Consider the following 71,875-nt stretch of genomic DNA (forward strand, 5'->3'; position numbering starts at 1 on the left):
CACCAGTGCAAATGACTATGCAAGTCCAGCGTTGTGGAAATAGCACTGCAGGAAAGCCAAAGTGAGACAAGCTAAATCTGTACCACTTTCTATCAGCTCAGGATTTCTTGCTGCTGGGTTGCCCATGCTGACGTGCCTGTCCCCTTCCACGCACTAATGCCCTTTGGAGCACTCTTTGAAATGTGGCAGTCGGTACAGCGAGGAGGGCTCTGACAGTCCTTCCATGCAGGACTCTAAAACACCTACTGGGACTCTATGACAATCCTTTTAGAAATGGGATGGGATGGCACAAAAAAGGGACATCTGGCAGGTTCAACAGAATGGATCAACTGCAGATTCCCCTGTTGGTGGACTTGGCCAGCAAGCTCTTTCAGCAGATGTTTGTCCTTAGGCATTGAATGCTTTCTGGATGCATCTTTCCTCTGCCTCTCACAAGCAAATGCCAGCACAGTGGAAATTCCCGTAAGCTCACTGACCAACATTAGGAAGTGGTGACCTGACGATGGGCTCCAGCATGTAAACTGGGATCCTTGAAAGGACAGAAGCTAATGCCTCCTCCAGGGAGTTATAATGAAGAAATTCAGAGTATAAGGAGCATTCCTGCAGTGTTGGTCAGTGGTTGTTAGGTGCAGTCTCTTTTATTTTTGGAACAATTTCATCTTTCCCAACGTCTTTGATTCGAATGCTATATTGACTCTGCTCTGTATACTTTCAAGCAGGTATATTAAAAATGCAAGAGGAACTGCATTTTGAAGGGGGGTGGGAGAAAAGAAAGAAAATAATTATTGTTACACATTGGAGCATATTAATGAATACATTAATAATTGATCCACTGTTATGTTTTCCCCTAATAGTCATCAAAATCTGTATAAACCTGCACTACAATACATAACATCTCATTACAACGTTTGCTCAAAAAATCAATGCATATCTAAGTTATTTGTGTCAAAACTCATTTATTTCCACAATAACATGGACTGTCAAACCTTGACATCCTGTTAATAACATCCAGTGCATTTGCATATTATTCAAATATTTCCTTTTATGAAATGGGGGACTTTTACTTACACCGTCCTACTTGCAGTGCTTCATATATTTGCACATTAGCTCAATTCACACAGTTATAGAAGGGTTACCTGTGGCAACTAATTATACTGCACTTTATGCATATTAATGAGCCTTGTGAGCAGCCGTCCTCTGTTCTATGTTGAGATGAGGGGGGAAAAAATAACAGTGTAAGTGGGAGACCTATTACAGGCAAAATGCAGGCGAGTGGAAGACGGATATTTTATAATGTTTTCTCTTTGATGCCCACAGCCTTTTAGAACAGACTAAACTGAGTGGGAAAAATACCTCACAGCAGTCCCAGCAGCTTTGAGGTCAGATGTGAAAAATATTCTTTTTTTTTTTTTCTTCCTTTCTTTCTTGTTTTGGGTTTTTTTTTTTTTTCTTTTCTTCTTCTCTCCCCCCTCTGCTGCTATCTTTAGTTTCCGGATCCTGTCTTTGCAAGGTGCTGAATGCTGCCCTCAACCCCAGTTGAGATCAGCACCTCACAAGATCAGGCTTTTAATGCCTAGCCTAAAGCCACCATCTGCCCTCTGATGAAGTAATCTTGAAAAAGGCCTTTTCACCTGCATAGATGAGAGCGACATATTTTGTTCTGAAGGAGCGTTTCGGCAGCACATGCTAGCAGGAATGGAGACCCAGCTGTAGGCTGTTCAAGCGATACCCGCGACCAGGTGTCACAAGGACAATGAGAAGAGTCGAGCCATGAGAGTGGGAAGAGTTGGCAGCCCCACTGCAATACAGGGAAGGGCCACATCCCATGCATGCAAATGCACACACAGCGATAAAGCTCTCTTCCCCACTGTAAAAGCGAGCAATCTGTCAGCCTGGAGGTCTTGCAAAGGGCAAGAACCATCGGAGGGGTGCGTCAGAGTGTTCTTGGAGGGCATGCGGTGCTCAAGGCTGAGCCGCGCTTCCTTGCTGGGGTGTTTCTTGAGATTGTCTCCACCTACTTTAAAAAAAGAGAAAAGCTCCCACATTGACACAATGGAAGACAGAAAAGGAAGATTTGATTTTATGCAACAGCAGATGTCTCCTAAGCAGTAATCACAGTGTCAGATAGAAAAACTAATCATATTTCAGTAGCTTGTTCAGATCTCTGATTAAAATTCAGTGATACCATTCCTGGATCCTAAAATGCAACAGTCATCAGAAACAAAAGAGAATGTATCATAATTAATGCAATTAAAAGGGCTCTTTCCTTTCTCTCCTTTTTTCTGGGTAAGCTGTGCTGACCTTACCAGAGGTTAAAACCACTCTCCTCACGACTGAAATCTGACTCAATGTGGGAGTAAGAAATCCCAACTCCTCATAGCCATCTCCAGGATGTGAGTACATGGGGTCTGGCACACGTGGGAAAATAAATAAGCTTGGTTGCTTACCCCTTTCAGAAGAGGGGAGAAGGCAGATGGAGCTGTGCATCCAGCCTCCCTTACTTTCTGCTGCATACAGCTCTGTCGGTGATACGGTTATTTAGTCAGGACTGGCAGTTAGCACCCCAATCTACCCTTTCTAGGACAAGCCAAATCTACAGATTCTGAATTTTTTCAGAAAAAAATGGCCACCTGCCATGCAAATCAGCCAGAATTTGCTGAGTAAATCCTGTCTAAAACCAAAGCAGGGTCTGTAGTTTGAGTGTCAACAGAGTGCTCAGGCAATGCAGTGCTGGAGAGATTCAGACATGGATGGTGCTGGGTAGCCCTGGGGCAATTCCCTTGCCATCAGCTGGCCTTGGCAGAGACCTGAATCAAGACAGGCAGGTTGAAGAGTGAAATCAGGCAGTGCCATTTCATGCTGATTGCGATTTCAGGTCTGACAATCAGTGAGTTTTCACAGGGAGTGCTTTCAGTGAGGATTTATGTGGCTTTGGATATCAACTATTTTTGATCGAAACCAGAATGAAAATTATTTAAATGATACACATTAAAAATAAATATAAAATAGACAAATAGTTTATGCTAGCTGAATGTAGGAGAATATTTTTGTAGCAAAAGAGTTACATCAATTTTGTGATGGAGGATTGGGGAGAGGGTCCAGTAAAAAAGGGGATGTTTGATCTTCCTTTATTTGTACCACCTGGAATGACAATGCCCCCTTCATTTAAAACAAGACTATATAAATTCCTTTTTACTTTACAATGGCACTTGAAGACTTTTGTGGACTGTATATGGTTTAATTCAGCATCTTGGAGAGATGGAAAGCTCCATTTGCTTGTTGTTATGAGAGCTTTACTCTAGTGGAGGTCTTCAGAGTAATTATTTTGTGCTGGGTCCCATACCAATTCTGAGAAAAGAATACAAATATGAGTGAAAGGCTAGTTAAGAGATACAAGCATTTATTTTATTCCAGAGCTCTGAACTTTGAGTTGCTACTATTAGGTGTTAAAAATACTCTGGTACTTCACTAGAAAAGCTGACAACCTGCTGTCTTATTAACATAACTCCAACATATCTGAGAGATCCAACACAGCAGATTGATTATGTTCATGTCTCAGCCACAGTACTGATAATGATACGCTAGTAAATATATCAATGCATCACAAGCTTTGAGTGCAGAAGACTTTCTGTGACATTTTCTGAATGAGATATGAAAATGAGAATGGTTTGTGTGTCTACTCTACTCAAGTAGCTAAGTTGAGAAGGCTGCACAGTTAGGCAGAAGTGCACCTGGCAGCGATGATTAACTGCGTGGGCTTGGTAGTCTCTGTATTGTGGAGATGTCACTCAGACAAGCAAAGCAATAGCTTGATCTGCAGATTTCCAGAATACAAAAAAGTCAATTTACAAAGATTGTTTTCTTCCTGGAGGAACAATAAGTGAATTGTGCCTAAGCTGAGAGGTTGGCCTTACTGGTTCTGTTCTGTTCCTGGTGGAGGGGAGCATGAGAGGCCGGGAAAGGAAGTGGATAATTATTGCCTTGAGGCAGGTTAATTAGCACAGGTAAGGAGCATGGCTACAATCAAAAATACCTGTCTTCACTTCCTTTCTTTTATAGATTTTCTATGTGACTAGACAAGTCACCTAGTTTGGGTTTGGGTTTTTTTGTTTTGTTTTTTTTTTAACCTAGATGTAAAATGGGAATAATAGTGCTTGCTTTCTTCTGTCCTTTATCTGGCTACCCATATCGTGTCTAGCACAAGGGAGCTCTGAGCTCAGCTGATCTCTCCATGCGCTAAAACAATAAACTGAAAAGGTACAGTAATAATAGCAGTTTGGGACATCATGCACAGGTTATTGCAAAAAGGTAACCCAGGAATGAACATTTCAGTTGGCCGACTTGACTCTGAATTGTAAGGTTTGAAGTCCCAAGGGACTTTGTAACCAGGCACTAGGCTTCAGACAAGGAGGAAAGTGGCAGGCAGTAGTACTGAATCAGGGATCCCATTTCATTTTTTGCTTGTGACAATTAAATTATTCCACTAACACCATCTATTCTTCGGACACCCGTGCTCAGTGAATTAATCATGGGTATTCATACAGGTTAACTTAAAGCACCTAAATAAATACCAAACTCATAAGGCCAGTTTCTCTATCATCATGATATAACCAAAGTAGAAAGCTCCCCTGCAGCACTGTCATGGTTTAACCCCAGGCAGCAACTAAGCACCACGCAGCCGCTCGCTCACTCCCCCTGCCCCACTGGGATGGGAGAGAGAATCGGAGGAATAAGAGTGAGAAAACTCCTGGGTGGAGATAAGAACAGTTTAATAATCGAAATAAAGTAAAATAGCAATGATGAAAATAACACTATAATAATAATAGTAGTAATAATATACAAAGCAAGTGATGCACAATGCAATTGCTCACCACCCGTTGACCAATGTCCATCCAGTCCCTGAGCAGCGATCGCTGCCCCCCAGCCAAATCCCCGCAGTTTATATACTGGGCATGATGTGATATGGTATGGAATAGCCCTTTGGGCAGTTTGGATCAACTATTCTGGCTGTGCCCCCTCCCAGTTTCTTGTGCACCTGGCAGAGCATGGGAAGCTGAAAAGTCCTTGACTGGCATAAGCAGTACTCAGCAACAACTAAAATATCAGTGTGTTATCAGCATTATTCTCATCCTAAATCCAAAACACAGCACTACACCAGCTACTAGGAAGAAAATTAACTCCCAGCTGAAACCAGGACAAGCACCTAAAAGTTTTTCTGGTTTGTCTTCAGGAATAGCTTTTCCCTCCATCAGCTACCAGAGCACTGTGGGAGAGCAGGCTTTTACCTTTGCAGCAGTGCTAGCAGATGTGAACTCTTCCAGAGCTTTTGGGATAATGGGCAGCTGTATTTGACCCCCTAGCAAATTCTTCAGGCAGGTTCACCCAAAGAGGTAGTCAATGCAGTAACCAGGTATCCTCACCACTGTAGGGGGGCAGAGCACATATAAGACTGAAACATCTTTTTAGCTTTGAATTTCTTTTGATACAGAAGCTAGTATCTCTCTATGTCAATGACAGTGGGAGAGGAAATAAACTCCCTCTTCTTGCTGAGAAACATGGTAACCAAGACAGGAAATCGAAGACAGACTAGATACTGGGATCATTCAAGGAGTCCATGTGTGGTCTGATCTGGCAACAACTCACATGTGTCCTTGCAGGAGTTCCCTCTCTGTTTAGGCTTGTGCTGCCAGGGACGTGGTGCTGCAGACTTTGTTGCAGCCTTGGCTTTTAGGGGAACTGAGAGCTTCTGCAAACAGCACCACTGCAATGCTGACACTTACGGGATTTTATTGCCCTTGGCAGCAATTCTTTCCTAATGTAAAACTGAGCTACTGTATCTTACAGGAAAGGACCTAAACAATGATGTATTCAGGCTGATGGGACTGGATTAACCCATTAATAAATAGGAGGTGAAGAGAGCAATCTTGTTGAACATAATGTATGCTAATGATGTGACCTGGCTAATGGAGCCCTTTTCTATATTCTGTCATTGCGCACATCAATTATGCAGCCTCAATTATCATCCTGTTTTTGTATCATGTGGCTGAGAAATGAGAGACTTAATAGAGATGTTTCACCCAGTAAAATGCCTGATTAGGTTATGAAAGCAGAAACTCAAGGAAGAGAAGGAAAAAAAAAAAAAACTTTGTTACATTATATCCTGATTTAATTAGCCAAAAGATATTATTCTCGGTAAGGGCCTTTGAAGTTGTAGAAATATTGCTGTAGGCTCAGCAGCAGAGATGACTAACTGTCTTAATACCTACAGCAAATACACTGACATAGCACTTACAGACAAACAGATCTTAGCTGAGCATTGCAAATTAGGCCAAGATCATTGTTTACTCCATGTGGTTAAGGTTCCTTATTAAGGGGAAAAGGAGGAGAGAGACTTTTGAGAGTCAGAGCTGCAGTTACATCTTGGAGGAAAACAACAGCAAGCCCATGCTACTAGTGACACCTTGGTGCATGTGATAGATTGCAGGGTGTGTGGTGGCTTTTGATAGCAGTTCTCAGATAAATATGTTTCCCCCTCTTTGCTGGGTGGACCTCTCTGTCCCTCTTCCCTTTTTTCTTTTATTTTTACATGTGGGTTACAGTGAGTTACCTTAAGTTTTACTGGTCTTGGGATTCTGTGTCCTCATTGCAACCCTGATGATGGGGACACATCAGGATTATTGAAATCTGTCAGGTTCACTCCTTGTTGCCTCAGGATGGTTGCAGGTTCTTGTGTTTCTGACACAGATGCAAATGATAGTCAGCCCTTCAGGACAAGGAGGGACCTTGGAGACAACCCAACGTGTGATGAGAAGTTACCAGAGGGGAAAAAATGGAAATAAAGCCACTTTTTTGCAGTAGCCGAACCATTCTCATAAGAGGAGCTGTGACCATCAGCTTGTTCTTGCTAGACAAAATCTGCAGCTTTTGACAAGGTGGGGAAAAATGTAGTGGAGAAGGAGCTAAGCAGTGGGACAAAGGTGGACTGAGTTAAGTCATCTCTGCTGTCCTTAGGGCAGATCCAGACTCCATTGCCTTCAGCAGCATGGTGCCTTTGCAGAAGGGACAGATTGATCCCTTGCAGACCTGGTCTGAAGACAGGTCTCTGAGTTTTCCATGGTGGCAGAATCATAACTATAAACTCCATATTTTGTTTTGTTTTAGAAATAGCCAGCCAGCTACATCCCTGATAAAAATCACAGGTCTGATTCACACAGTTTCTGACTGAATTGCAGTGGCGCACAAAGCTGGTGTAAAGCAAGGTTGAATCAGGTCCTTGGCGTGTGTCAAAGTTGTTAGTTTTTTCCTTCCCTCAGGGTCTTGCCTGCCATGATAAGGAATGATGTCATGCTCATTGAGAACATGATCGGAATGACAAAACGCCCCAAGTGCTATATTTACTCATCCGTTCTTGGCCAGTCCATCTTCTGGCCTCAGTAAATAAAATTGGGAGAGTCAGGGAGAAATAAACACCTGGGCCAACTATTCCAGCTGTAGCTCTTGGGTTCGAGTGCCTCCGCTTTTGGCTGTCTGTCCAGAGAAGCGCATTTATGGCCTGACTCCAAAGAGCTGAGTTTGCAGCTGAAGCTCCTCTTAACTGCGGATGTCTGTCGCTTCTAAAAATGGTTGATATTGACCTAAGCTTTTAAACGCCTCCCTCTGCAGCAGCCAAATAAAATAGCAATAAAACTGTGATTTGCTAACTCAGAGCAGCATGTTGTCACAAGCTGTAATTTATCACTGGTGCTAGCAGGCTACGTAACTCAGCATTAAGTTTCCTTAGTGTCATATGCTTTGTGGACAGTTAAGCCATCTTCAGATGCCGTGTTCATACCAGCCCAGCGGTATGCATCTGTGATCTAATGTACACAAGAGGTAGCACCAAAGAGCAGGAGTCATGTATATTAGGTGGCTAAAATTGGTTAGGTCACTTGCTCTCCACCTAAGGAATGGTATTTAAGGACTAGAGGCTATGGTGAAATGAATTTCATTGATTTTTTTTTAATGTACCTTGAACTGCCCCCAGCCCCAGCGAGCTTTTTGTGCAGAAAAGAGCTGTCTGACACTTTTAAGATGCTATAAGAATTTTAAGTTTGAAAACAAAATTTAAAAATCAAAGGTTTTTGCATTAAGAAATCTCTTGTTAGAAACAGTGAGGTGGGTTGATTCTTTTCTTCCACAGCTTTTCAAATTATAACATATAAATAGTAGAAAATGGTAGTTTTTAATTTCTACATCCCCCCTTCTTGCACACATACACTCCTCACAAGCTTTACTGCAAACTTCAGTTTTAATTTGTGTGCCTTTGTGGACAGGAGTGGGGTCATGCGTTTGAAGTATATGCTTCATTATTGCTTTGTGTACTTTCCCATTAACTTCAACACAGTATCCAGCTTATCATTGCTTGATCCTTCATGCATCTCAAATGCAACACTAACTGCTAGGCTGCATGTGTTTCCTGACCTTCTTTTCATTTCTATACAATGTCCATATGATCTATCATAGCTTTGAAAATGCAACTGCAGGGTAGAGATTTCTTTGCCAGAATTGATCCTTCTCTTTTCCTCAGAAACCATCAGATAAAGGAATACTTGTGACAAATAACCATGAGAAAGATCACCACATTAGAAATCTTTTGCTCTGTGCTGTGCTAGCTCTGTGTAATTTGGACGGGTCCTCAGTTACTTGTCTTTCACCTTTGGGGTAATTATTTGCTTGCGAGTGACAAAGATTCTTGATCCCGTTTTGACCTGCAGAACTTCTGATAAGGAAAGATTTGCCTTCAGTCTTTGGTCCACAAAAGCTTGATATTCCTTTTTTTCACCATCACATTATGTTAGTTGGAGAAGCTGTACAAGATGAGAAGCTCATTATAGCTTTAGGGTCATCACTGAATGACTTTATCCAATGGCCTTCAAGCACTTCCACAAGGGCTTTCATATCCTCCCTATTATAATAATCTTGTATATGTTGTTTTAATTTCTATATCCTTTTCATCTAGCTACTGAGGGAACAGTGTTTTACAATTATTAATGTATTTAGCCTTAAAGCTTGTGAGTTAGAGAAAACTTCACTATGCCCAGGGCAGGGGTGGGTGAATTGAGGAGCAGAGAAAGGAAAGCGTTTGCTAATGGTCCTGGAGCCTAACTCATGCCTCACTCGCTCCCTGTGTGACTCAGTGATGAATAAAATCAGGGCTAATATGGCTTCAAGCAGTTCATTCCTTTTGGTGTTGTGCTATGTGATAATATCGTTACTGGGTTTTTAACTAAGACAGAGTTGTTCTGTGCCTCTTGGCTGGAAGAGGTTGAGTTTTACTAAATGTGGACAATTTGGAATTTTCTGATACAAATTAAAATATACACAATATATAAGAGGAAAATCAAAATGTTGGGGTACTTAAATGATTAAGACTGAAATGCAGAAGAGCTGTGGGTACCTGGTTTTGACGGATCGTGGAAGATGGATCTGGGATCAGAAAACCTGGCAGGTAGAAGAGGGAGAGAGCATGAGACCTGCTCACTTCATCCCTGCTGAGGCATCTTCTTTCACAGAAAGCAGGCCCTTATCACGAGAAATGACATTCAGTTAAAACTGCATTTCAGTTGAAACTTTTCACCAGCTCTACGCTTGCTCTCATTTGCATTTTCTTCTAATGTTTTGCCCACTGGGTCTCTGTGCAGTGAAAAATGCCTCCTAATTCAGAGGTGACTGTTAAAAATGTGTGTTAACCGGGCAGCATCGTTTCCAGGCAGAGCTGCAGCATCCAAACAAAACTGCCTTAAGTGTAACCGTTAATGGTTTGCAACAGCACTGACTGTGTCAGAATAGGACGTTTAAAATTCAGCCCATGCGCTTTCCATTCCAGAGAGTTTTGTGGTTTGCACAAGAAGGGTTATTGATAGTTTATCCAAATGTTTTTTGACAGACCCTTTCACACATTCCTCCTAGGTGGTACAGCACACAGGGCTGCGTTTTATCACTGTTGGTTGGATGCTACCCAAGGCGGCTGTTCTGCCCTTGTTCATCACAAAACGATCCATAAAGCAAATTGGGATATCTAAATGCACCAGGCTGTTCACAGATCCCACAGCAATTATTTCAGAGTGTTGGATGTAGAAATGTTTGCCAGAGGTGGAAAGCAAGTTGCAAATTGTATGAAATCCACTCTCTACAAGTAGTGGCTGGTCTCAGTTCACTCTCACTTGCTCAAGGAGAAGGATGGTCTTGGCAAACCATCCCAGCCCTAAGTAGAAGGCATATTTGGAGCTGAAATAGTAAGTGCAGCTGATCACGGATGGTCCAGGTTGGAAGCTGGACTAAAGGACAAAATAATCTCTTTCAGCCTCACTGTTTACACATTCTTCAGCCTTTGTCACCCAACACAAGGACTGCTGGGCTGAACCCCTTTTGGCCATTCGTTATCATGCGGTGGTGGGGATATGCTGAACCCACTGTCACTGACTGATGTGATAGCGAGCTGCATCTTATTTTTTCTTCTTACATAGAGGAATTATCCCAATGACCAGCCAGCTCTCTGCAGGCCATGACCAAGAAATTCTTGTCCCACGTGGGACCTATAGATTGCAGTCTGGGAACAGGGGATTAGGACTCTGAATGCCAAAGCCGACAGATAAATGTGCCTAGAGCGTGTGATCAGATGTGTATTTATCGTGTGTGTTTCCGTGTGGATGTATGTTTTTGTGCATGTGTTGCATGTAGAGATAGTTATTTGCTAACTGTCACGCATGAGCGATATGGGTGACGCATCTTCTCTGTTTCTGTGCCTGACGCACATGTACACGTGTGTACAGTGAACGCTCTCTCTTTGTGTCTGTGTATAAAGGCTGGGAGAGCTGCGTGGAATTTGGACCTTTGCTTTCATGTGAAACATTATCAGATCATTCCTTCGCTGAACTGGTTGATCTGATTAGAAGTGGCTTAAAAAAAAAAAGTGAAGTGAACAGGTGGCAGACATAAATACACAGCTGTGCATTATTGCTGATTTTATTGCTATTTTATAATGTTGTCCGTGGTTATTTTACAACAATTTTCTCTATTCATGACATTGCTGTAAATCTCATTGTAAAATGGCCCTAATGTGCAATGAATACCATTAAGCAAAATGGAGAAACTTAGAGAAGCACTCGTTTGTTATGAAGAGAGAGACAGGGAGAGAGATGCAGCTGGGGGAATAGCAGAAAGCCATGGGGAAAGAATTAGGGAACCGAAAGGCTTGTTACGTAACAAGGGTAAATCTCTGCATGCGATGCCATAAAAGCATCGCGGGAGAAGGCAATATCTTGTTTGACCCACTAGATGGAGATGGAAAGAAGCATTTTCTACATGGTGATATTCCTGGTAGCTGCCTGCTATGTACTCTGCTTGCTTATTGAATGGCTTTTACTTACAGTATCTTAAGCCTATCCTTAAAGCAATTACAAGATTTCTCCAGAGTAACATTTGGCATGTGTGGGCTATATCTAGGCTTTTAGCACCAGCTAATTTGCCTGGCCTAATTTTGTATATGTTCCCATTTATATTCATGGTCAGTATCTATTGTAGTTACAGGCTTTTTCATATAAAAGGCACCTCATTCTTTTCTTAATTTGATTGAGAATTAATACAGCTTCTTGTACGTCAGCAGGATGAGGCTAGAGAATTGGAAATATTTTTCCTTCTGAAAATCAATATCTCAGTGGCTCTATCCATCATTAACTTTGCTCACTTCTTTAGTACCTACAAAGTCTTTTGGGGTCAATTCTTCTGGCTAGGACTGACTGAAATACAGAATTCCCTCTCCTTTGAGAAGTCCAGCACCAGCGCTCGCTCCAAAGTCCAAGGCAAATCTTGCAAATGCCCTGTCGTGAAAAATGTCAAATTCTCTGAAATGTTTTTGTTGGTGATGCATTTGCCCCCTTTTTCTGAAAGCTGATTTTATCACAAAATGAAGCCAAAAGTTTACAAATGCCTCAAACCCAGAAATTTTGGGATTGAGGGGGAAAAAAACCCCAGAACTCCTGGCACATGATGTTTCTAAGAGAAAAGGTAGTGGGGATGCCCGGGCTGCGGCAGCCTGCGTGCCGCGTGGCTCCACAGCTGCGCTCCCTCACTACAGTCGCATCTGGAGCGCTCTCAGCTCCTGTGTGCTCCTGTGTCCCGCTGCAGCACCAGCACTGCCTGCTTTTCCAGGCACTTAGCTTCCTGACACAGAGCCTGGAAGCCCAGCTTTGCTAGCAAAGCCTGAAGAAAACAGGATTCCCGTCCAGTAGCCCTCTTGGAATCCATGCCCACAGACCCACTGCAATGTGTTGGAAGTTTATAGGGTGTTTCTGACAAAATGTTTGGGGTTCAGCAAAAGAGCATCTTCCACTGAAATGGTGTGTTGCCTGAAAATTTCTGACCAGTTCTGCACTGATTGCTTTGGGATGTGGGGAACAATTCAATGAATACCAGAAAGTCATGGACCATCTTCCATGCTGGGAGCTGACTGTCCTCGTAGTGCTTGGAAACCGGAACAGCCTTTGCTGTATTTTCTGAGAAACTCTTTTATTGAGGTTTAGCTAACAGAGTTCACCGTGTGGCCAAGGCAGGCTAAGAGCCCGCAATTGAGTAGTTGTGGCAGCTCTGCTGATGGATGGTGAAGCACAGAGCTGCTGCAATTCATTTGCCTTTGACTGCATGACCATCTCTTGAGCACTAGGCTGGCTTACAGTCCCCTTCTGTTGTGCAATAAGCTGTATTCTTGCAATGTACCTGCTGTATTGCTTGTAAAGACTCTGATGGTTGAGCAGAGAAAGCATGTTTGAACACACCATGAGTATTATACAGATCATGTAATACTACCCCACAGGGCCATGCTCCAGCCATTAAGGCTGTGTATCTCCATGCACTGTTTGCACCTGAAACATTTGCTCCAGTCTTTTGCAACCCCCAAAGGACCGGCAGCTCCAGAGGAGCACTTGCTCTTTCATTTTTTGCTTTTCTTTCGTCTTTTGATTGTCACTCACTGCATGGGGCAGAGACGTACATACAGATTTCTGCACCCCTCAGCAGCCATCCATTTGGAAATGTGGGTCCCAGGGCTCAACGTGCTCCACACCTGCAGGTCTTGGGCTTTGCAGGGCAGAACGTAAGACACTTCTTAAGCTGTTTATTCAGCGTTACTGTCACTTTTCACTCTTCAAAGGAGTGAGATCAGAAACCACTTCAGCAGACCCTTCTCTCTCAACAACCAACTTCATGAATCACTTCCAAGCCTGCCAAATGTCAGCAATGCGAACAGGAATTATAACACTTGGGGCTGCTTTTGCAGAGGAGCTTTCCCACACACAAGCTTTGGCCTCCATACAAGATTATGGGTGATTTTTAGGAGGTGGTGATATACAGGATGTCAGAAAAAATGCTGTAATGGTCTGATGTGGGCTTGAACTGCATAAACTCTACAAAGGAGAGAAGTAGTGCAAGTGCCATTCCTCTAGCAGGGGCCATAGCTTACCAAAGGTGGGGGTTGGGGGATTTGTCCTGCCCATGATTAGGAACCTTCCGTTAGAAGAAAATAAGGAAGGGGTCTTGATTAGGTGGAGCTGCCTGTAGGCTTGAAATGATGCTGAGCTGCGGGTAAAGGCAGGCACCACTCCTGAGTGACTAGCACTTAATGTGGCTTTGCCGCACTGTCTCATAGACCGTGGCTCTGGGCAATTGCCCTGGTTGCTTGTCCCTAAAACTGCCTCGGGAGGCTTTCTGCCATTAGCAGTCTGTTTTAATCCCTAGAGGGATTATTTGCTCTCATACTTCAGCTCTTACAGCTGAGCCTGTGCCTGGCCTTCATTTCAGAGCTGCCCAAGTGCTCGCTGGAACAGCTGCCTTGTTGGAGGTGAATTTTCAGCTGTGCCAGAAGAGGCTTGCAAGGAAGTTTGTGTTATACTTAGTCATGCTGCTTGGTTCCAGCAATGTTATTTGTCCCACAAGACCACAAATGCAAAAATCACTTACAAATGTATAAAAGCCCCCAAACCACTGAGCACCAGGCAGAAACACTCTTTTACAAGCCACTGATTGCTCCAAGGGTCTCTCTGGCATTGAAAGCCCGCCATTTGTTGGCCTTTTGTAACCAAATACACAAACTATGTCTCTCAGGTGGCAGGGGGAGTTTGTTTCCAAATCTAAGTGCTGTCACCAAGAGTATGTTAGAGCAGTAGAAAATAAGTATTTGTTTAAAGAGGGATTACACTTTCCAACTCAGAAATGTGTAAGGTTTTTCAAACTGATTGCAACTCTCTCTTTCTCTGGAGAGGACAAGTGTGTTGTCTGGCTGTAAACTGAAGTGGAAGGAAATTGGAGTAAAGGGTTTTTGATGGTATTTGAACAATGCCTTTAGAAAGCCCTCAGACAGGCAGCAAATATGTCACTGCAAGGGATAGTCAGGGCTCACTGGCTCCGCAAAATCCCACTTCCCCACTGGGAACCCAGAGCTGCTGCCCGGCATGGGGAATGTGCCATGCCAGGGGCTCCACACAGCAGCTGATATTTCTGTGGTAGGCGTGGGTGCTTACAACAACAGAAATTAAGCCTGCCCAACAGGTGCAGGGTTACAAAAGGCAGATTGCTCAGCTCATGTTATGTACATGAAGGGCTGTATACTGAGTATGAATCTAATCTTTCTGTTACTTCGTGCTCCAAATTCCTGTTAATTAATATATTATGCCTTTTATTTCTCCAGTTACAATGACTGGGCACTGTGAGTATTCTTGCCCCCATGGTGAAGCTGTGCTCCCAGTTCCCAGCACAGCAGAGCACTGAGGCAGCAGCAGGAAATGTACGATCATACAGGACTAGGATGAGGAGCCGCTGTGTGATGAAAGCAGACCAGAAAATGTCTCCTGTGTTTAAATGAGTGGAAGTTCTCTAATGGGAAGAGATTGGGATGGCTGGTGTCATGTGCAGGAAGAAGTGTGAGGGTAGAAAACTTGTCTTGTGTAAGAACATGGAGGGAAGGGGAATAATCTCTCCTGTGTGACGAAGCGAGGAGGGAGTCGCGTTCGGTGGCACAGGCACCCCTGTGTGTGAGGGAGGTCTTATGCGGTGAAGCTAGCCCTCTGCTAAAGTAAAAGCATTTGAAAGGGAAACCTGCAGGTCAGTCTGTTTGACCTCCCGAAGTGGCACAAAGAAATAACAGTTTGGTCCCCTTCGTATGTGGTGACAGCTTTCTGTGCGGGGGGGACACGACCCTGGACGTCTTTAACGTCCCCGGCTGTGATAGAGACACTGGTAACATGTTTATCGGAGGATCTGTCTTTTGCATGTTGTACACCCATGTATCTATTTCAGGGTAGAGCAGCTTCATTTAAACTGCCTGGAAAGATTAAATTATATTATTCTCTTAACATGACAAGAGGGTGACAGACTCCGGTTCCACCGCACAATGGTACACAGCGAAGCGGAACTTGGAACATGTACCTGCTCCCTCCCAGGGAGGAGCATATCGATTGAAGAGCAGTGTAGTGCATTAGAAGGATGAGAAAGCGTGGATTAATTTCGACAATCTGATGTAAAACACAGACATCCCCTTCTTGAGCTAAGTCGCAAAGGGGGGTTCTGGGCCTGTCAGGTGTCACAGTGCAGGCAGAGGAGCGGACTCCACGGCACCAAGGAGGGTGGAAGACCAGCGAAGGAACAGCTTGAGGTTTTTTAATCTTTGTTTTGTTGTCAGCTTCTGACCTTGCAACAAATAAATGCAACTTTGCATAGACAGAACAAAATAATCCATCTTATTTTCCAGATGGGAGCAAGAACAGTCCCGTGTTTGTGGACTAGCTGAGGGAATTAACAGAATTCCGCTTTCCATATCTTCTCCCTGCCCTTTGGCAGATCAGCACAGGTAAACTTTGATTTTGATGGAAGCCTGGCACAGATCATCTCTGGGTCTTCTTTTCTTGTTTGCAAAACATCATTTCCCTACCTTACAGGAGTGTCATGACAATTCGTGCATTAAAGATTGTGAGATGCTCAGATTTGGGGGTAATTCATACAGGTCACTTAGACAAACTGCTTTGAAGCGCATTAGACAAGATGAGCCAGGCACAGCTGATTAAAAGACAGTTAGATGGACATTCAGTGGTTGGTAACATAAACATCAAAGCTCTGGTAGAAGTACATATTTGGCTTGCAAGTCTGTCTATTCTCCTCAGTTTTGGCAGGACCTTTAAACCCTTCAAGTTTTTCTCTAATAACATGGTAAAGTGTCTCCAGTGCAAGTTTTCACATGTGCTGCAGAAATATCTATTGTATTAGGAAGAAACCGTGGAGCTGTGCTGATGGTTTAAGCTCCTGGAGGCACCCATGCAGTGGGAAAATCAGGCACTAAGTTAGCTCTGACAGTAAATCCTGCAGATTCTCACGGCTAATATCAGAGGTCCCGTAGGCCTTCTTGTATCCCCTGTTGCTTACTGTTTACAGTTTCTTATGGTACAGGAATGCCAATGGCTGGCTCAAACACAGTGACTTTGATGCTAGAATAGGCTCTTGCTCAGCACTGAAGGGAGCCAGTTGTTCCGGGATGCACTCTCAATTAGATGTTTGATTTACTCTCAGGAGGGGGGGAATTTGTCAGCAGGGAAGATGGCATTGCTGCTTCTTTCACACCCAACTTTAAATAGCTTCTTGGGAACACCAGACCTCTTATGCTTTCTCCCAGGTGAACACATCAGGGTCTGACTGTTCTGCACAGTAATCGTAAACCTCCAGAACCTGGAGCATGAAGCATTTAGGAATAATGAGACTACTTCTTGTATTTCCTTACATGCGGTCACATCATGACATCAGGGGAATTCTGCTTAAAAACTGACATCACAAGGCTGCTTAGTGACTACTGGCTTCACTAAGTAGCTACTGTCGGTACATGTAAAAGCCAGTTTGTTTCGGAAGGCTGAATTCCTAAATACTCCAATCATACACACAACTGCTTGCACAAAGCATTAGTTATGCTTAGTTCACTAACAAGATTTAAGTGCGTGCTGTGCTAGAGGCAGCGAGACCATACTGTGCAACAAATACTGTTCTCTGACAATGGCGACTCGCACTCTAGGTTAGATACCGGTAATTTATCACAAAGGCTTGACAAGTTTAACAATACATCAGGTAGATTTACTCTCACTTTGAGCTTAATGTTCCTCATTCTCTTATGGTCTAGAAATGATCTGTCAGTGAGGTCCGGAGGCTGGGAAGCTGGCTTAGAGGTGTAATGGGACTCACTTGTGGCTATCGTCAAATCTAAATTGTTCCTTTGAATATTGTCTGCAGCCTTTAAGATGCAGACTGCAAGACTTTAATGCCACCAAAGGGTTTTTCTTGGTAGAGAAAAATCTTCCTCTTGATATTCAGCAGTTTCTTTATGGGGTTGTTTGGTCTCTAGACATGAGAAAATCCTGGCAATTTTGATCATTTGAAGAGAATGAGTAATGCGTAGTGCTTAGTACAGTGTGTCGCTCTTCAAATCACTGATTATGCTTTATTTTCTATTATGTTGAATGGAGTGATTCTATTATGGACTATCATTTTCTCTTTTTATTACGGTTTATTTCAAGGATTCCTGCTGGAGCCCTATCTACAGAACATTTCTAGATTGCAATTGACTACCTAAGACTGTTTCAGGAATACTTAATGGGCCAACTCAAATTAGCCAATCTGAAGAAGTGAATTTTGGCCTTGAGAGCTCTCTGAACACATGCCATTCTGTAAGCAAAGAGAAAAGGCTGTTTGCTGTCAGAGTTTCAGTAGGTGTCAGTGTGGATTTTAAGCTGGATGCTCAGCCTGAGTATTTAGGTTCTTTTCTTTGTGAATTTATCACAGTCCTGTTCTCAGTTATCAGCCATTGGTTCAATTTAACCTCCTCTTTCCACACTCTGATCAAAGATTGCTGGTGATAGATGGTCACTAACTTAAGATAACAGAGCCAGAACCAGGAGGGGTGTTTTGCTCCTGTGGTCATAAGTCTCCACAAAACCATGACCCAAATATCCTGCCTGTGTAGCTGGGGACTGTAACAGAGCCACATATCTGGCTGAGGCACAGGGTGAGATACTTCACATCCATCCTGGTGCGACCTTCAATGTCCTTATCTGGCAGGAATGGGAAGATCAAAAGAGCTCATCCCATTCAGCCCATCAACACTTGGGCCTAACTCCAATTGCTGTCAAGAGTACATCAAAGGTAAACACAAGAACAAATAGGTAAATAATGGCCAAGAAGAAAGGTGGGCTGCCAGCAAGAGGCCATCTAATTTTCAGGGGATGATATTCACTAACAGGCTTCATGGGGAACATTGTGATGGGTGAGAGCAAACACTGAGCAAGGTAGAAGGCAGCAAGCAGTCGATATATGGCCGTTTATTCCAGATTTTGGGCAGTGTTTCAGCACATTTCTCATTTGATTGGCTTATCTGACTCTAATTACTACATCTTCAAAACTTACGTGATATATACTGTCAGGAAATACACTGCTTATTGATGGGACTGAACTCCTGAACATACTCTTCAAGCTACAGAATTATCTACTTTATTATATTCTTCTTCTTTAGCTTGATGAAGTTATGAAAAGGAAAAGAGCAAAATTATAGGCTGGAAGCATATCTTTTCCCCCAAAACTCTTCTTTCTCTAGTTATTGAATCTTGCAAAGGTTTTAATTTCATAAACTGAGATGGATACAGAGGCACTGATCCAATAAGTTGTCTTTCAGGGATCATTATTAAAATATCAAGGAATAATTTAATTTTCCCTCCACATGGTTTTATTTTTTTCTTCTGACTGAGACATAATTGTTCTTGTGTATGTAAGTCACAGCTGAAGAGTGCACTGAGCATTCAGAGAATGGGGGAAAAAAATGTCAAAGTGAACCCAAGCCTTTCTCAGCTATTTGCTAGGTGGTCTTCATGTGAGTGGCATTTAGCAAGTACAGAGAGCACCAGGAAGACTGATATCCATTACAGAGCAATGCAGAAGTCTTCAGCAAATTAGGACACCAGCTGCAGAAAGCAAGGTGCATCCTGGCCAGGGCTCTTTATATTAAAATATATATATATATAATATATATATATTCTTATATATATATATTCTTATTCTATATATATATATAATATAATATATATATATTCTTACCCCTGTGGAAGTGTGTGGGTTAGGCTGGGGACCAATGAGATCTGTGTAAACCTCTAGAGTTCTGCCTTACAGCTGTCCACCATGAGAGTGTATCTAACCAGCAGCCTTGGGGTGTGCTTCCCTCTGCTCAGTCCTGACCAGAGCTGTTGTGCATTTGTTAACTGATGCCTTTTGCTCCAGAGGTGGTGGATTTCAGGATTCGTTTTGGCACTGCACCCCCTTTTTGGGGAAGTGCATAACTAGCTAGTTCAGTATGGGTAATGCTTGCAGGATGTGAAGCATGAGCTTTTTTGTTTGTTTGCTTGCTCGTTTAAATGAAGATGGAGCTAAGTGCACGCTTAAGTGATTTCCTGGTGGAGTATGGAACTTTGTGATGATAATGTGCTAATGATGATAATTAAGGGCCCATTAGCAAAAAAAAAAAAAAAAAAAAAAAAGGTTAGCCCATATTTGATAGCAGCCCAGAGAAGAATGTGAGTGCCCCTCTTACTATTAAAATATTCCAGTGCATTCCCCTGGTCATGCTTTCATTGGGAAATAGCACTTCACAGAGAGGACTCAATATGTGTACCTGTGTGTGTTTGATGTTGGCACTTCTCTGAAGATGTATTTTTCCAACACAAGCCTGAGTCAGTAACAGACAGCTCAGAGGAAAGGCTGGGCTCCAGGAACAAATACAGCTTTCGTCTCCTCTCTTTGAGGGCTTTGGATTGCAAAAAGAAATGTAACCTGGTTGTTCGGTGTGTTTCTGTTCTGTGTTCAAAAGTCTGATGTGGAGGAGACCAAAAGCTGGTAATCGGTATTGAGTTAATTCCTGCCTTCATCGTTCCTGCCTTGCAAACTTCAAAGCAGAAAAGCTACTCTCTTTACACCTACAAGCATAATTTCCAGAGCTGAAGCAGGGTAATTTTCACATGCAAATTCAAGAGGCGAGCCTGCCTTATCTGGGCGGGTGGACATGCTGTTTAATGGGACAACAGCCCCTCTCCTTTTCTTCCCAGAAGGGGAACAAGGCAGCAGCAATAAAAGATTTTCTTTTGCTGTTGTTTTAGAGGAAAAGATGTGTACCTTTACAAAAGTGGAAAATGCCACCTTGTGCTTTGTTTTTGTGCTTTGAATTGTGTTCAATGCTGGAAAAAATAGAATTCAGTTTACCATCTAGAGCTTTATATTGCATTTTTCATAAGCTGTTGGAAGCATAATGCAGAAATCAAAGACTTGGCAAAGGAACAGGTCAGCTTTACAATCCCTCTTGTTCTCAGGCATTTGAAATACACAGATTTGTGGACATTAATCCTAACATTATTAATGTAGTGGGAAAACAGGGAGCAAATTTATAGTATTTACAGTTCTCACTGTTGGGTTTTTTTGTATTCTCTTTGGGAAAGTAATTTCTCTCATTTGTTATTTCAAAAGCCACCTTCTTTGTCTTGAATATTTGTGGGTTTTTTCATTGACTGTAACAGCGGAATTATTGGGAAGGAAAGTTATTCAAAGCAGAGAAGAGTGAGTGCCAGAGGACCAGGCAGGATAATAACTACTGGTATGATTTAGGCACGTCACTTTGCAAGCTTAGGTACTCCTGCTAAGTCATCTCAGAAATGACCTGAGGGTTTGAGTTGCTCAAACCCTCCAGCTGGGCTGTTTGTCGGTGGCACATTGGTGAAGCGGACACATCTACCAGGTTTGGAAGCGTGGCCTCAGGCGTCCATTGGTCCTCAAGCCTGCATGCAGGATGCTATGTATAAACATATAAATAGCTAAAGCACATAAATACTTGGAAAGCTGCATTTTCACAGCAGACCTTCTCTGCATTAGTTTCCTGTGGGGGTTGTCAGGTGTGTGTGCAGCTTTTTAACATGCTCAGGAAAAAGCCTCATCCCGATGCAGAGTGTTTTCGGGTGAAGGCAGTACTTTTCACTGGATTGACTATTACTGAGGCTTGCTCTCCTTGAACAGCACGCAGGGAGCGTCTTGCTGTTCCCTGATCCAGGCGCACAGGCCAGCGTGGGTTGGCTGTCATCTCCCTGCACCCCACCATGTCTCTCCCAGCTGTCTGGGAGAGAAATGACTGATGACCTCTGCAGAAACTGAGGACTTCATTGTTAATTGCTATGGACTCTAAGTCTGATTAAATTCGGCCTTTATTAAATTAAATAAGCTCCATCTGTTAATAGTGTGTGTGCCCTTCCACTGGAAACAGAGAAAGCAAGTCAAAGGGAGCATCTTTCAGATGATATTCTTGTTTCAGTTGAGGTGCAGAATAGAGAAGTGGCTCAGTCCTTGAAGTCTAAGCCAGATCACCCCAAGTCTCCTGTCTCTAATGAATCAAACTCAAACCCCAGCTCCAGTGGCTGTGTGAAATGGGAATGGGAATAAGAATCCAGATTCAATGGAATAAATCTCAGTGGTTGTGCCCCACTCATCAGTGTTGATGATAAATGTGAGCCAGGAACTAGCCTGAAATCATACTGTGGGTGAAACAGACTTACGGTTCCATTCTCATTCTTCTTTTAAAGAATTAAATGTGTTGGGATGACATTTCTCCTGGGGTTTTCAGGTACCTCTGTGGGAATCTTAGTGTGAAGACAGATATAATTTGGCTGGATGCTTTACTCTCCTGGTTTTGTTCTGCTTGTTCATGCCCCTCAGATCCCAAAGTCAGTGAAGTACAGAGGACCTGCCATTTGTGTTTGCATGTATACATCTGCCTTCCCACTTGATGAAGATTTTAACTCACCCTTTGATATGCAAGCAAAATGATGCAGAACTGAGGTCTAAGTATAGAGGAACCTTTAGTAAAAGAAACCCTAAGGAGGGGAGCTTGGCAGAATTACAGTAGAGCTGATAAGATAATTATGCCTGTGCTCCAAATCTCCCTTCCCTTCCTAAAACAGCCTCTTAGAGTATTTGGATTCTGGGTCTGAAAGGGTTGCTTGACACCATTTACAAATCAGCCCAGATGACCTGCTGATATGAATGACCCCTGGGCAGCTTTCTGATAGACCTGATATGCTAAACAACCTTTGGATGGATAAAAGAGAGCTCTGGAGAGGGAAAGGCATCTCTGGGTCACTGATGCTGTCACATACGTTCTGTCACCTTGCTTTTTGTGGCAGTGGGCAAGCAACATGGAAACTGCATAATGCCTGGATGAGGAAGGCAATGCAATATCCATAAAAGCACCGGATAGTACCTGGGGCAGTCCATGGTCATGAGGGACACTGTGGCCTTCAGTGGACCTGTGTGAAGGAAGAAGCCCGAGGAACCAGAAGGCATCTGACTCTCACATGAGAAACCGTGAGCAGATGCCACGTGCTCAGGTACAAAGTGAGAGGGAAGTGCATCTTCCACGATGTCAGAACAGGATATTCCCTGCCATCATACACCAACCCCTACCCTACCACAGTTTTCAGGGAGCTGTTTTTTTTCTCTTTAAATTGGAGATTGTGTTCACGCTTTTGTTTTTCATGGGGATCAACTCAACTCTGTCCATGTGCTCCAAATCCAGCTCACCTCTAGAGGCTGGAGAATCACAGAGAGTCCATTTAATGAAATGCCCATTTGAAACATCCTGCTTCTATTGAAATCACTGATAAAACTCCCACTGATTTCATGCAGGCTGAGGTTTTTTTCCTAAGTCACCAGACAATGTGGTTGAGTCTCTTTGATTTGTTGATTGAAAACTGAGGCTTTGTAAAGGCAGTAGTCCTTCCCATATTTAGCTATGTTGAAAATACCACAAGGACATCCTTTTATGAAGTATGTTATACTGTGCCCCTTGACCTTGGTCATGTGAGCAAAAATGAGTTTTTATGCGTAAGTAGCAGAGGTAAGCATTAAATAATATTTTGAGAAGATTTATTTTAGGATTGAGAAGAAAATGCAAAAGGTTTATTGTATATTCTGTCTCAGCAAGAGGAGAGCAACTTTTCTTACAGTGACCTAAAGAGCATATAACATAGATAAAAGGATGTAATTAAGAGATGTAACTTAGGCTGAACTTTTCACCAGGTACTGGAATATTGCCCTAAAGGATGTGGTGGATGTCTCACTGTCTGAGTCACTTATAATAATGCTAGACTGAACTTCTGTTCGCTAAAAAATGTACAGTTATGAATAGGAATATTACCCTTCCTCCAAGCGACGGATTCTGTAACCTCATTGGTTTTTTTCCTGCTCATTTCTGTGATAGCGTCTGGCCTGTTTTGACAATTCCCTTATCAGAGAACAGCCCTGTCCTGCCTGTCAAATCTTTCAAATCAGGAGGACTTGGAGAGATATGGCTGTACTATTAACTCATGCTTGGTTTTATATCAAACCTTTCTACCATCTACATGGAAAAAATTCTGTGGCTAAAGTCAGACTTCTACAGCCAAGCAAACTTTTTGGCAGTGAATTTAGGATGAAAACTCATTGCTTTTAACAGAGATTAGCAATATCGAAGACAACCTGTGGTCTTGGAAGATGTGCACCTCCTAAATCAAGGCTAATAATAATGTTTAAAACCTTGGACAGAGCGCTCACTGGCTGATCAGAGAAGAAACCACAAGTGTAGTATGCAGTAACAAAAAAGCTGAGCATGAGAAGGAAGCAATGTGTTCGTACAGTATAGAAACTGCAAACTATAGGGAAACAAGGGAGGAGTCTTTCCCCATCACAATTTAGGAACAGCCAAAATGTGGGCTCATCCTTATACTAGATAACTGCTGCTGTGTGTCCACAGAGTAAAGATGACTGTCTTCAGCTAAATGGGCAGTGGGCTTGACCAGGTTTAACATAGGAAATCTGTGGAAAAATTAGGCAAGAAAGGAAATCCCCTCAAAATCAAAGGAGTGGACTCTTTGTCAGATTCAGGTTCATTGTCAGATCAAGTCAGCCTAAAATCTGTCTGACCAGCAGCGGAAATCATGTCAAGTTATTTTGAAAAGACTTGAGCCCAACCCACCACTATCCTGACAATTGTAATCAATCCTACTGACTCTTGTTGTGGTTACTGTGTACGTGCCTTCCAATAATCATCTGTTGTACTGGGTAGCAATGTAACTTCATCACTGTCACAGGGCCTTCAAAACGAAGGGATTTTTTTAACCAAGTGATTGGTGAGTATGATCTATCTCTACTGCGTGCTCCAAAAATCCCAACCAATGCACAAATACTTCTTTGGATTGCTGTCTTTGTTGCTGTGCCTATATTCTAGCTTAGCAGATTCAGAGCTTCAATCATGTGTGTAAAATGTCGTGCCTGAGACGTCCCCCTCTATTTTAATTTTTCCTCAACCTCACCGAGGTTTTGCTGAAAGAGATAATTCATCAGTTTCCCATGCCTGCAAGGGAAGACTTGGGTGCTGGTGGACCAATGCTGGGGAAGAAACAAGAAGCAGTGAGGTTTGGGGAGAAAAAGGGGAGCCAATCCTAGTTTTCTTTGAGCAAGGAGCCAGGCTTGACCAGCAGTTGGCCTTGGATAGATGGGCAAACTATATTTCTGAGGAGTTTGAGAAAGGTAATTAATGCCAGGGGGGCTTTTGGATATTTGCTTGCAATTACATTTGTTTTAGCGAAGTGAACAGAATTTGCGCTTTGGATTTTCATTTCCATGCCCAGAGTTTAGAGTTGCAGGTACCACCTGTTAACACTATGCAAACGAAATATAATTGACTCCCGCAGGAATCCCTCCGAAAGGCAGCACCTTGGGATTAAAGTTGCAGAGCCATCTATCTAAAATGATGTGGCAGATTTAATTAACGTGTCTAAAAATACACAGGCTGCAATCAAGCCTTTGCTTCTGCCCGTGTCTGTTCCCTGAAGGGGAATGCACATAATTTTCAAAATCTTGGGTTCTGTCAGCCACCTGTGAGTTGAATTTATTGATGCATGAGATTATCATAAAATTAATTTGGACACTGCTGAATTATGAGGTTGAAAACAGGTTGAGAAGTAGTTTCTCACCCAGTTTAAGCAATATGCTGTCAATAATGTTCTTTCAAGCCCATATGTAGAGCATTACTAGACAGCTACAGTTACAAACTATAAATGCATGGAGATTGGATGCATATAGCCCCTTGTGGCAGAGAAAGATCTCCGTAGTGTGGTACCGGGAATGATTTGGAATGTCTTGAATCTGAGCAGCAGATAACTACAGACATTAAATACATTTCACTACTTGCCACTCAGGAGACAGGTCTTTGCTACAGAGTCAGAAAATGGCATAGCACCGAAACAGCCGAGGAGCCTTCAGTCAATATGTCTATCTCTCTATCCATCGCTTGGGGTTTCAGGCTTTATATCCACTTTTTAATTAAAAGAACTTGGTTTTGTTAAAGCAGTAGTGGACAGCGATGAAATGCAGTTTGCTCAGACTGCAGGAAAGATGTTAAGGGAAAAGAACAAATAGCATTTCTTGTAGTGCTAACATGGTCTGCATAGAGGTTGCTCCCAGTGAGCCTTCTTGTGCTGGCACGTTTTGGCATTGCTTTTTGTCGGTTGTTCACAAAGGTCCTCCTAGGCTTTAGGGTGCAATAGAGGGCCTGAAGTTAGATGCCCATGGTCTGGCTGAATGAAGCCATATTAATGACTTTGCTCACAAGCCCAGATGGGAGATTTCAGGTCAGGTTCTTCTCTGGTAGAGCTCCAATGAGTTCAGTGAAACTCTTCCAGAGCATTGACCTAACTAACCTAATGAGCAGTAATGCTCCTTGGAACTGAAACAATACTCTGCATCCAGAATTTTCAGACCCTGTAGAAACATGTGTGTGGGAATGGAGTGGGGGAACAGAGTGCAAATAACTCTGGGCATTGACATCCTTGGTCAAAGTTTAAAAATCACCTGTCTTGCTGCACACGCAGTCCCATGTGACATGGTGCAGCTCTGCTGAGAAGGAGCTTAAGGGAATTCAGGGTTTGGAGCTTGTAACTCAGGCTCTTGGCAGAGGCAAGTATGTTATGCTTAATTCATGTTTCAAGGTTATCTGACAATCTAGAAATTGATAAAACCACTTTTGAGAAGCTGAAAATTGGGGATCTTTTGGGCTGGATTCCAGTGCCTGTGACTCTTGGAAGAAGGGCTGTGGCGCATAGACCTTAAAGTCTCAGCCTGGTCGCGATGGCTGCCTCAATTGCCTGCTGATTATCTGCCTTCGTTAGCACAGCAGATGGCTGTCAGTGTCCTGGTAATTCAAGTGGCCTCCCCAGCCATTTTTATAACTACACTTCAGGGACTAGATGTAGGTGCCAAGGTGACTGTTCCAGTTTTAAAGCCCAGTAAGATAAGATGATTGAGAAAGCTTTAAATAAAAGCTAACCTGTGGAAATCCCTTGACAAATCATCCGTTTGTGAACTTTTACTTCCTCTTGCATTGCCTTAATCTCCTCCATCAGACAGGCTAAAGAAAGTCCAAGGGTACAAGACAACTATTCTAATTTAGACCACCAACCTCATCCACATTAATAGCTGGGGCTGTTTGCAAAGGCCTTCTGCATGTGGGATAGCATGTGTCAGAGGGCTAAAACCTGGGGTTCCTTCCCAATGGAGTAAAAATATAACATAAAAATGAGAAACTGTAAAATATTTCCTTCTGATAAATAAAGGGAGGAGCAGAGAAGAACCGTTGTGCAATGCAAAATGCAAATTCATGTCTCTACAGTCGGACTTCTTTGCCATCAGCAAAGGCCTATGCTAAACTTTAAGAGTACATTTTTGTCTGTACCATTGTCAGCAATTATTTTGTTTGGTATTTCTGATCACCGTAGGATTGCAGGGGCATTTTAGTGTACCCGCAAGTATGCGAACTAATCTAATGAAGTCTGGTGGGCTGCTCACATGCCCCGTTACCAGATCAGGGCTGTACAGTCGGTGTTGTGAGGCTTAATGACTTTGCACAATGTTAAATGGTGCATCCTCTTGGAGAGAGGGTTCTGGCTCTTTTTCAAGATCTATAAATACTCTGAAAGTCAGCCTGATTCCTTGTGGAGGACTGTGGGCATGGCGCAGGCTGGGTGTGTGTACACGTGTGCTCTGCAGGGAGCTCCTCGCCTGGTACAGGGCCTGCAGTCAGCCAGTCTCCTTTGCTAAAGAGATGGTGGAGAACACCACAGAGAGAAACAGGCAGTTCCCCCATGCAGGATGGCTTTATTTACTTCTTCCGCTTTCAAGTACCTTACAAAAATGTCAAGAGGCCATTGAATAGCTCATCTGTGCCCCAGTGGGTGTCCTTCCCTCAGGTGGGGAGGATAATGTCCAGACCTGGGTCAGATGTAAGCAAGCTGAGTCTTTTGGAGAAGGACTGGGGATGTGAAGATGAGGAAAATATCCAGGATTGTGACTAACAGGTAGGGAGAGCTGTGAGACGTAACAGCCATCATGTCACTGAATCTGCCTGGGAGCACACAGAGAAACGCAGGGGGGACTGCGAAGCTCTGCAGAGCGATGGGATACGACAGAAGTAGCCCTTGCACGTCAGATTTACCTGCCGAAGTTGTGAGAGAAAGAAATGATTACTGCAGCCTCCAGGAAATGCACTTTATTAATTTATTTTACTGCTTGTTAGCCACAAGCAGGGGACTGAGAGCAAGCGCACGGCTGATGGCTGTTACTGGCCGGGCAGCCATCCGTCGGCTGTGGGTCTGTCTGCAGCGATGCGGCACGAAGAAGCGCACCCCGGCTACCATCAGCTCCAATAATGAAGTTCTCAAAATTGTTTTTATAGCAGACACTGACTAAGTCTTTTGGACTCCAAAGTAAATGCTGCTTCTGGAACTTCGCAGTGGATTTTTATTAGAGCCGGCTGAGGCTGGAGGAACAGCCCCTCTGACGTCAGAGGCTTTATATCAGGCCACTTCCATTTTTATTGTGCTCCTCTGGGCATTTAAGGCATTTCCGCTACATAGCAGATCTGGCTGGAACTGCTTCATTCCTTTCTGCTCTGATTTAAAGCAGATAAAAGTTCTTGCCTGTTGCCAATTCCTAGAACGTGTTTCAGTCTAATTTTAGGTATTATTTGGAGTTTATGTCAGTGGATATTTAGTTCTCTGGAGCATGAACCTTGGGCAGACCAGGTTTCCCATAAATAAGAGAGCAAAGATGCTGAGCCTAGTCTGTTGCTGGAGATATACGATCACACTCCCTGTCTCTGTGTGTCGTAAAATGTGTGGTGTTGCATCTGCTGGCTCCCGGCCAGGTGTTTTGAGTCTGCTTAGCTGTGGCTAGACTTGTTGCATGTGTTCTTCATTCATCACAAGCCATGTCTGAACTTGGCAAGTGCTGCCTAGGCCATGGGCGGCAGCTCTGCCAGGTGAGCCATTAGCGGCTGCTCTCGGCTGGAAGTCCTCTTCCTGCAGATCTTGAACGCAATTCAACCGTGCTAAACAGCAAACCGCAGCTACGCTCACGTGCGTGCAGTAGTGGAAACAGTTTGACACGCAAATCAGAAATGTCACTTCATTTAGTCAACGACTCTTGGCTGAGAAAGATCTGGACTTGTGCTCGGACCTGCAAGAGACCAGATGGCTAATGTGGTCATCAGCCATTGCACCGTAATCCCACATCAAAACTTGGCTTTCCACAGAGGTCTGTGAACAGGAGTGAAATGTAGAATGTTAAATACAAAGCAAAGCAGAACCACTCCATTATAACCTGCAGTGATGGGAATTCAGTGCTGCTTTTAAGCAGCAGGGTTCTTAACTCCAGGCTTTTTCTATTTGGTTTTATTTCCCAAACCCTGCATTATCTTGTTAGGAGAGACATTATTTCCCTTTGGTAATTTCTCTTCCCTTCCTCAACTCTCCCGCATTTTTTAAGCTCGCAGTGGGGAGAATAAAATATATGGTTGTTGGAGCTCTGTCTGTCTTTATTTCCCCCCTTTCCTAATTCTTCAACTCATCATGTTAAAATAGCACTAATTAAATCTGTTCTCACTTAAAATGCAGCCCTGCCTTCAGTAGGCAAAATTACATCTGGACTCTCCTTGAATCGGTCTAACCTTGGCAATATTTCAACAGAAATCAGTGGCACTACGCTGGGGTAAGACTGGTGTCGATAGATCAGAGTCAGGCCTCTGGTTATTTGAGTTACACGCAGCCAGCACGCTACTATCTGTCAGAGTTTGTTAGCTCACATGCGAGGTTATGTGAGCGCAAGTACGTTGCTCGTCTGGGTCAACTCTGGCTCAACACCAGATCAGCCAGCTAGGAGGGGGAACTGCAAGGAGCCGTTCGGATCCTCCCACTGCTCTGCTGTTTTGGAGAGGGTTTATTAGCCTGGGAGTAGTGTCCAGCCCACGGTGGCTGTGTGCTGCACCCACATGAGAAAGTCTGTGGAAATAATAGAGCAAAGACACTGTCAGAGCTGGCAGCCTGAGTCCCTGTATTATTGCTTTTTGCTGTCAGGTTTATCCCAACCTTTCAATACCTACGTAATGAAAAACTGCTGGTAGATTCCTGTGCAAGCCTTTGGCTGGTGTGTATTAGGAGAGCGGTGAGCACTTCTTGGATCAAGTCTATTGTGGACGTCTCCTTGGAGGTAATATCCCAGCCACCTGAATTCAACATGTGCTTCCAGCTGGCTGTGGCACTTTTTCTCATGATCTGTCCTGGAGTCCTGTATTTCTGTACACAGCTGTCTTCCAGAAGTGGCTGGATTTAATGGCATGGGAATTTTTTCCTCCTGCCAGAGGTTTTGGTACCAGTCTTTGCATTCCTTTCCAAAAGAAGAGGCAGAGAACTCTGCAAAGTCCACATGAGACTTTGCTGTTGCAGTCCACTCATAATATAGCAGCAATCTCAAATGCTGAGATAGATATGTAGTTAGTAAATAGCTTTGAGAATTCTTTGGAATAAAAGATACATATACTGTATAAATTTAAGAGATCTAATTATTTTTATTGCTAGGTATGTGCTGAGCAACAGTGCTGGGGAAGATCACACATTGCCATTCTACGTCTCTTGGGATACAATGGGAGACTTGCTTAGACCCAGGAAAAACTGCTTCTGTGCCTGCCTCTGATTCATGCTGCATAGTTAAATGCCATGGGAAGGCACTTCTAATACAAACACTTTTGTTTATAGGCAGACATTTAATTATCATATTACAGAATTCTCAGGACCAGCTGCCACATGAGATTTCTGGCTAGGACATTTAACATAAAATTAAAACACAGCGTCACATGCCCATTTAGTTGAAAACCTGAGCACAGTATTTGCACTCTCCCGTTCTCTGTAAAGAGCTTCCTGGATGATATTTCTGTGCAGATTAGTCATGAGAAGTCGGCATGCTGTAAGCTTGATGACGTCTTTGTGACTGGATCAGAGAACAAATATTGTGATCTGTTCAGCATGGGCTCCCTGCGAGTGATTAAATTTCTTCTCCAAGGAATCTAGGTCATTTGCTAGGATTGGAGCACTGGTCATCTATGGAAAGGAAAAACCAAAGTGGATTGTTGCCATGCTTTTGAATCCAAAGTTTTATTGATAGTCCTGAATGCTTTGGGAAAATGCGTAATAGTCCCAGTACAATGTGGAAAATAGTGCTGCATGTTAATAACTCTATGTAAAGGAAAGCTTGGAAACCTAATCCTCATATGGTTTGCAAGATTGAATCCTTTCCTCAGGCAAGTAAGGATTATATTTGTGAGTAAGAATGTGCAGGGCCATGTTTTCTCTCCTCATCCCTCTCTGCATTTTCCTGCACCCGTCGCATCTGCCTGCTGGGTTGCATTCCTGGCTCCGATACTCTGTGTGCTCCATGTACTGCTCCCCTTTCCTTCTCTTCCTGCCAGTTCAATTTAGTCCCAGTGTCCAGGTCAAGATGTGCGTCCAGAATTCCAGCAAGGGCTCACTAATCGTGGGTAAACTCCCCAGAGGTCACTCAGGAATTTAGCTCCCTGTAAGTCCAAGAGCACAAGATTTCTGAAGCATCTAAGTCCTCTTCTGGTGCTCACCTGTCAACAGTGTCTACAGGAGCTAGGTGCCCAGGTTTCTAAAACAGTGGCACTGGAAAACACAGTGATGGCGACAAACAGATCCCTTTTCTACAGATATAACCAAAAGGAGAAATCTGCTGGTGTCCTGGTCTGTTTTAGCATGCATTGTGAGGAAGTTAGCCTACGACTTCTTCCTACACCAAGAACAGGAGATGAACTGCCAGGAATGTTTCAGTAACAGATTTTTGGAACACAAAATCCCATTTGTCCTGTAGGGAAAGATTGTCTTAAATGCCATCTAAAAATTGCTAAGTGACACTGCCTTGCCACCGTGCTGTGCTATAGGATGGGTGAGAGTCAAACGCTCCAGATCAGGACATGTACTTCTCTTGGGATCTTCCATCCATTTTTACTTCTCACTCCTGTCCTGTCTGTGGGTCTGGTCTTTACCTATGAAGCCATAAACAAGCCAGAATGCTGCTCTGCTTCCATGTGATAAATCCATAGCTGTGGGACTCCCAGGAATAGGCGTGGAAGTTTATGACTTTGCTGGCTTTTGGGGGCTGTGGCTGGTGAGCCAGCTCTCTTGAATGAAAGCTGGAGCTATCTGGACTTGTGCACTTCTGTTCAAAATTCATGCGAGGCACAAAATGTGCTGTAACCTTTCAGCACTATCTCGGGGCTTCTCAGCAGTGTTGCCAAAATGTGGCCAAAGCAACGCAGCTTGGATGGCAGCCCTTGAGAGCTGCTTCGCTGAGAAGCTGCTGCTTCTGCTAGGCAGCATCTCCTGCCTCCAAAAATAGAGCCTGTCAGAGTTGCTTTGCTGAGAAGCTTCTGCTTCTGCTAGGCAGTGTCTCCTCCCTGAAAAAAAGCCACATTTAATATACCTCTCTCTTGTTTGGTAGGAAGCAGGAAGAGGAAGGCTGCTTCTGGCTTTGTAGATACGTTGCAGTAGCAGAACTGGTCTCTTTTTTTTCTTCAGCATGTGTAAAGCTGTCTGTTACCAGGATCCGTGGTCACCCTGGGCAATGGTCTTCAGGTCCACTGAGAGCGGGATGGGTGTTCAGGCTGCAAATGCGGCTTTACCAAGCTGCTTGCCTGGTGCTGTGACCTCTGAGCTCACCAGAGATGTAAACACATCCAAGTGCAAACACTGAAAGTGAAAAAGGGAGCAGGGGAAGGAGAATCCTAAAGCATATGGGAGGGGGGCGCCATTTGTTTATTTTAATTTTTTTTAATTCCCTCCCCCTTTTATCCTGAGGTCATGAATTTTTTTTTTCCAGCAGTGTCATAGTCTGAAGAAATACATAAACACATACTGCTGTTGCAATATAATTTGCTGCTGGAAACCATGTGAATGTTTTGAAAGACCAGGAGTTTCTTCACAGATCAGACCGATTAGTGTGTCTGAACTGTACTCAAATCACTAAGCATGTGCTTTGCATTGCCACACTGAATATGATGAAAAATGACCCATAGTCCACCAGCAACACAGTTCATTATTTGACACGCTAGGCAAGTGTCTTCAGATTTTGAAGAAAATACTTCAGAGATGGAAGATGGGAGAGGGAAATATACTTCAGAGATGGGAGAGGGAAGGAAGGTAAATAAACGTAGAAAATACCCCCTGTAACAGCTGCAAGGCTGGTGACAGCTTGAAAAAAGTAGTCCAGGGACAGTTTTTCACAGCTGCAGTTTTTGTGACCTTAGAGTTGCAATAACCCTGGCATGCATCTTAGCAGAGTAGCAAACCCTGCCTTTGAAGCAGGCATCTCATTTCTGCTGTGCTTCTGAGGGAAGCCTGAAGTCTCTGTGAGTTTCTTAGCAGATGGGGCGAAGGGGACGTACAAAGGATGTACCTTCCAAGGCCGTATCAGAAGGATGAGACATGCAGTCTGTGAAGGAGCGTTGCAATCGCCGTTCCTGCTGGAAGCAGGAGCCCCGGACAGAGCTGAGTGCGGCTGGGGCAGTTGGTGGGATTGGACTTGCTGGTCTCCCAGTGAGAGTGCCTTCCGCATCTGTAGTCTGCTTTATTTGAGAAAAGAAAGAGCCGGTGCTTACTCATGTTAGCGTTTCTGGGATGCCGTCTGAGCTCAGATCGCTGTAGCTCAAAGTGGCCAGTGGGCTTGGAAAGGAGGGGATTTCACAGCATGCTTCTGTGGACGTGTCTTATTTGTCCTAGCTCTTTCCAGGAGTGAAAACTTTGAATTTCCGAGAAGTCAGGCTTTTCTTTACAGTGCACTGAGATAGTTGTCTGGGGCTGCTGAGATATCACCCAGAAAATCTTTTCTGTGAGGTAACCTAAACCGCATAGACGTGGCTTGCAAGAAGGAAGTGCTTTTCCCCCAAAACCATCTCCAGTTCCCCTTTCACTTTGAGCACCTGCAGTGCTGACTCACTGCTGTAGGTGCTGTACGAGCTTGTACGCAATCCATGAAGTTTCCGGGCTCTCAGAGCTGTGTGACCATGGGGGCTGGCGGCCGGCATGTCCGGGGCCAACCCACCAGCGAGCCCCGGCCGCGCCGTGCGGAGTGGCTGAGAGCATGGCTGGCTGCGGCCACGCGCACGGGTGGTGTGAAGGAACAGGGCATCCTCGACACGTGAGGCTGATGTAAGCGCTTGTGGGTTTATGCATCTCCGAGTCTCACTGTGGTTTTTGGTGGGGCTCTTTTTTGGTTTTATACGAGCTCTTTTTTCACAAAGTCTCGAGTTACTGCAGCCTCACAAACAAGATCATGAAGAAAAGCTACGTAAGACTTGTAGGAAGTGATAGGACCACAGGTTGAAATTCTTCTTCTAGGAGAATTTCATAAAATTTCTCAAAATCAGAGAGTCATCTTTATTTTAACACCTTATTTAACATAGAAGGTGTTAATGCTTTTTTTAAACAGAATAATTAAAACTGCTAAGTAGAATTTAAGACATAATTAAGGACTTCCCTAGGATTATATTTGATAAATCTTATACTATTTTAAAAAATGTTCTCAGAAGATTATTCTGTTAAACCCTATCTAAATTCCAAACAACTTTTTCACCAAGCAGTATTATTTCTAAATTCCACATCTTTTCAAAAATTTCATCTAAGTATTTTCAGCCAGTTATGCTTAGCATTGAGCCCTGTCAAATCTGGAAGACTTGCTGTTTGTTACGCTCCTCTGTCAGGTCCTCATGATTTCAGCTGACTGCAATTAATAATAGTAATATTCAGTTTTAACTACTTGGGGTACATTTCTTGTTTTTCAGAGGTGTGTTTGGCACTTGCAGAAAGCTCCATTGACTCTCTAATCTTTCACTGGGGGGATTTATCGCGCTGGGTTCATACTCTAAGCTCTGTGGGACCAGAAGGGACTGGACTGCTTTGCTTCGCACAGAGCAATGACCACTTCAGCCCGAGAAATATTTATGCCTTCTCAGCTGGCCTGTGTGACTCTCAAAGCATTAACACGGCAGAGAGTTAAACGATATTTAAACTACTTTAGGATTCAGATGACTGCAAAAACCAAAACCTCTGTGGGCTCACATATGCTTCACCACGGTTGCAGCGCGCAGCCAGCAATCTGTGGAACAGCCCATCGCGGATGGAAACACAAACAAGGGCTGTCAGAAAATTTCTGTTCAAAGGTCAGCGGTAAATGACAGACACTTAAATGTCTTTTTGTCTCTGTTCCACAAGCTGGAAAAGAATAGGATTGGATTTTGATCAAGAACTCTGTTTTATTCCCTCCAGTCATTAGCTCTGTGGTCTCCCATACCCTAAGACAAAGTATAGCTGATAGCAAAGGGAGGAGAGCTATGACAGTTCATTCGGGTTTTGGATTTTTTTGGAGTTCAGCTATTTATATACAGTGAGCACCCTTGTCTTTGACTGGGGCTCAGCCTGTTTCTCCTGATGCTTTCTAATCTGCGACTGCCGCCCACCAGCCCGGCTGGCTCCTGAGCCGGACCCTCCATCAGGTATTAACCCCAGCTCCCTGCGTGCCCCGATGCTGTCGGCTGGGGCAGATCAACACGCAACCAGTGGACATGTGGGTTTTATTATTATTTGATACGAGGGCACAGCAAAGGCCCTTCTGCAGGGAACCAATTTCTGTTCTGAACGGAGAGCCACGTGTGATCCTCACACCTCTGAGGTGTGGAGAGGAGTCTCCTGGCCAGGATTGGGAGCGGAGTCACCCTAGCTGTGGGCTGAACCTGCAGGAGTGTGATCTTGACACACAGAATTGCAAGGACTGGGGATTTGGGTTCTGGACTATTTAAGATAGATATCTTCCGAACCTTTCTGATGCAGTTTCAGATTATTTTGCCAATCTACCGTGTGAACATTTTTGGACAGTTAGAGTTGTGAGGCAAAAAAACCCCAGCCACCAAAACCAGCTTCCTTTTTGTGTTTTGGCTTGGTTGCTTTCTTTCTTTCTTTCTCTCTTTCTCTCTCTCTTTCTTTCTTTCTTTCTTTCTCTTTCTTTCTTTCTTTCTTTCTCCTTCTTTCCCTCTTTCTCTCCTTCTCTCCTTCTCTTTCTTTCTTTTTAAATGAACATCCTCTTTTAGAATAGGAAAGCAAGTTTGAGCTTGCATAATACAAGAGGCCTCACTTCTTGGGTAGGTTTCCAGGTTCCCCTCAGGACCCACACTTTATATATATATTTTTATATATGTATGTATATGCTCATATAAACTAATAACTTTTCCAACCATCTCAGAGCTGTTAGGAAACTGTTTCCCTTGTGATTCAGAAATGAAAAACTTCTCTTTACAGAGCAGTAGCAGTGGATGTGCATGTAATCTTACATAGTGCCAAATGCCCTTCATACATGTTTCTAGCAAAGAGTTTCGTAGACTTTTACCAGGCTCAAAATAAAAGAGACATGGGCTCACTGGCGCGTCTCCTCTCCATAGCAATATATACAATAACAGTGTCCCATCGCTTCATGTTAACCAGTGGGACATTGGTCGAGGGACTTATAGGGTCTGTCCCCCAGAAAGTCACCTGCTGCTCTGCCATCCGTGGGATGCCTGGGGCAGAAGGGCTGAGCTGGGGCATGAGGGTGGTCCCCTCTTCTCTCGTTCGCGGACTGCTTTGCAGATTAACTCCCTCTCTTGGAGGTTCCCATCCACTTTATGGTTCTGGTCACCACTTTTAACACCCAGATGGCTGCCTCAGATGCTTTTCTCTCTCTCCAGGCCACTTGCCCTCTCAGCAAAGTTCAGCCCTTTTTCTGCCTGCAGTAGGGTTGGTTTTGTCTGGATGGTCACATCCGGGAACAGTTTCAGCTGAAGAACAACATTTCCATATAGGGTCAGATTCTGCCACTATACTTGGCACCTCAGGATTATTCCCTGTTAGGGACCCCATGTGCAAGGTGCTGTACAAAAAGTAAGAAATACAGGTAGCTCCTGCCTCATGGACAGTGCAATCTAAGCTTCACAACACATTTTCCATGTCAGCATTGCATTCTCTGCAGTGTGTTCTTGCCCTTCCTATGTCTTTATTAGATGATTAAGATCATCTTCAGGTGAGGATCAAAACGATCCAGTATCTTGCAGAACAGAAAGAAAATGTCAGTCATCTTTTAACTCAGAAGAAAAGTCCTTTTCATCTGCAAGAGGTACTTCATTTTCAAGAAAGCCTCATTTCTTCTCCTTACTGTCCACCCTTCCACAGTTCCATCATTATGTAGCACAGTATCGCACCCTTGTCCGCTCCAGTAGTTGAAGTGAGCAATGGAGGTGGTGTGTTTGGAGGTAATTAAAGGTTGCTGCTCTCAGTCCTCACCCAACAATGTACCCTTTGCACAATGTACCTTAGAGGAGACTTCACCCTGTGTTTTAGCGTCATTTGGTCATTTCACTTCTAATAGTCCTTCTACTTCCATTATATCCCCTGAGTAATGCCTGCCTGGAGGACAGTGCAATAAGTGACTTCTGCCTAATCTGATTTCTGATTCTTAGTGGCCTGGATAGACCAGCATTAGTTTGCTATTTCAATCTGATCCATCAGAGTCCTCTGGTGCACAGGGCTGCTCTTTTATATCACTTACGTGGCAAAACCACAGCTTGATTCAGCTGGTCTCCAAAGCAAGGCCAACCAGGTCATGCGTGTGCAGAGCAGAGACGATTAACAGCCTCTGCTGTACCAAACCCATTGCAGGAGCTGAGCAAAGAGGTCTGCTGTTGGCCAGAGCTGCTGGGGAGAAAAGGGGCCTCTGCGGGCTGTGAACAGGATGTGTGATGCAATGCAATGATAACTGTTTATGCATTAAATTAATACTTTGTCGTCTGGATGCTGGCAGGATTCACTTGACCCTTTTATCACTAGTTCTGCAAATGGACTGTTTCTGAGTGCAACTTGAAACAGAAATCCCCCAAAAAGCATTGGTTTTAACATGTCTGATGGAAGTTACAATTAAGTCAGTCATCAGACATAGCTGAACAAGGTGAACAGAGTGTCAAGGTGGGGATTGGCATGGCTTTTGGGATGGAAGATCATTACACTCTCCTTTATGGAGTGCTACACTTCTCCCTGCTGTCCAAACCCTTACTGATGGATTGTAGTCTGGAAAGAGAGAAAACAGAAAAGAGGGAGGTACAGCGGTCTTTTCCTGAATTAAGGGACCTGAGTGGGGTGGAAAGAAGCTGCATCTGCCATTCTATCAGAAGATCCTTCCTGGGAATTAGGTGAGGTTGGTAATGCTCTGGGGATATGCCAGACTTGTGGGCTCCCAAGCGTGGAAGGGTGTTGCAGTCAGACGTAGTCATTACCACCCACCTTTGCTGCAGAGCGGCTGGCTCAGGAAAGGCACAGTGGGGTAAATTACAATGCTGACAATGTAATGAGGCGAGGGTCAGGGTAGGAATAGCTTTGGGACCAGTGATTTGACTTGTTGGATTCTGGAAAAGATCTGCTTGGGTCTGATGGAATTTGCATATGTTCCCCATTCCCTTTGGGGTTTCCCTTTCTCATGGCTCCCTGTCAGACGTGCTCATGGCTCAAACCCAATGAAATTTCTTTCCTTGGCATTGCTAGACTGCATGTCCAAACTGAGATCTGAAATTCCACCATTCTCCCTCGCTCTGTCCACCAGCCCCAACCTGCAAGAAAGCATGTGATCCTCCTTAACAGCTGTCAATTTGGTTAACAGGGCAGGAAGATGACGAAAACAACCCATTTCTTCCACAGTTCAACACGTATGTGGCTGACAGTGGTGACGTTTTATTTTTTTTGTCAGCAAGCAAGAAACGGAGACATGGTTGAGCTGATTTTTCAAGGGCTGTGGTCTCAAAGACGTCTTGCAGCTTTGCAAACTCTTTTGCAAAATCCAAGAGCTTTGAAAACTCCTGGATACAGTTGTACAAATCTTGGAGCGGCATGTGCCAAAGCAAGTCGTTCTGCTGCCTGTGCCACCTGTTTAGAAAACGAAGCAGCTTGGTTTTCTAAACCTTGCCTGCCTGCCAAGCCCGAGGCTGAAGTAAGGGCATAGGTGTGAATGGGAAAAATTGCAGACTGGGAGAGGGTGGATCTTCCCATGAACTGTTGCCTGTCTCTCTCTGTCATACACCAGCATCAAAGGTCTCTGCTGTGACCTTTGAGGATGACTGAGCTTAGGATGACGATGAAACGGCCGTGTGAGAAATATCCCTATGAACTGCATCCTGTCACTCTGACGGGATCTTGGCTTAGGTCTGGGTGTGGTGAGGGGTAATTGCCTTCCCAGCAGAGTCAGGAATAAGTTGGATTAAGTCAAGAGCTTTCTGAGTACCTCCTTCACTGCATTTTTTCTCTAGCTAGGCAGCCTCCAGCGTTACTGAAACGTGACTGATGTAGGCACAGAGTGAGACGGTTCCTTCACTACACAGAAACTAGTGCAGCTCCTGACCTGTCCCATCCCGCTCTGGTGCTAGAAAGCAAGACAGGAGTCTACCGACTTCTGCATCCTCAAGGAAAATCTGATATATACAGATTGTAGACTGACTCTAGGACTGATGGATATGTATTATGACGATTACTGTAGTGCTTATCGAGAGTTTGGAGATTTTGGTATAAAGGCTTATATTCTTATGAAGGGTGTCTGAAGCTAAAAGCAGAAGTTTCTCCTATCTGAAACAAACAACTGTGAGGTAGGCAAAAGTGGTATCATACTTGCGTGCTCCGTGAATTCAGCACAAAAAGCAGGATGTAGTAAAGAGTGATCAGTAAGCAATATTTGGAGAGTTTTCCAGGACAACCTTACTAGAAGTGAGGAGTGACTGGTAACTACTGCCTTGGCTCTGCCTGGTGGGACATGTTTTCTCATGCTGGTTGTAGAAGCAGAGGTGGGTGGCCCTCTGTCCTTTCCAGATCATTTTGAATCCAGCCCCAGTGACACCAGGTCTGGTTCTGGATCCAAGAGACTGAATTCCAGACAGATGTTAAAATTTTTGCCCCCTTTTTGTGCCTGTCGCTGACACCAAGAGCTGTAGGGTAGAGTAAAAATGTGCATGAATCTTGTGGTGCTCGCTAGGTCTGGAGCCAAGATATAAGCAGGATGCATTCACCCATCATATTCTGCCTTTCTTCCCCAAAACCGTACCTGTTGCCTCCAGTCAGAGGTAATGAGAAAAGTATCCAGTATACTACAAAGCAGCACAGTCTTACATCTGTTCTCCATTTCCAAATCTTTGTCTCTGTTGTTCTACCTATGGGTGGATCACAAAAATAATTACCTAAATGAACCAGACACCAAAACACCGTAAGTGATCATGCACTCCAAAGAATATCAATGATTAGGTCATCCTCCTTGCTTATCTCAGGTTCCCATCCTTAAAATAAGGGCAGCAATATTTTTGCTTTTAAAAGAGCAGGATGAACTTGTTCATGTTTAAGTATTAATTGTTGTTATTATTATTATTACTCACATGGATGACAGGGAAGCACCTAATAAATTCTGGTTATGTTACAATAGGCCGTGACTGCTCTTGTCATGACTAACACAGCATAAATTTACTAGGCTGCCTGTTTATACTAATGCAAACTCCACCGCATACTTGCGGTCCATTACCAACAGATCACTGTGGCCAGGAAGCTCTTACGGTGCTGATCGTTTTGTATTACACCTCCATCCTTCCAAAACACAGCAGCCTTGCTCATTCAATAGAGTATCTCCACATGTGCCTCCAAACAGGAGCTGCCCAATGTGTTTCCTTACTGCCTAGCAACGTCAGGGTCTGTCTGGAGCAATTTCTTTCTTTCTGCTTTAAAAGACACAGGGAGAGAAGCAGCTCAGACTTCCAGCTGTTGATTTCACGGAGCGGGTGCTTTTGGCTATTAGAGAATTGATGCAGAAAACTAAATTCCCTCCAAGTGTGTCTTTGCTCAGGACTAAACATCGCTCACCCTGTCTTTTTCTTTCATAGAGAGCGTTTCTAATTATATTCCTTAATAATTTGCTAGAAGTGACTTGGGGTGCGTGGGGTGATAAAATGGGGCATTAGGTGTTTGTATTTGGGTAAGTAGGAGTGGCGTCGTCTTTGCTGTTGGCTGTCAGAGAGGCGTGACGCCGTTTCCCCCATTTGCAGCCGTCGCACCGGGAAAGAGCAGTGTTACAAATGAGCCGTCCTTCCCAGGAGCTCTGCCCATTCCTCCTCGGCCGAGCTGCATGAGCCACACACCCCTTTCTGGTTGGGGCCACCTCTTCCTGGCTGCTGCTGGCCTGTGGCCCACACCTCCGCCCCCACATCCCCACGGAGGTTTTTGGTGTTCACTTCTCCCTCCTCCCAGTGAATTTTCAGCCAAAGGCCACCTCTGAAAGTCGACTGTGTGGTGTGTTGCATCAGTCCCCGCACAGCTCATGATTCAGCAGTTGTACAAGTTTCATACCTGTTAGGGCCATGCCAGAAACTACAAATGTTCCTAAGCCAGCAACAGCAAAAGGAAGCGGGAGTTTCCACTCAGCCGAAGACAATGTCTGCAGTAGATTTTCTCGCAAATTGGTTCGATTTCACTGCCAAGAGAGGAGGGCAGGAAAGGATGCCAAGGGATGAGAGCAGGAAAACCAGCATCTGGATTTCTAGAGCCCAGAAAGCCTGAGATCTTCAAGAGAACAAGTGACACATTACTCTGCACTGAAGTCTGCTTAAAGGGAACAAAAGTCCTCCTGGAAGCAAGGCCATTAAACCATTAAGTATTTTAGGAAAATTCCAGGCTGTGAGATCAATTAAAAGAAAACACTCCTGAGATGCATGGGAGCAAAGTGCAAACATCTCTGCATGCATCAGCTTGAAAATATCTTTATTCCAACAAGTGTTGGCACAGGAGCAGTCGCTGTGGCGCAGGAGCTGCGTGTCCTGGTGCCAGACCCCGGGCAGAAGGGCTGCCCTGCTGCTGATGGGAGCCGTGTGTAACCCAAGAAGGGGCATCTCCTGGCATCCTGCGATGCCTCCTGCCAGCTCTGTCTGCCAGAGAGCCAGGAACGCGTGCCAGCGATGGCAAGATTGCTTCTCACTTAGCGTAGCAGAGACTGGGACACAGCCTTATTAATTTCGTTCAACTGTTGGCTCAAATGACTTGAGCTGGCAAGGAGAGCCGTGACAGCAAATGCTTGAGTTGCGAGCACAGGAAGCCGTGTTCCCTGCCTTCCTCCTGCTCGTTTGCCACCCCCTGCTCTGTGCGGGGATTTTAGGATCAGTGTGAGTTAGGTGTAAGGGGAAGGGAAGGATTGAACAATTGAGGGCTGGTGATGGAAGAGCCCGTCTTTGCTCAGGGCTTGTAGTTGTGAGGTAGCCCAGATAACAGTGACTGGCATGCAGTTGTCTGGAAAGAAGGGAAGTAGTTAAGGTGCACTTGAAGGGGTGGGAGGGATTGCTGCCTGCTCGGGCCTGCGGGTGATGGCTTACGCTTGGGAAAAGTGGCACCACTCTAAATGGATGGAGAGTGTGGATAGGGGAGAGAAAGAGGGGACAGTGAAGAGCCAAGCCTGGTCCATCCTGGATTGCCATCCCGCATTAAATTAAAACCTCCCAGGCCAAGGCTGATGGTGTTGAACTTCTCATCAGGCCATTCTCTCTTCTGTTTTTCCCCTCCCAAAGCAAAATTTTCTGGCAGCCTGCGTTTAACAGTGTGCGTTGCAGGCAGAGATGGGGATCCCCTTGAACTGTGAACTGTTGTAGGCACGGGAATCCTCTCTAAAGAGCCTTGAAGTCATTTTCCCAACACGCTTGGATTGTAAGTGTGTGCCAGATCCGCATAAGGGCTGCTTGGCTGTGATCAAACAGAAGACTTAATGACGGGAGATGCAAATGATTGCTATGGTTGCTGGTTGAAGACGATCTGAGCCGAAGTGGGAGGCCGAGTTCTCACAGAGCTGTGGCGCGAGGTGGGGGTCGGAGTGGGGCCGGGGGGTGCAGCCTGCAATGTACACGAATGCATCTGGGGGTCACATAACGGCTCAGCTGAGCGCAGGGGCCAAAATGTACGTACACGTCTTCAGCAGGACTCTGAGCTCTGCCAGTGTTTGGTGTGGCTTTGAGAAAGTTGCGTTTGATAAATAATTTTAAGCATAAATTGAGTGCAAGAAGGAAGGATGGTGCTCTTAGCACTACATGGGCTTTCCTATCAACTCCCACCATGCATAACTGACAGATTACCTCCCCTTCCCCGTGTCCACGTATCAGTACACTCTGCTGTCTGCCGTGTTTGATAGTAGTGTTTCACTGCTTGGTTTGGGCTTCTGCCTGGAAAAAAACCCCAATGTATCTGGCACCCACCCAAGAGCTATTTATAGCAAGAGTTCCTAGAAGAAAGTGTGACAGCTTCAGAAAACAAAGAATTGCCAAATAATCCTGCAGAGAGCGGCAAGTTAACCCGCCACACACACCCCAACAGCCCCAAATCCTAGTGAGAATCGGTACCAAGTGACTTAATGAAGGCAACACCACCAAGAGTGAACAAGAGCAGCTTAAGAGCCCTGCACGAAATGCCACGTCATGGGCAACAGCCCGTGCAAAAGATCATGTGAGCTTTTCACCCTTCTGATAAATCCTTTGGAAACAAACCCTGAGGACACAAAGACTTGATCCCCCAGTGACATGGCACAGTGTCTTTGAAAATGCCTCCGCTATGTAAACAGTGATCTGTGCTTCAGACTCTCCCAGTCCTCAAACCTTCCTTGGTTTTGCTGCACATCTTAAATAAAGGATCTGCTAAAGAAGAAAATACCTCTCTACTATGACCTCTGACATAGGTACCTGTACAGCTGTTGGACTGGTTGTTCTAATCAGATAGATGCAATTTTTGCATCAAATGTCGTTCCCCCTTTCATAACTCACAGACAGCAAATGTTTTTCTCGCCTCATCTGGAGCTGGTGGGCAGAGGTCTGCAGGGAAACCCAGACTTTATTTTTCACTCTGCCTGGCCAGCTATTGGAACAGGGTGACCTTGACCCTTCCTGGGCTAAGGGAGCTCAGTGTATAATTGAGCACTGAACCCAAATACGTAAAAACAGCCACCACAACAAAACCCCAACCAAGACATTACCTAACTTCTACGTGGAGCAGAGTCCTGTCCAGTATATCATACTGCCTCCTTCCCAGTACTGCTCTGTAAACACCATTTACGTTGTGTGTATATACAATCCACACGCTCCTTGCAGTTCTGCGATACCTTTACTTGTTCCACCCGCCGGACTAGTTGTAACAGGCACTAAATTACAGGGTTTTTGTTGCTTGCTTACTTTATACACATGCAATTTCCTGGTTTATATGTCCAGAGAGGTTTTGTAGTTTTTAATTTAACATTATTCATAGATTTCATTGAGTATTAGTTAACTTTGTAAAGCACCTTAATGGGCAGTGTCTTTTTAATTATATATGGCAAAACCTAGAGAAACAAAGGAAAATTGACCCAATTTGCTATAGCTGGTTTACAAAGAGCCCTTGAGGTGACTGAGCATCACTTTTCCTTTTTACTGTACTCTGCACGTTTCCCAGCTCCTGTCAATTCGGATCACAGCTAACTTCTCTTTCTGGAAGCAGCCTCCGCATGCAGTGCGGCTGCCCCTTCTCCCAGCACTGAGCCAAGCCCCAGCATCGTGGCAGTTATTTTAGGTGGGAGGAAGAAGACTGACACAGTCTCGTGGAGTTTTCTTTTCCTGCTGCTCTCTGGAAACGTGCAAAAAGCTGTTTTTCTGAACACAGCTGCATACTGTGAGATTTTGTCTGCACTTGCGGATCCGAATGCTTTGCATGCAGCACCTTGCCCCAAAACAATTCCCCTGTGCTCTTCTCGAGGCTCCAGGCCGGTTGCTTGCTCTCGCTGCTGTCTTGTTGCTCTGTTACTCTTTGTCTCTCTGTCACGCAAACCTGCGAAATAAGGGAGAAACTCTTCTCTGCCAGAAACCTGGGTGGACGCCGGTCCCGGTGCCGCAGCATGTGCCCGTGTTTCAACTGGAGACAGCTGTTGTCACAGCGCTGTCTCATCATAAAGTTCGACCATTTCCTATGACCGTCTTAAAAAAACCTTGCAATCCTGTTGGACTTGTAACGCTATCACGTCTATCGTGGAAATGACCAAGATGCATTTTCTACAACTGTACAACTACACGATGGCTAAATGACTCTGTATCGGTTAATGCATCTCCTTTACGCAGCAGAAGCTGCCATAAGCACAGATAATCTATGCCCTTTCCGAGGTATCCATCAAACGCTGTCTGGCGCATCGCGAAGTGTGAGATACAGCTCTGGTTTGTATAGTTGGAATGTGAATATCGGCTACACCATACCCTGGACGCAGCATTAATTAAACAGAACGGCCCTGCTTCAGGCCCCGGTGGACAAGCATCCACATGGCAACTGCGAGCCTTGTCGGCAGCAAGAGATTAAGGAATTAATTGGCAGGGTTAATCTTCATGTCAGGGTTGGAAATGAATTGTTAATTTGTTTGGATGAGTGTAAAGTCCTCTCCCAGCGATGGCAGGTGGGATCACATGAGAAAAAGCCTGCAACGCTGCCCTTCCTGGGGACCTTTCTATTTAACACCTCCTGCAAACAGACCTCTCAAATTCTTTGCCCCTGACGCGCGAGACTCCTGCGCGGGGTCGGAGGAACGGGTTGTGCCGCTCGCGTGGAAGCTCGCGTCCTTGCAGCCGACGGCACAGCTGCCCTGGGCCGTGAGATGGGAGAGGGGCTGGCTGCAGCCCGGGAGGGCCCCTTCGCATCACGGCTTTTCGTTCTGCTCTCGCTCCCTTGCGCTGAGCGGTTCTCATTGCTGCATCGCAGGTACGGGATCAGGCCAACCGGCTCTAGGAGTGAGGGATGTGCTGACACCGGCAATGCCGCTGTTGGGGCAAGTGGTACCAGCCTTGCACGCAGCGTGCAAGACTTGGTAGCTCTGTATGGACACTAAACCCTCTCAGACACCTCCCTTCTCCTCCAGGACACTGTACGCTCAGAATTTGTCGGATCAGTTAATGCTTTTCCCTTTCTGCTCTCATTTTACACACTCAGGACAGCAGAATGGTTCCCATTTTAGTATCTTCTAATCTGTTAAGGGTAATGCATTGGTCACATCACATTAAGACACAGGAGAAAAGCACTTCAGGGCTTAAATTATTTAAATGAAAATTTAACTTTTTGTCACTTACGCTTTCTTTTGTGCATTGATTAATCTAATTAGTTCAGCAATAACCATCACTTTCTCCTCATGCTGTGGTCTGATATGCTGTGACTGACACAACCTGATTCCAGATGTGACATCAAATAGGACTGGCCTATACAGAAACCTGGGATCGTTCTGGGTGTGCAACAATCCTGTTTAAGACCTTACAGTCAAAATACTACCCTGTTGCCCATGCTTCAGTTCCCACCACCAGCTCTTACGCTTGCTCTTTCCTTTTCCCTGAAGCAGGGCTGAGGAAAGCACGTGCTCGTGTTCCCCAAAAACTGAGGTATCGCTGTTCACAACACACAGGCACTGCAAGGTCTGACCTGAAGATGTGTATGACCGAAGGTCAGGTCGTGATTGCAGTCTGATCCACTGACAGTGATTTGTAAGAAGTTAATATTACACATAAGCAAGATAGGCTCCTCATTTGTTGAAAAGCCTTTGTGCGTATAGAAGTACCACAGAACCACATACTGAAATACATTCACCCTCTGTTGTCTGCGACAGTCAGTGGCAAGCCACCTCTCTCTGTGCCCAACGCCTAATTTATGGGGAGGCTGATGCTCTTCGAAGGCACTGTCAAATAATCAGTTTTTCATAGCCAAAAATATTTGGCTGGGTTTAGCCTTACATATCTGCATCCTGTCTGCGCACATTGTGTGAGTCACCACGTCTGAGACCAAGTCCTGCCAGTTAAAAAAAAAAAAAAAAAAGGATTCAGGGGCAAGTGGTTGTTTCTGGTGTTCGGGTTAAACCCCCTCCCGGAGGAATGCTCGCTGCTGTGTCCGTGTCCTCTGCCCGATACCAACCGCTTCTCCTTTCCGTACCTGCCCCATTTCCCCACTGGTCCAGCGTCCATCCCACACTCCCCCCACCGATGACTTCCTACCATTTTTACCTTTGTTCTCCTTCTATTAAGACTAGAATTGTCTTTATGCTCCTCTGCCCATCTGTGTGAGCCTACAGAGACTTCCATCTGAGTCTTACGCTACAAGCAAAGTATCAATGAGGAGTTTTGCTGGAGAAGGGGGAGTAGGGCAAGGGTGTCCACAGAGGTCTGGGGGACCGAGTAGAGGCAGAAGGAAAGCGGAAGGGCTGGTCTGATGTTTGGGTGATGCTTTTTGTCAGGCTGCCACAGTTGCTGCGTGCAAAGTAAAAATACGCCTGACATGATACTTACTTAGGTATCCCTGATCTGACCACAGTCACTTGTTACTTGAGACCACAAATAATAAGAAACTGCCATCAACTGACACAGCAAATACCTCGTGCATTTGTATAAAAATGTTTTGGCCTGCTCTGCATTCTTCAGATTCTTTGCGGCAATCTATTTGGAGGTGTCTGTCAAGCACTTGCTCCTACTTTCACCTTGCATTTCATGTTCTCCTCACCCTACCGGCAGCCAGATGGTTGAATGTAAGCCAAAACTAAGAAGGATTTCCTCTTTTCTTTTGAAGAGACGGGTGCTCAGAGATTTATCAGTAATACAGTTGTACTTAATCAGATAGAGTCTGTCCTGTGTAACTAAGAAGGCCCGCAGCATGTTGCTGGCATAAGCAGCTACTCTTGGAAGTCCTGCTTGAGCTGCCATTTCGCATTCCATGTAGAACTGTGCTCTATGGTTTTCTGACTTACCGTTTGTCAGTTCTCCTAAAACACCAGTAACGCGGTGATGTTCTAGTACAGCTTTTGCATACTGTCATTTCACATCAATCGTTCAGAAATTATGACCACTACGTAATTTGGAACAAGACTGTCACCCTGTCTATGCTACATATAAAATTTTAATATTAAAAGCGAATGACTGGGTTCATCGTAAGACCTAATTAGTTCTTTAGAGAATCTACTTGGTGCAGCAGCCTGTCCTATCCGCATTGATGTTAATGTATTATATAATCAGCTTTAGAAAATGCAGCAGGCCGAAAGCCGGCTTCTGTGTCCCTGTGCTCATTCACTACCCTAGGGAGAGTACTGAAAATCAGCAGAATTTTACTAGAAAGTAGACATTTCTGCTGGGGGTTTTTTGGGGGGTAGTAGAGAAATTGATTGTCTTCAAATCAACTTTGTCTGCAAACTGTGTTCTCCAAACACTTCTTTATAGGTATATATATAGTAGTGATTTTTCCAGAATGAGTTAGATGTTCCCTTTTGCTGTTCAAATTGGGTGGTGAAGTAACAGACCATGCCATTTTGATAGTTTGCCCCAGGAGCTGATTAAATGATCTCCCTTACTCTGTATGTGAATTGTGCATTTCTGTGCAGACATCAGAAGTATCAGAGCCTGCAGTATCTGCTCTATCCCTGTATGGCAGAGCACATTGCTTACTATCTGTTTAAACACTAAACGTATTTCACTAGACAATTGCAGTTTGTTAACAGAAATAGTCCCCTATAAAACTTTATAGTGGATGAAGTGGAATTCCTACTGTGCACTTAGTGATAGCGTATTTTACGATCATTTAGTAAGAGACCTTTCAGAAAGCTAAGACCAGAATGTGAGGGCTTGCATTTTCCTTTCTATGAGCCATGACCCCTTCTGCAAGCTCCCGTGCTTGAACACGTGACCCTGAACAGCACCTTTGCCTGGATTTTCCAAGTAGAGGTTTGCAGTCTTCCCTCAAAAGCAAAAACAGGAAGAAGAAATCAACTCTCCTGTTTGTTGTTCCTCAAATCTTTGGGAGGCAGGACCCTGACAGAGATTTCATGATCTCATTTATGGCTTAGGTGAGCTATGTGGTAGATACAATTGTCATCTGTTTCCCCACGGCAGGAGGTCCTCTGCTTTAGTCATCCTGTACTACAGTTCTAAGGTTGTTCTGATATATTTAGATCAATGAACTGCACAGTAAAGATAATCTTGTCTAAAGGGAATGCAGTAAAATATCCTGGAAGATTAATATAGGAGAAATCCAATCAGAGCACACATCCTGCCACCTCAGTCATTATGGGTAAGACAGCCACAATTAAGCCCTGTATATTACATAGATAGTAACTATGGGTGGGAGCAGGCCACCTTTGATAAATTTGTTCCAATTCTTGGTTCATGGAACTAAAGCAGTGACAGATGAAGGCAAAGTTCCCAGGTCAGGAAAGAATCAAGAGATCTGTATGTGTTCAAAGTCAGCAGAATGCAGGTATTTCTTGACATTGCAGCCATTTGTCTTGGAGACACCAAAACAGAGATGAACAGCACTACCTAGGTTTGACACTTTTATTAACAAAGAACCCATGGGGCTCATTCATTAGTACAAAATACAATCATGGTCCTTTATGTTAAACAGCATTTTTTTTTTTTTTTAAATTTTGTCTCTTTTAAACTGTTTCACAGTTATCAAAACAAAGCCCCTGCATATTGAACTTACTATTGTGCAAACAGTTAATTATTTTAAGGATCAATTTCTGCACTAAGCCAAGTGTCAGAGAGCAGAATTTAATCTTGTTTTGACCCCTCCTTTGAAGGGCCACACGTGCTTCTTAAGAAACACGTTCTAGTTGTCTTTTTTGCAGCAAACAATCTAAGGCCACAGTTTATCTGCAAATAAAAAAATGACTCAAAGGTTTTAGGAAAAGAAAAAAAAAAAAAAAAAGAAAAGCACATCTTTACCCTTCATGCTCTTGTTTGCTTGACTATGTTTATCACATCACCTATCGGGTATTACAGTCCAAAAAAAGCACCTAATGTTCTTTAAGCTAGTATTTTGAATTATTAACATGCAAGTTAATGTACAGCCACATTATTTTTCAAGTAACTGTAATGGTATCTGTTTAAAGAAAATATGCTCGTTCCCTTTCCAGGTGATGCAAATGAAAAACCTGCATTGATTGTATGGGCATGCCATCATTTAAATAAAAAGGCATGAGAGCTACATCTTGAAACTTAAGATAATTTTTGGAATGTCCTTTCTAAAACATGCACTCAAATTTTGGTTAAAGCTGCATTTGCTACAGAAGACAATACTTAAAAGTTGCAAATGAAAAAATAACTGCCGTTTGGAAACGTGAATCTCGATCAGTATGTCTTTTACGCTGATGTAAAAGTGACTTGAGGTGAAGTGCTAGAAATTAGACAATGTAAGGAAGTCATACTAAAAGACTAAAAATATGTATCCGCTTATGCCTGTAGAAAAATCCCTGCTTCTTAAATGAAGACAGATTTCATAAAAAACTATTTAAACTTTTTTAAACTGCAGTTATTGATGAAATGAAGGAAACTCAATTACTGTTCTCGTACTTATTAGAAAGTACAATGTTTTACCACGTGAAGCACCGGGTTTTAACCCCAAACCCTTCTGTAAGACATATGGAGTAGTTCTAGTAGTTCAAAATTCCCTGTAGTTTAAAGACTTGACCGTAAACGTGCGTATTGAGAATGCTGTGTTTCTGCTCCTTTAAGTGATCTGTTGATGGCAGCTTGCTTACTCCAATTGATGCTTAGCAGGAAGCAAACATTCTACTTTAAATGAAGGCAGCAGAAGGGCTAAGTAAAATGCTGTGCCTTCACTCTTAGCAGCAACAAACTCTCACTGTTCTAAATGACCTGAGGAAGAAAACATTAAAATATTGCACCAAAACAAAATCAAACAGCAAAAACAAACAAGGAAACACACTAACAAAAAATAGTATGGATAGCAAATGACCAGTGCAGCCCCTGACAATAGATCTCTAGACAAAAATGCAGGAGTAATGAAAAGCTTTGTGCCATTACCAGGATTTTGTTTCCCTGGTGTCCACTTTCACTTCAGCTGTAAGCTATGTCTATTCTGGGTATATTTACACCTCTCCCTATGCCCCCCAATCTCATTCACTAACCACAGAAACAATTTAGGGTCCCTTTTAGAACCTTGAAGTACACTGGAGCTTTAACAAGACTTTTTGGTCTCAAATCTGACCATTAAGTAAATATCCAAACCAGAGGTAGGCTTATAAAGGCTTCTGAATAAATAAGTATTGTCCATTTTGCTAAGTATACCTGCTGTTGGCAAGAGGATTCTCCCTCGCTGTGCTTCCCCTTAGCACGCTATCCATAGGCTTAAGATGCAGAAAAAGAACTCACAGTAGAAGAGGCTAGAATAATTCCCTTAAGAAATCCCTTGAAAGAAAGCATAGTGCATAAGCTCTTATCGAAGTTCAATTTTCTTTTACATACTTGCGTCTTTCATTCAGTAAATGGTTGCCTTCATAGTATTGCGTAATAGCTGTTCTGTCATCCATGATGTCTTTAGTATCATTATGAATGATTAAATAGTACCACTTGGCAGTTGTTAGAAGGACAGGTTCTCGGGAAATACGAAGTTACGCTAGAGTGAAGACTTCACGTTTTAGTAGTGTTCCTTTCTTGGATGCAGACAGTGCAAAACTGAAGCCCCTTGAACACTGGAATCTTTTGGAAATGTTTCCTTACCCCGTATTCTGTCCTACTATGCAAGTTCTACTACAAAAGTTCTCAACATCAACATCATTACATAAATTCTTCCATAGTGTTCCAAACAAAATATATTCTCTTCAGAAGATCCTTACATCTCCTCCTCGTACTTCATGTAGTATTATCCACTTTTTAGAAAGCATTCAGTATTTTCAGGTACTTCTCAAGTATCCCAAGCATAGCTGCTCCCACAGTATCCTCTGTGCAGACTAATCCAGCAGATTCTCCTCCATCACCAAACGTGCTCATACCTCCCTCTCCATTTTCTTTTGCCTTTCTTGTACACAAACTTAAGTTTTGAAAAAGAAAACTACTTCCTTTTTAGCTGCACTGTCAGCTTAAGCAGCAGAAAGATTAAGACATTCATCACAATGATGCTCATTACAAATCCTCTTCAGAGCATGAATGAAACGGGCTGAATTTCTTCTACATCAGTTGGATGTGGATCAATCTACAGAGAGAAGAAAGGCAACAATTACTGCCTATAATTCTTGCATTTCTGCATGTGGGTTTCTTTTTTTTTGCCATCTGACAATAAAAACACCACCTGCTGTTTATTTTTTTACCTCTGAATAAAGAGGTGGAGGCTGAAACCGGAACTCTTGTATGTAAGCAAAGACAGGACAACACAATTGTTCCTCACAGTCAATTGGTGGTGGATAAGCAGGAACATGTCTGGAGAACTCTTCCTCAGACACTACATCAGCATAATTTGGTGGTGCTGAAACACAAGAGATGCTACTGTCAAATTTCAAACTATTCACTCACAGCAAGACAACATATGTGTTACAGTATCCAAGACCATGAAGACTGTATTTATTAAACATTGTACTATTGTCAAATTGTATGAAGTGCACTATACTCAAATACTGTAACCAGAATTATGTTTTTAGTAAGCTTAAGTGATTCAGCAGGAACACTACAGATGCTTTTAGGGCTACTCCAGCAACAAACCTGTGTTGTGTCAAGATACATTCAGTAATGACTAACTTTAAGGTGTCTACCTCCAAAGTACAGTTCCCACCATCAGAAGTTAGTTATTTTAAGATTCAGCTGAAAGTAGTCAGACAGGGGTAAAGAGAGACTTAAAGGCTGGAGTAAGGGTATCCTCACCAATCCTTTCGGATCTTGGCTTAGATTTATGTGCCTCACTTGCCCCGAGTCACACTTTAATGGCCTACATCCCTAGTAGTGCCCTTAAATTGGCACGGCTGTCCTTCCGTTGCAGACAATACTATGCTGTATTATAAAGAGTTCAATATGTATTACCTTCAGGGTGTTCTGGCATGGTCAATGCCAGCCAGCTCATATCCATACTAAACTGGCTGGTAATGCTGGAGTTTCTGCTTGAAAATCCAATACATGGGATAGTGCCAATCACCAGAGGCATTTCAATCATCAATTTCTTAGCACCAGGAATATGGATATACACCTATGCGACAACCCCCAAATAAAAGAAAAAAACATTGTAAGACCACATTGAATTCCTGCTCCTAGAAGCTACCCTACTCCCTATACTGCAGACTGTTTCAAGAATAGTTTTCTCATCCCAGCTTTCCTTATTTTCCAGCAACTTCCTTCTTTTTGTCACCTTGTCTCTAGGTGACATTATTTTTGTCAACCTGTTTTGTATTTTTTTTTTAATTATGCACTTGACTTCCGGTCCTATCTTCCCATTTCTGAAAAGAATCACTAGAGGAACCCATTCAGCTTGAACTACTTTCCCCTAATAACCTCTGCAGGTTCTTCCTCAGAAACATTTTTCCATCTTCCCCATTAATCCTATCTTTCCATTTCAGAATCTCTTCATGATCTTCAGTCTCTCACCTATACAGTATAAAGTATTTGTTTTTACTGATGTTCCCAAATTCAAAATCTAATAGCTGCTCAGTAGAGAAAATCCTGTTCCCAACTCAACGTACTATTCAAGAGTATGTACGTTTGTAATAAAAATCCATACTTACAGCTAATGAATATTCTACTCTAATAATACAGCAGTCAAGTATAGAGGGGGATACAGGTGGGATTTTCAGAGTTTTCCCATTCCAGGTATCTGTACTCCCAGAGGCAATATGGTTTCCTCGGACATTGGCAACCATCTGACGGAAAGTTTTTGTCTTCCCACTGGCCAGGTAAGTTTGTGTTTGGAAAATGGCAGCTTTTGGAACAATCAAACGAGAAGAGCAGTTCTCAATTTCTGCATAGATTGGTATGGCTTCCCCTTAAAGACAGAAAAAGTTCCATGATTAATTTGTATTTGCCAATTTTCCTCTGGGAGTATCAAAGCATGTTACGCCGCACGTACATCATCTGCAATGTTATGAGAACAATACTTGTTAGCTTCCTCAAGCTAGTTGGGGTTTTGTTTTTTTTTTTTTTCAGAGTGGTATCCAGGCAGAATTATAGCCACCTACTACATTTTACATATAAACAATGATTCATTTTGAAACATTAAGCATAATATGAACAAGCTATAAAAGCTTTATTTGCAAATTATGTGCCAATCTTCCTTTTATATAATAGTAAATGAATTTTAGAATGTTTTATTTCCTCAATGTATCTAATGTTATCAAGATGACAAAGAAGCTGCTGAAGCTCATTCTTACAGAAGTGTAAACCTACACAAACAGGACATAAAAAACCCCTGTTACAACCCCAATTAAGTATTTTACCCCAAATAAAAGCATTTTGTTGTTCTTTCCACTCAAATGTACATGGCTTTTCCATAAGATTACTGACTAACAGGACTTCCTTTCAATTTATATTCCCAAGGGGGGAGTGAGGGGACAGGCAAGACGATTTTTGTTAAAAGCAAGTTCATATAGATCTCAATTTACTACCTACTAAACAGAACTATTCTTTCAACTATAAAGTGTTAGCTTCACAGAGATTAAAAAACACTATTAGATGTTTAATATTCACATTTTGAAGATAACTGCTCTTACCATTACAGTATCCCTTCCTCTCAATTTTGGCACTGAGAGACACTGGCCCAGAGGTGAAAAACCAACAGCCAACCATCTTCTCCTGACTTCTTAGAACAGGTGTCTATAAAATAGAGTATTTTTCATTTTACAGCATAAAGCTATCAATCACTTGCAGTTTAATGTTATGCATATCAGTCATTGCAATCTAGCTCTAAAATCCACTTGATTTGAATCACTGTACTACTCATGCAACTGGAGTTCTGCTGCCATGTAAAATGGAACCAAGGGTTGGCTATCTGAACGTATGGCTATTTTAAAATCCCAGTCTGCATTTAGACCGTATCAGCTAAGTAACACAGAGACCAATCTGCACTTGAATGTAATCTGTCTTCAAAAAGAATGATTTAGCAAATTTTGTAGGTGTGACTTTTTAGAGGTCTAATGGCGTACTGCGGTATTTATGCCCATGTTCCTCAGTGCAGAAGAATGCAGAATTAATCTGCAAGCAACCAATAGTTAAGCAGGTAAACTGTATCCTTCATAAGAAAGGACAAATGTATACACACTGGGCTAAGGTGATGCATCTCCAAAACTTGCAAGCCACACAACCCCCAAAAAATTTAGGCTCATGACAAAAACCATCTTAATTATTCATGGAGGACTGTCACATTAGATGACATTTACGACGTCTGTAAAATTTTCATTAGAATAAACATACAACATACAAGTACACAGGTCAAGGGTCCAAGCCAGGATTCAAGCTACTTAAAATAATTTACTGGGCCCTAGTGTCCAGTCAATGTAATCATGAAGTCTAAAATTTGTGTGGTTTTGCATTTTTTTTTGTGGTAGCCTTGGAATCCATCAAGACAGGCACTGCCTACTTCATGTGCCTCACAGCCCTCTCCCGTGCGATAACCTATGGTCTACACCATCCTTGCATATCTACGGTTGCAGTATTTAACGGCTGGACTCTATGATCTTAAAGGTCTTTTCCAACCTAAACTATTGTATGTTTCTATCTGGATATGCTGTCTCCACACTCCTAACATACATTGTTGAATATAAAGACTATATTCTGCTTACAGACGTCACTGCCAAAACTGTAAGTCCTCTCTAGAGGGAAAGATTAAAATGTAAGCATATAAAGAGGCAAAAAACCCTGCTCAAAACATCTCTTAGCTATGTTCACATCATGATGAAATGTTCAAAATTATCCTAGCATTTTAAATAAAATAGAAATTACTCATTCATATTTAAATGAATAACCATTTAGATCCAGTTGCTATCATGAAAGTGCAAGGTATAATTTTATATTATTTTCATAATATGGGTTGAGATAAAAGAATCCAGCTCATTAGCTTCCATCTTGCCTATTTTCTCATTACTTAATGCCTGATCTTTCTTATTACTCTACAGTATTTCTAGCGATTATTAGGAACTCAATGCTTTAATGTGGCCAAATCTGTCATAAGGAAATAACTGAAAAGATCTCTGAAGCAGCTGCATGCACGCACTTAATGTTAGAAAACGACATGCAAAATGGAAGGATACGTAACATAATGGCCAGAGCATAAATGACAGGCTGGGCATGATTAATACTCTTCTATAATTACTGTTCCTCAACCTACTATTATTGTAGAGTTTAGGACACTGCAGCCCTATGAATGTAGTTGCTCTGGTAAGAGTAACTACTTTATGGTTGTGCATTATTATTATTAAGCCTTATTTATGCATGTGAAGCCTGCATAACTTTTTGGCAAAAGCATCTCTGCCAGCAGGGATGTAATCAATGGCATTAAAAAAAGCCACTCTGTCTGCTATTCACACAACCTAAGATCATCTATTTATAGAGGAAAGCTTAGGGAGCTTACATGCTTTCAGAAGTCAGAAAATGACACTCCAGAATAACATGGAAACGGTTATGGCTGGATGTGAATGCTGCTTGGAAATGGTTTTTTTGCAGCTGGCTTTAAGGGGGGCGGGGAGAGGAGTGGAGGACCCTCTTACCAATAAAGCTGGTGAGCTGACATCGATATGGCTGATGACATGAAGCTCTGTCTGTACACTTTGATCAGGTGCTGCAGGCCTCTCCAGAATTGCTTTCACGTAGTACTGAATACTGCCATACTTCCCAGTAAAAGAGGTCACCAGAGGTCTGAAACAAGCAGTCATAAAAGCGTTACCCCAAGTTTATAATTCAGTTCCAAACATGAACACTTCCCGTGTACATAAACGTTTACCAATTTACACCTTGTACTTTTAGGGCCATAGGGAAACTGAAGCAAACAAGGCATGTGCATGTGGTGGTCGATTAAGACAAACATATAAAGCTGACCTATCGGTTTGGTATTAAAAAAACCACAAGTCAAATTACATTAAGTTAATGTTCCACAACAAACAGAGTCCAACAGAATCCCTTCAGGTTGGATTATTTAACTTACTCTTGAGGGAGTTGAAAGCTGAATGGAAATTCATGTCTTCCATCTAGAAGAATTAAGCTCTCCTCACCTGTAAGATAAAAATGAATAGTATGTTTTAGTTATTCCATAAATAGAAGAACAAAGCAGATGCTTTTATAAATTATTTGTGTATAAAACCACCCAGATGCAAGGGGCTAGGAGAAGTTTTTATTGATCCCAGTGGGTTCTGGATTGGAGCCCATGCTTTATTTATGTTGTGATGTGATTTCAATGAAAAAATCAAGGAAACATGGAGACCTTGAGTTTCAGTTCAGGACTCTGGCCAATTTCTAATCCAAAATGGCTTCTGGAAAGCATAAAGTAAGTTGCATTTCCTTTTCAGCAGGACAGCAATTAATCTACTTTTTCAGTCAACAATTAAACTAAAGTTCTGTGCTAAAAAGCTGCAGGTTAAGGTCAGTGTTCTGAAATACTATTAATATACGTAGCCTTAATACAGTCAGAGAGGGTCTACTATTACATAGTTTTTAAAGGCTAGATGTACTTTTCCTACAGATAAACTCGAGATGCATTTCACCCTTACAGAACAAAATGCCCTTTCCCTTTCATTTTCCCATACTGCCATAGGGCCGCAGTGTCCGAGTGACAAAACTGCCAGCTAGAGACCTATGCAGCAAGAAGCTTCCTCTGCTTTCTGAAGCCACTGCAAAAGGAGGCCGACTGCTTCGAGTGTCTTCTACTGGCAGCTCCACAGACGCTGCTTACGGAGCAGAACGGACACGCAGGTGCCCGATGTAATTCATGGAAGAGCTAACCTCTGCAGAAAGCCAATAGAGTGCAGGAGACCAAGAGCTACAGACGTCTTCCTGGCCCTGTTCCGCGTTTTTCACCTGTTTATACAAAGAATCGAGGGACCACTCGATGCAGCTATAGGAAGCCTCTCCTGGGCACACAGGCGAAGGCTGCGGCTACACCAGCCAGGGGTTTCCAGTGCGGGAATGACGTCCCCGCCGGCCGGGCACCTACCCAGGCCTCACGCCGTTTCTCGGCAGCCAGGTCCCATGCCCGTTTCTCCTCGGAGAGGCTTTCAACCCTCAGCCTTCCCCCTCTCCGGGGAAAACGGGCGCGGGCGCCTTCCTGCGGCGCTGTGCCCTGGGGCCCCTCCGCCAGCCCCGGGAGCCGGGGGGCCTGGGCCCCGGAGCCCTCCCCTGCTTCCTTCCCCCGCGAAAGAGGCGCCAATCCTCCCCGCCCCCCCCGCGCTGTCGGTGCGGCGGCCGGCCGGGGAGCCTCCCCTCAGGGCCCGGCCCGCGCCCCGCGCAGCCACGACCCCCGCGCCCCCCGCTCACCTTCGGGCGGGTCCCGCAGGAGGCTCTGCCGGATGTCCAGGTAGCGCACCTCCGCCTCCCGCCGCGGCCCCGGGCCCGGCGCCCTCACCGCCACCCCCCAGGTTCCCGCCCTGGGGACAGCGCCCGAGCTCTCGCTCCAAGCGACGCGGGCCCGGCCGGCGGCCTCCAGGCGCAGCCCGCGGAGCGGCAGCGGACCCGCCAGCTCCAGCAGCACCTGGCCGGACACCGTGTCCCCGCTGCAGTAGCCGCCGCCGCCGCCGCCGCGCCGGGCCTCGTCCTCCAGCACCAGGGCCAACGTCTTCACCGCCCCGCCGGCCCCGGGGCCCAGGCCCGCCCCGGCCGCCGCCATCGCTCCCCGGCTCCGGGGGAAGCCTGCGGCCGCCGTCGACGGCTGCTTTAAAACTCGCCCGTCTCCGCCAGCGCCCGCAGGGGAAAGTCCCGCCCCCGCCCGCGCCTCATTGGCCACCCCGCAGCTCCTTGCCCTACTATTCGCCGCGGGCTGCCCCTGGGCCCCCTCCTCATTGGTTCCTCGGCGGGCGCACACTCTGAGTGCGTCACGCTGCGTGATCACCGCGGCGGAGCCAATCGGGTGCGGCCGGCCGCGCGTGGACAGCGCCCCGATTGGCAGGGCGGCTGCAGGTACCTGGCGAGAGAGCCAATGGCGCGGCACAGCTACCACGTGCACAGCCTGTGGATAAACAGGCGGAGAAGGGGCGGGGCGGGGCGAGGGGGCCGGGCCGCGCCGCGAGCGGAGGCGAGGCCTGGGCTACGGGGGCGAGGCCTGGGCTACGGGGGCGAGGCCTGGGCTACGGGGGCGAGGCCTGGGCTACGGGGGCGAGGCCTGGGCTACGGGGGCGAGGCCTGGGCTACGGGGGCGAGGCCTGGGCTACGGGGGCGAGGCCTGGGCTACGGGGGCGAGGCCTGGGCTACGGGGGCGGCCGCGCCCCTCGCCCCCCGGGGAGCCGGCCCTTCCGGGGTCCGGGCCTTCCGAGGTCCTGGCCCTCGCCGTCCCACCACCCGGCTGCGGTCACTGCCTGGGCAGCCCAGAGGGGCGGTGGGCCCTGCGCTGCTGTGGGGAGGCCCTGGGCCCTCGGTGGGCCTCGGTTCCTGTCATGGCGGCTGAGGGAAGGGAGCGCGGGGCCGGGCGCCGCGTTGCCTTGGGTGTCAGCCTCTCCCCGTCGACAACCGGGCTGGCTGGGAATGGTAAATAGGGCGGAACGGTGCGGTGCTGCTGTTCCCCCAGGTTGGCCTGGGGGTCACTTCAGGAACCCTGTACTCCTGCGTGAGCCCTTGCCGGTGAGCAGGCGTTGAGGGGGTTTAGTCTGTAAATGAGCCACTCTGGATTGCCTGGAAACCTCACTGTCCGCCCAGCTACTGTATTTTGTCTGCACTTTGTAAACCAAGAAGTGCCCTGTTTCAAGAGTTTGTTTCTACAAATCCCCATTTTGTAATTTGATAGCTAAACAGAGCTACCCTGAGTTTTTTCTTCACAAGTTTTTATTACTTTTTAAAGAACCATCTCACATTATTCCTCCTGTGTCCATTAGCACTGTTCGTCCCCTCAAAGTCCTTCACCAATTTAAGATTTCCTTACAAACAAGTCTGATCTTTTAATTCCTAAGAAAAATAAAGCAATGTCAACAAAATACTGGCAAAAGCCATCAGTTTGCAGTCCATGTTAAAATCTCGCCGTGTATCCCCAGGAGATAAACAAAAGAGGAAATGAAGACAATTTCTCTCACATACCTCCTCTGAAGTGGGCACGGTTTAGTGGTGGGTTTGGCAGTGTCAGGTTAATGGTTGGACTCGATGATCTTCAAGGTCTCTCCCAACCTAAATGATTCTACAATTCTATATGCAGAGCTGCATGCTGTTATGCCTGAGCAGTGTGGCATAAACCTCTCCATACAAATGATCTATAGGTAATACTGGGAAGATTTATGTGCTAGAATAAATGCAAAGTTTGCTGTTATTTCCAGTTTTTAGAAGTACAAGCTTAGGAAAAACCCCAGCATCTATAGGCAGAATGGTAAATATGTCTATGTTGATAGGTGAGTACGGCCAGATCCAGCAGCCTGACAGAGGTGAGGCTACTACAGCTGCATGCCCCGGGTCCACCCAATAGCCAACCCAATACATGTTACAAAATTAAATGCTTTGCATATACTGGGCAGCTACAGAGATTAATTTTGTTCTAGGAAGTGTCATATTTTATGATTGCCTGAGTCTGCAGTTGTGCATCTTCCTGAAGGTGTGTACGGTGGATGATCTGCCAGCACTTCCACTAGTAACAAAGGAGTCATTTCCCGGTCGGAGTCACCTGCCTGATTGAAGCTTCTGACAGCTGCATCTTCCTGCATTCCTCCAGCCCTCTGGAGCCCTGGAAAACACCAGCCTGGTGTTTCCCAGCTGACTCAGTTAATTACTGAAATTAGCAAAAAAATGTCTTCCAGACTCAGAGCCTTGGCTTTCAAATAACTGACAAGATAACGTCAGGCTTCCTCAGAATCCCTGGAATACCTTTGTGGTATCCTGTCCCATGAAACGTAGGCCTATGTTTAGAGTTACTTCTGTGATGAAGAGCTTGTCCTTGCTGAGAGCGAGGTAGGCCTTTTGAACATCTTTCTTTGGCTACAAGTTAACTCACACGTCTGTGTTAATCAATAATAACATGCAAAAAAGTGATGTGGTTACATATGGGGTGAATTCATAGGCTTTGTTTGGACCCCTGGCCACAGGTTCCCCAGCTCATGATGAAGAATTATGTAACTAAAGAAAATAATGCTGTGGTGGGTGGTTGAGTATTTAAAGAATTTTTGGATATTCATATCCCTTTGTGCTTTTTGAAATAGTTTGTATGGAAACTGCAAATGTTGCATTATAGTTGGGAATTGTGGTGTATAAAATCATGCTATCTTTGTCATTTTTTAGTTCAATTAAACTAATACAGCTTGAATGTCTAGTTTTGCATAAATCTTTTCCTTATATCCATTTTTTTACATTAGCAAGTATCAGGTTAGTTTTGTAGCCAGCCAACAGAACATGCTTGGATGTGTGTACTGAATATTTGCTTATTTGCTAAATTTGCTTAGGTACAATGTGTGTATGCAATTTCTTGCAACTGATTTTGAAAGTATGATACAGACAAAAAAACCCCAAAATCCCACACCTCCTTTTTTTCCTGTATGAATTAGATCCTGTATAAAAGTAATTAATTCTCTTCTGGGTATTATGTGACCATTCAAACGTTGCCTCCCGTATATTCTTTGCAAGTGCAAATGAGCTAGATAGGGAAATGAATAAACATGGACAATTGCTTATGAACAAAACATTATACAGAATTAGTGAGAGGTAGGAGGCTTGAATAACTTGAACAATTAGCCCGTAGAGGACACAGTTAATAGGAACGTTCTGTCACAGTCAGATGATACTTGTTCCAGATGTTTGTTTGCCCTTTAATATACTCCTTTTCAGCAGGATTCAAAGACCAGAACTTGTTGAAATTAGCATGGGGTGATTGGTTTTCTCATCCACCCATCCTGAAAATACTTTCTTGTGCATGAGGCATTTTAGCTGACCAACACAGTGAAGTTGTAGCATGAATGGTGGAAACCACCACATCGCTATTTTAGTCTCTGATAAGGCGGAAGGAAGGAACAGAAGATGAACACTCAGACAATGTGGGTGTATGTGTGTGACTGGGTGTTTGTGTGTGGGTGTATGTGTGAAAGAGCAAGGGATATATTAACATGCTTGATTATGTTTTCATTTTGCCACTTTATTCAGGACTTTGTAAGACAGAGCTGCCTGAACAAGTTAATAATGCACAAGTTAGCCTGTAAGAGTAAAGAATAAACAAAGAAAGGTCTCATTTGAGAGTATCCACAAAGCTGTGAACAGCTTTAGCAATACTCACGGACTTGTCTTGAAGGTGGAGGAATGAGAACATCTTCCTACAGCAGCTGGTAATATCCTAGCTCTGCCGGTTAATTTGGAAATGACTGTGGTGGTCAGATCACTGAATTCAGATGGATCTGACAGTGTAAGTTGCTGCATGTAATGATTATTTTTAACTCATTTCAATGCACATATTGAAAATAGGCTATCAGGGCTTGAACCTGCCAGGAGAGTTTTTGAAAGTATCGTATAGATTCCAAACTTCCACAGTGGAAAGGACACCTGATATATAAATAACCGTTTTTGTGGAAGACACAAGATAAGAAGTGGTCTTAGCAACAGTGGCCTCTGCCAAGAAGGTCTCTGTTTTTCAGGGATCCAAGCTGTGACTGGGAAGGAAGTGAAAAACTTGCTCAGTATTTGGTGTCCTCTTCCTGCTTGAAGGGAACTGAGACAGAGCTCTTAATCATGAGTCAGGCACCAGCACTAGGAGTTTGCCAGCTAAGCCTTTCTGATCTTAATCAATAGCCTGACAGTTTGGAGAGTGAACAGCTATTTCTGCTGCTGGAGGAGGACTTTGAGAAGTGTTTATGAGAGCTGCTAACAGCTAATTTACAAACTGTGGATTTCTTATTTGATTGCTGTACTATCGCATCCGTTCAAGTGTCTTATCCAGTACCAAACACAACGGGCAAAAACACAGTGATTGAGCTGCAGTTCAGATCAGCGGCAGAGCCATGAGATATGTTCTGCTTGGATGAAGGCCTCACAAAGGCGGTGAACGGTGTGCACACCCCATACTGACCTTCTTTCTGCGTGGTGGGGAGGATTTGCACGTGTACCTCAACCTTTATCTGCAGGTAGTCTCAACCATCCCAGTGGGTCTGACATGTTAGAAAGCAGTTGAGCGAGAACAACATCTACCCCTGGAAGCACATCTTATGGACCCTTTTTAAGTTCCACAAAAGCCCTCAGAATATAGGGCCTCTTTTGCCAGACATTCAGAAATCCTCTTTCTGTGTTTGTTTATGGAGTCAGGACAGGGAGGGATAGGAGACAATTCCTTTTTTTTCCCTAGTGCCTGGCCTTTTACCAGTGAGTTCCTTTATCAGCGCTGTGCCAAAAATGTAGCCCTAAAGCGGAGTGTGAATTCTCCCTGGCACTCCCAATCAGCACAAGAAGGTGACGAATGGGTGTTGGTGACACTTGCTGTCACGTACAGTCTTTTATTGCTTTTATTCCATTACCAGTAATTGAAAGGTCAGCCAAATTTTTCTTAGACAATTAAGTGACATTTACAGATGGGAGATTGCAAGGAGCCAGAGATGCTTTTCCAAGTGCTGCTGCAAACACAGTGCCCAGCTAGTCTGATACGTCACCACTGCCAATGTGTAAAACACCTGTAAGGATATTTTTAAGAATCATGCCATACATGGTACGCTGAGAAAAGCGAATACTGAGATACTGGCCCAGGAATCCCAAGGTGCGGGTTTTAATCTGGGCTGGTGTTTGTTCACACAGCCCATCAGACAAAGCGCAATCGTTTTGAAGGCTGAAAGACCAAACCTAAATCAAGCTTGTGTCTGGAAATGGAAAATCACAAATGACAGTAGGACAGCCGATGTGGGAAATCTGAGGCAGAGGAGGGACGGAGTAGGTTGCACTAGGTTGGTGACTGAGAACCAAGCTGCCAAGGCTCCTGCATGGAGCGCTTGGTTCATACAGCTGCCTCCTACCCTATCCTTACCTTCCGAGGCGGGGAAGAGCTGCGTCTCATCCCTGGGTTGAGAGGCTGGGACAGAGGAAAGGGTTGTGGTGCAAACTGCAAGGGATCCTTTCCACTTTCAAGGGGCAGTGCAGTGCCAGGACCTTCCCCCTCACCTCCTGATGAATGGTCTCGGGAGGTGGCAGCAGCAAGCCTGCCTGCAGGACAAGGGTGCCCGTACCAGTTCCTAGCCCAACGCACTGGGATTGCGTCCCAGCACATGCTGGACCATCGTGTGGTTTCATGCACTGGTAAACAAAACATTTGAGTGACCTGTTGTTTGCTTAAATATTTATATAGTGAATCAGATTGCAGGATCTGTTACAGCTAGTTCCCTGAGATAAAAGTGATCTAAATCCAGCACTCAGTTGGGCAGCAGAGGACTGCTTGAGGGCGTCTTTGGCTGTTTACAGCTACTACAGGCTTTGCAAGGAGCGTGAATAGAGAAAAATGGATGTGGTTAGAACATCCCTTCATCCTGGTGTCCCCTGAGGACAGAAAGATTTATCAGGGTTAGTGGCACCTGCACTATTAGAGTGGCCTTCTGGAAGTGCTCCTCTGGAGGAAGAGCTTCCTACAATTGTGGCGTGTACCCCTCTGCATTTCAGTGACTCTGACTTCAAAGCAAGGTGGTCAGAAATATTCCTGTAAATATCTCACACAGAGGGAGGATACAGATTTCTGTTGTTGAATCAACTCTGAAACAGCAGCTGCATTATTCATGTGTGGATCGTGGTTTGGTGTTCCAGCTCAAGGGAATGAATAGCCAGAAAGGGAAAGGGGAATTAACAAATTCATTTGGGTTCTTAGTTATGTGCTGCTTGAGCTGGTTTGTACTGTGGGCTGTAATTTGAGGGTTTTGAGGGCTTTGTAAAGTGCCTTTTTTTTAATATAAACTGAAAAAGTTTGAACTTGGGATGAACCCGAATCTCATACCAGAAAACCTCACACTGAAGGGAAGCGTACACCTGGATCTGAACTCCTCTTTTGTTAGAGCGTTCCTGTAAACAGGGATGCGTGCCTTGTGGTGACTCTTCAGCCTTACCAGTTCACACCAAGCAATGACATGGGAGCATATCTTTGAGAAAACACAGATGGCATATCCAAGATCATTGTAAAGATAGCTCCGAGTGCACTATTTGCTGGACAGCATCTGGTAGAAGTCACCCTCATGCTGTGTATGGCTCTCTGCATGGTCCAGCAACGCAGCAATTCACAGAGGTAGAAGCGCTCCACGTGAAGCATTTTTTTTTCTCAATACCATTTCTGATGGCTGCTGTTGTTGCCCAGGCTTAGGAAAGATATTACTTCAGCAGAAAATGGAGATAATGGAATGCTTTATGCCAAAAGGGAATGTAGAGCAAGAGCTACAATGGATGGAAAGTGGAGTCAGCAGCCTGAGATAACATGAGTGATCGGCAGGCCAGGAAGCAGCCAGGGATCACAGTCCAGCTCTGCTAAAGGGAATGCGTGCTTTAACTTAGAACAGTGTTCTTTGGCTTTTACTGGTGTTTCAGCATGATTTGCAATATCGACACAGTATGATTCTGTCCTTAAAAAGATGTGTGTGTTGTGAGGTGCATATGCTTGATGTCAGATTTGGATGTTATAAGAGAAAGGATGATGTTAGAGAAGTTGTACAAATGCATTCAGATGCTTGACTTCCTATGCCTGGAGTAGTAGAAGTTGCTCCATGATGTGGAACTTCTTTCTTCGTAACACTGAGGGAGGGTTTGGAGTTTCATAGTAACTGCCCAGAGTTAAGTCCATCTAGTCAAGCTAACCCAGTATCACAAGCTACTAACTTTTCCTTGCATGTTTTTGCTCAAGCTTAAAGGCCAAGCCAGTATTTCGGTCATCATGTAATTGCAGTGCCTAGCACAGGAGGGGAACAAATGAAAGCAGGTCACCATCACTGGTAAGGTGTGTAGAGGTGGGGTCTCACCACATGGGCCCATCAAGAAATCAACCCTGGATGGTAGAAGGTGGCAGAAAAGCAAGCATACCCCAGAACAACCTGCCTCCTTAACAACCCTTCCCTAAAATCTGGTGACCAGAATAACCTTGGACCTGTAAGCAAGCCATATCGCCAGGTCATCCAAGGATATTCTTGGTGTCCAAGAGAGGACAACATGCTCCTGTCTCCAGTGCTTTGGAGGAAGGTAGAACAGCCCCAGCAATGGAAGCTGAGTAACAAACCTAGGGGGAAAAATCCTCTTACATTTACTGGCAACCAGCTGATGCTGCAAGGCATGAAATCGGATTATAATTATTGTCTTAGGGTAGAGTTGCACCTTTTATGAACATGTCCCATTATGAAAGTGAATCTGAATCTCTCTCAAATCATTTCATGGGCCCTGGGGAGACCAGGATGTTTTGAGTCGCATCTCCCTTTCCCTTCGTGTGCATACAAGCAAAGACTCAGAAATAGCGGATCAGAGCACACATCCTAGAAAGATACTGAATCTTGCCGTATAGGTGGCAGGACATGGCAACACCGTTATTCTTTCTAGTCACCTCTGGTTTTTATTCACCTTGCTTCAAGGAAATGGTGTCTTGACTCAAGGTAGAAGTTACTAGTTTCTAAATAGTAGGTTATTGTTTTGCTACTTTGTATGAGGTCGAAACATTCACATTACTAAATCTTTCTAGATATCTATCAAGAATTATCACCCCCCCAATCCTTTTCTTTGATAAACTGAAGAAGTTGAATCTTTTATGCCTTGTATCATGATGCCCTTTTTCCCAAACCTGAGAGTCTGTGTTTAAACTTTCCCAGGTGTTTTTTTAAAACCATTAGTGGGTTAACCACATTTAAAAATATATAAATATCTCTTGAGAAATTTCCCAGTAACCAGTTCAAGCTGTGAGTAAAGCAGAAATGAAAAAGCTGGGCTGACAATAGCTGGTTAAGCCTGTATTTCCTTTTAAAATAAAGTACACAAATTATACTTAAATGTAAGAAAAGGTTGGGACTTTCTATCATTTCAATTACTGCCTGTGTATGTAGTATCTGTGCGGTACAGACATGCTTATATATGCATGTATACATGTATGCATGAATATATATGTATAAAAGTAGGTAGACATGGCACTTTGGGACATGGTTTAGTCTAGTCTACCCTTAATTGGTTTAGTGTGGACTTGGTAATGTTAGGTTAATGGTTGGACTGGATGATCTTAAAGGTCTTTTCCAACCTAAATGATTCTATGATTCTACCCTGAAAAAAGAGAACACCCATAAAGCTCACTTGCTATGGTAACTGTTGTTGTGGAAGCCAATAATGGTCAGCTAGCTGTGAAAAGCATGGGAGATAAGAACACACTTAATATTAATACTGTTCATTTTCAGAAGTGCTCAGAATGAGGTTCCTATTTTGACACTTTCTTCTGAAATATGAAGTATTAGGCATTGTCAGAGCCAGGATACAGGGCTAGATGGACTTTTAACTGCCTGCTGTTGTGATTCTTATCTTCCTCTATGGGGTGAATTAGAATTCTTTGGATCAATGAATGTACACAGTCTTTTCTTGTATCAGAATACCATTACACATCCTCTTGTCATTATAACACACCAGAAGATTATTTTCAATGATAATGACAAGACCACGTCAATCATAGGACTTTTGTAGTGGGAATTTGCTTCTTATTACATCTTTGATGTGGCAGATTTTCCCCTTTTTTCTTCTTGAATTACCACTCAGAAGTTGGTAGCAAAATGTTCAGAATTTAAAAAAGAGAAAAAGAAAACGTCTCACTTTGGCTGCCACCAATGCTCTGTTATACAGCCATTATTTCCTTCTGTGCGTCCATGATTATAAAAATGGCATAGGCAGAGCCTGCATTTTGTTCTGCTTAAATATCTGTACAGATCACGACTTTTCCCTGTTAGACAGTATTGTTGGAAAACATTAGTATGCACTACCTGTATTTTTCCGTGTTCAAAGGATGCAATCACAGAGCACTTCATTTATTTTACTAAGAGCTCAGTAAATGCTGCACTGTTGCCATTCTGCAAAGAATGTATTTTCATATAGAGGCATTATCATTAACAGATTCTTTTCAAATTCCAGGAAGAGTGTGATATTTTTATTTGGCATAATGAAGTCTGAGCACTTACAAAATTCGATTGTTTTAAAGCTTTTAATTTCCTCCACACTTTATTTTTTCACTTAATTAAGTTCACTGGAAATTTCTTCCATGTAGACAAGTTCTTCTAGGCCCAATATTAGATCTTGGGCTCAGTGTGTAACTGATGAAGACACTGAGTATTGGTGTCCACAGGATCTGAAAAATGTAGAAATGGATTACAGAAGATGCCAACTGTAAAACAGCTGCACCAGGTAGTTAACTTACAAAGAGCAAAGATTTAGCTCAAATGTTGATGGAGCAACTAACTTGAGGTGGCTGAAGTTAGGCAGTCTGGATCCTCATAGTGTCTCTGGAGAGAAAGGAGCATTTTCAGATACGTCTCAGACACTGCCATGGATTTAGAGGTCAATCTCACTCTGAAATTTTAGGAATTTAATTCACTCCAGTATGAGGGATAGGAGCATCGGGCTTCCTGAAAGTCAGTAGGATTTAGGTTCCTAAGTTGGGAAGATGCTTTAGAAATGGGGCTGGTTATCACCCCAATTTAGCACATTGTCTTTATCTTTGTTTTGGTCATTCTGTGCATTTTTGCTTGGGACTATTTGTCCTTCTAATAAATAACCAATTTAAAATTAATTATAATTGATTAGTCTCTTCTAAGTCTTCAGTACTTTGCTAATCTGTAAAACTTCCCAAGAAAAATGGTGTCATAATTGCAACACTTTGCACCTTGACATTAAGTGTATATTTCACTCATGGCCAATTTAAAAATCAAAATAGAAACTTTGTAATAATCTCCCTTTACAGTTTGGGTTATGAGAAGCTGAGAATTCCCTTAGGCTTGATTGATAAAACATGGCATTTATCCTATTCCTAGGATGATGTTCAGCAAACTTTATGACAGAGGGAAACAGCTGGTAAAGTGGGTTCATGGAAAGGTGAAGGTAATATAGACATAAAAACCAAGAGGATAATGATTTTAAAAGGGATAATAGTTGTAATAACACCATTAACCTTTTGCTTCAAATTATTGAATGTGTGGTCTCTTCAGCAGGCTAATCAAAGGTTTGCTTTAACTGCAATGCAAGAGGAAGTGGCAATATACAACCTGAGGTGACTTTTTTTCCCTCTTCCAATTATTCACTATCAAACCCTCACTGAAAAAAAAAAAAAAAAAAAAAGAGATAAAAACCATCCCTTTGGCTGTTGAAGACCCCTTCCGATTTTGAAATGAAGCTGACTTGCTTTCAGAAGAAACAAACTCCAGCTTCCTTCCTGCTTTGTAAGAGGTGGCTTTTGCTAGGGAAAAAAATAAATGAAAAATAAATGTAATTTGTAATAGTGACATAGAAATTAAGGTCAGAGGTGTAAACAGGTCGCGAAGTGTTACCGGGCAGACGGTCAGTAAGAGCTAGCCCAGAGCTGTTTGGTGGTACGAGGGGGATGATCAGCAGAGGCCCACCTCGAAGGGCAGGTGTGCACATCTCTCCATAAACAGCGTAGGCACGGCGCCGCAGAGGTCTCAGGGCTCACGTGGGACGTGAGAAGCTCCGTGCCACTCTGTCTAGGTCAATTCTGGTATCTAAACAGCTAATTCAGTCTGGAACAGAGAAAAACTGCCTTTTTTGCTTTCATGTTACATGCACGCAGGGTTGAGTAGCAGAGGCAGACTATGCTTTGACAGTTTATTCGCATGCCAAAAGGCAAACGCATTGATGGTGGAAAATTGCCATCGATGATGGAAAAGCCCACAGTGACTTGTTCAGGAATTTGTCTGGTTGGACAAATCTGCTCCGTGATACGAATTTGCAGGTGGCAATCTTTATTGTTCACTTAAAGCATCTATCCGAGGTGCACGCCAGAGCACCTTTGGCTGGGAACCTCCCTTCTGTACGCGGTCAGCGGAGAGAGAACCACCTGAGTTAGGCACCCAAAGCAAGATTGTCTGACTGGCTTGCAATGTGTCGTGTCAATCCGGTATGAGAGGAATAAGCGTAAAAGGAAGTTTGCACCATTCCTCGCTGACAAAACCCCGTACCATTAACAGCCCCATTCTGTGGAATCAGAAGACGGTGAAAGACTTCAGGAGCAGCGTGCCTTGAATTTGAATTAGCCAGATTGAATTTAAAATCAACAAGCTGAAAGGGCCTGAGATAAGAAGTCAGGACATTCAGAGGAAATGAGAACTGTTCTGGGAACTAAAGGTGAGAGAAACACTAAGTCACATTAAAAATATTCAGCAAGAAAAGAGACACCTTCTCTTTTTCTGGACACCTTTTCTTAGAAGTCGTCTATAATCAGTAACCTTTCCCAGGCTGTTTTTAGTAGATGAATCCTTTGTTTCAAAACCACCCATTGATTCAGTGCCCTAAGTGAGAAGTAATTAAGGTGGACAGAAATCTTGCCTGCTACATGGATGTATGAGGTGTAGAAGACAGAGGGAGAAAGGGAAGTGAATGAATTTTTCCAAAAGAGAGCTCTCTCAGCACATGAGTCTACTGTAGTGTATCATTAAATACGTGTGTATGTAGATATGAAGCTCTATTCATCTTTCTGTCTATTGACCTATTTATTTCCATACACACACATGCTGATGTACATATGTGTGTATTCCTGAAAGATAATGAACTGTTTAGGCAGTACTTTGTCAGAATATCATTTAAAGAGTTACATCCTTTTAATGCACAGTAGTTTAAGCAAACTCCAAGGCTCTTACTCAGCAATAAACCCATTAAATCATCTTAAATACCATGTCATAATGACAATTTGATGCCACCAGATGTGGCACTAGGGATTTTTTTTTTTAAATGCTTTCCTGGAGATACAGCTTCCTGAATTTTAAATTCTCTAGCCTGTTTGCACAGCTGTTAGATCACAGAGCTCTGCCATCTTTTTGCCTTGCATCAGTTATTCACTAAATCATGTGTGGCATGACTACAAACTCACTGCATCTAAAAAGTTTAGGCTCATATCCACTTCACCCTCATAAAGGCTGAATAGTTGGGCCATGTGGGAGAGGGTGTGTGGCGTTAAAATCCGAGAGCAGTATCCATTCCAGCTGTGGAGCTCCCTCATGGGGAGATTTTAGAGATGAGGAGAAGACTACGCTTCGCACATCCCTTTTCTCTGGCTACTCAGCATCCTAGATCTGTGAAAAATACATATGCCTGGCCACCTTCCTGGCTTTTCTCACCTTGTTAGCCAAAAAGGCAACCAGGTTGGTAATACGGCACAACTTCTACATGAGGGAGACTTGGGAGAGGGACACATTAGCAGGATACAAGAAGAGTCATTAAAACCCCCAACCTCTCACAAAAAAATACTTATTTCACACAGTGCACGTTTAAATAGTGGAGCAAGCCACGGGAGGCTGTGGAAAACTCAGAGGACAACAACAGAAATATGTTAAATGAGGAGCAAAATGAGTGGAGGAAAGATGCTTCCCTGGCCCTGAAACACGGTGGTCCAGAAGCAACCCCTCATCCAAGAAGACCCTAATTTTTGATTGACAGAAAGCAGGAGACTGTCTAGCAAGCAGGCTGTCGATTTACCTCACCAGCAGCACTGGACTGATCAAAGACAGGACACTGGGCCTTTGCTCTGGTCCAGTATGAGGGACACCATGTTGTCAGGCTTTTTGTCATGCTGTGAGTTTGTATGGGTGGGTGCTGTGTGATCGGAGGCGGCAAACGTGGCTGCTCCGCCTCTGAGACCATGCGTTAGATGTGCCTTTTCCCCTAAAAAAGGCGGTGGGCAAGTGAGGGATGTATGTTGGCAAGCATTTGAAGCGGGGTGGTGAATTTTGTGCAATTTGAACGTGCTAATAAGTGCGATCACATCTGAGGTGCGAACGCTGATGGTAGGATTTGGAGCTGCTCTTTGGTGGGTCAAAATCACTGTCTGTGGCCCTGGGGGATTGCTGTGGGTGTTTCCCGGGGGTCAGGAAGATCGGCACAAGACACCAAAAGCCTAGCTATCCGCAGGGGATAAACACCCCCTGAGCTCAGCCTGAGCGTGAGTCGGTGCCATCACAATACCAAGCTCTCATCAGTGCCAAAAGATTATTCAATCCTGATTTAACGTGAATTAGAAACGCTCTTAAAAAGGCTGATTCAAAGTCCAGTGGAAAGATTACCGTTGCCTTGCATGGAGTCTTGGGTTGATTTGCTGTTGGGCTCTGGGGTTGACGCATGACTGTTTGAGTAGCTTTGTATTGAAGAGGGCATGAAATGCTGTCTAGATTACCCTCCAGTGAAGTGTAATATTTGATAACATCAGTAAATACAAACCAGAAACAAAATGACAAC

At 43.9% G+C, this 71,875-nt stretch overlaps 1 protein-coding gene across 4 annotated transcripts; it reads right to left on the reverse strand.

Annotated features, from left to right (window-relative positions):
- Positions 1–42,746: 42,746 nt before the first annotated feature.
- On the reverse strand, positions 42,747–58,178 carry ARRDC4 (arrestin domain containing 4). 4 transcript variants are annotated; one of them, XR_012831193.1, is made up of 9 exons: positions 57,815–58,163; positions 56,490–56,556; positions 56,056–56,203; positions 54,064–54,166; positions 53,083–53,339; positions 52,388–52,550; positions 51,685–51,839; positions 50,843–51,569; positions 42,747–42,769 (listed from the first exon to the last, which is right to left on the reverse strand). XR_012831193.1 is itself a non-coding variant. In XM_075713848.1 (8 exons), the coding sequence occupies exons 1-8, from the start codon at positions 58,161–58,163 to the stop codon at positions 51,513–51,515; spliced, it is 1,299 nt and encodes a 432-aa protein (XP_075569963.1). In that variant the 5' UTR covers positions 58,164–58,178; the 3' UTR covers positions 49,340–51,512. The 4 variants fall into 4 exon arrangements, 1 of the variants encoding a protein (XP_075569963.1); XR_012831194.1 differs by lacking the exon at positions 42,747–42,769 and adding an exon at positions 46,365–46,382; XR_012831192.1 differs by lacking the exon at positions 42,747–42,769 and adding an exon at positions 49,340–50,233.
- Between the last annotated feature and the right edge of the window lie 13,697 nt (positions 58,179–71,875).

The sequence above is a fragment of the Pelecanus crispus genome, chromosome 7 (genome assembly GCF_030463565.1).
Source record: "Pelecanus crispus isolate bPelCri1 chromosome 7, bPelCri1.pri, whole genome shotgun sequence".
Classification (NCBI taxonomy): Eukaryota; Metazoa; Chordata; class Aves; order Pelecaniformes; family Pelecanidae; genus Pelecanus; species Pelecanus crispus.

Coding starts and splice junctions, on each gene's coding strand:
- ARRDC4 (XM_075713848.1), bottom strand. CDS start 58,163: ATGGCGGCGGCCGGGGCGGGCCTGGGCCCCGGGGCCGGCGGGGCGGTG. Junction 56,204..56,489: donor AGCTTTCAACTCCCTCAAGA/GTAAGTTAAATA, acceptor TGCTTGTTTCAG/ACCTCTGGTGACCTCTTTTA. Junction 51,840..52,387: donor CATGCCAGAACACCCTGAAG/GTAATACATATT, acceptor CTTGTGTTTCAG/CACCACCAAATTATGCTGAT.